The sequence below is a fragment of the Melospiza georgiana genome, chromosome 3, assembly GCF_028018845.1.
Source record: "Melospiza georgiana isolate bMelGeo1 chromosome 3, bMelGeo1.pri, whole genome shotgun sequence".
NCBI lineage: Eukaryota > Metazoa > Chordata > Aves > Passeriformes > Passerellidae > Melospiza > Melospiza georgiana.
Genome location: NC_080432.1, coordinates 105499853 through 105571941, shown reverse-complemented (window position 1 = coordinate 105571941; position 72089 = coordinate 105499853). Strand labels below are relative to the sequence as shown.

The 72089-nt window shown below is 41.6% G+C and overlaps 1 protein-coding gene across 1 annotated transcript; it reads left to right on the top strand.

The window, feature by feature from the left end:
• The first annotated feature begins 16227 nt into the window (after positions 1-16227).
• On the top strand, positions 16228-51560 carry SH3BGRL2 (SH3 domain binding glutamate rich protein like 2). The gene is made up of 4 exons (XM_058021366.1): positions 16228-16434; positions 36910-37095; positions 48887-48967; positions 50079-51560. Exons 1-4 carry the CDS (start codon positions 16390-16392, stop codon positions 50091-50093), a joined length of 327 nt encoding a protein of 108 aa, XP_057877349.1. The 5' UTR covers positions 16228-16389; the 3' UTR covers positions 50094-51560.
• Positions 51561-72089: the final 20529 nt, after the last annotated feature.

The window sequence follows — 72089 nt, the reverse complement described above, 5'->3', positions numbered from 1 at the left end:
TGCCTGGAGATAACAGTTTGGAGAGAAAAGTGGCATCATATCTTTCTGTGCCACAAGTAAAACCTTTCAGCTGAACTAAGGTAGGTGTTTGTGGTGCTCACACTTGGAGAAAGGTGTTGAACAACTACAAAGGCTTCACAAACACATCTCAAGAATCACCAGGGGTCCATAAAACTCAGGGACCCCTGAGTTATAGGGAGAGATGTTGTCATTATATTGCAAGAGTTCTATTGTCATTACATGGCAAAGGTTCCATATTGCTAGAGCTTTGTACCTCCTTGATGCTGCTCATAGGCAGCTCCCCTAGGCACTGACTCTTCCTTCTTCTTGCAGTAGCTGACTGACTGCAGTTCCCCTCAGCCAATCAATCCACTCTTTTATAAGACTTTTCTTATTACCAGCTACAGCTGTGGCCTGTTAAAGTCAGGCCTGCTCCTAATCTTCAATAATTAACCCAGCTGCAACTCTTTAGGGGATAAGATTACTTCCTATTCCATCTTTATTTACTTATGTTCTATCCCCCTACAGAGAGACACCCAAAAAAAGATTCAATACTAATAAAGGTTGAGAGATTGTTTGATGGTGAGCTGTATTGTTCCTCTTGGTAGAGGACTTTTAGTCCAGAGTAGAAAGGCGCAATAAACCTTAGTAGTAAGAAGCTGGAACTAGTTCCAAGAGAGAAAATGCACATTTTTTAGTAGTGGAAGGAAGTGCTTCTACTCAGATGAATTGAATGGGAGAGATGTGGGAGTTTTAAGTTATTTTATGTTTGAGTCCAGTTTTAATGCCCCTTAAATATAAAATATGCCTGCTCATATGAGAGCCTAAAGGAGGAGGTGAGTGGCTGTATCTCAGGTCTTCTGGGGTACATATGTTTTTCTGAGTCAAACTCATCTTTACTTGTGACTGTAGCTGCCCTTCCAGGGAAGTGGGAATTTGATATAATAAATTACCTTAACAATGTCTGCCAGAGCTGGTGGGTTGTGTCCTCAATGCTCTGAAAGTACAACTTGTGAGACCTACTTGACACTGACTACCTGTCCCTTGGTGAATAATTGTGGCTAAGCAGGCTGGAGGGGCTCTCAGGGCAGGATGCTGAAATTAACTTACCTCACGGTTTTAAGTGGATCCCACCCTGAAGGTCACATCCAATGTGGAACAGCATCGACATTGACGAGGAAAGCTGGGAAGCTGTGCCAGGGAGATAATTAGGTACAGACTGGTTGAACACAAGGTGTAGGTAAGGTTGTGCTGGGATACATCATGTGCGAGGTGTGAACATTAACACAAGCCAGTGGTGCACTCTTGCAACCAGTGCCACCTGGGGCTGCGAGGGGGAGTGCTGTCAGCTGATGAGGGAAGGGACCCTCCCCTCTGCTCAGCACTGGTGGCACATTTTGGGAGTGCTGGGACCAGTTCTGGGAACCCCAGTGGAATTGAGGCATGGATACACTGGAGTGGGTCGAGTGAAGGACCACGAAGGGATTGAGGCATCTGATGTATGAGAGGCTGTAAAAACCTGATGAGGGGAGTAAAGGCAAAGGAATCAGGTGCTCCTCAGCAATGCCCAATGGCAGGACAAGAAGCAATGGAGACACTTTGAAATACGGGAAGTTCCATTTAAACATAAGAAAAGACTTGTTACTTGTGCAGGTGATGAAAGACAAGAAGTTCGCCCAGGGAGGTTGAGGAATCTCCATCCTTGGAGATGCTCTAAAATGTGACTGGACACAGTCCTGAACAACCTGCCCTAGCTGACCCTGCCTGAGCTGGTGGGTATTGGCTCAGACAATATCAAGAGGTCCCTGGGACATCAGACATTTTGTGATTCTGCAGTGCCAGAATACATATTGTGGAGAAAGAATGCTGGAGCTGATGACACTGGTCCTACTAAGAGAGTGTGTTATTTAAATTCTCATGTATGTGTATCTCATGTCTGTATGTTTTGATCAGGACTTTTATTGTAGCATCAACAGTCAACTGCTGTTGACTAACCCCTTTTCTTCTTATGAGCTTCTTTTGGCATGCCCTATGGCATTTTAGGACTCAGTCTCAGACAGATCTAGATATTTGGTTCTGGTTTTGGTTTTCAGGTTCATGAGCTTGCATTTGTGATAACATCTGAATCAACAAAACTGGACAATGTTTTTATCTCAACACTTGATCAGTCAGTCTGTACAACAGAGCTGTTCCTTTTATTGTTTTTCACATTAGCAGCAATTTGGGTGTCATATTGCAAATTTTATGTACAGTGACGCAGCTCTCCTCAAGGGCATTGATAAATGTAGGGAAAAAAATTCATACCTAAAAGATTCTTCCATAAGTTTGAAAAATATGCAATCTCTTGACATGAAAACGCTTCAGCTATAGTGTATTTTTATGACCTACTTTTTAACCGGTTTTAAAAATTAACATGTAATATGCTACATTGATTTTGTTTATAGTTGGTTTTTAATGCAAGATTATGTCAAATATTTGGCAAAGGCACTATTTCAGCCACAATCTTCATTATCAGTCTAATGCTTAATCTCATTAAAACAGTATCAAATTTTTTTGACAGTCTGAGGTCCTGGGAAATTGTGTGGACTGACGTTAATAAACCCCTAATCCGTTAATTCCTTCATTAGTATCCCATATCAGCATTTCTCTTCGTTTGCTTGATGACACTTGCTAGCTAAAGCCGCCTGTAGTTACCCAAGCGATTATATTTATTGCCTGAAAAAGGTGCTTCAACATTAACTTTTTCTATACAAGGTCTGAAATTCAAATTACCGCGGTGCCATTGCCAAGGGCCCTGACAGCAGGAGCACGGGATTGCCGAGCAAGCCATTTTGCCTTCGGTTTCTCAACCCTTCTCCCCTTCCCTAGAGGCACGGAAGGGTTTTGGGGCTGGCCCTGGCGGCCGGCCCGGAGCAGCGGTGCCCGCTCCCGGCGGGGCGGCGGCCGCAATAGCGCGGCCGTGCTCTAGATGGGGCTTCAGCACCGGCGGAGGCAGCGAATGAAAGCGGCCCTGAAAGGCCATGAGGGGCTACAAACAGCGTCGCCCCGCCTTTAAATTTGTCCTTCTTCCTTTCATCCAATTGTCTTTTTTCACAAGGGTTTGCTAGTAACCAGAGGCATCCCTCAAGGATGGAAGCTGGAGCCAGTATTGGTTAATGTCTTTATTTCTGAGCTGGCCGAGGGATGGAGTTTGTTGGGGCTTTGGGTGTTTATTCCCGTTCCTGAGGTTTGGCTCTTGGGCTGGGAGCTGGTTCCGTGCCTGTGCAGACAAGAGCGGTCTCCAAAGAGCTGTGGAGGGGGTGCAGCCGGGGCCAGCCGTGCCATCGGCGGCTGCTTTCAGCTGCGTGTCTGGTGCCCAGGGCACTGCCCGGCCGATGGCACCTCGGCTCATGCACAGGGGGCTCCGTGGCTGTGCAGCAGCCTGGTGACCGCAGGTCTGGGCTGACCCATTGCCACCCCAGCCCGGCCCTGCTGGCTCTGCAGGCCCTGCGCCTCAGCCAGTGGGACTCTGCAGTCCCCACTGCCACCCTTGGGGCCTGAGGAACCCCATGAGAGGCAAGGACGGGCCAGGATGCAGCTCCCTAGAAAAAGCCCTGGGATCCTAGTGATGAACATGACTCAGCAATGTGCCTTGGGATCTCCAGTACAAGAAAAACATTTAAAAACCTGGACTGAATCCTATAAATGACCACCAAGCCAGTGAGGAGCTGGAACACAGGATATTCAAGGGGAGGCTGAGGCTGCTGGCTTTGCTCAGCCTGCAAAGAGATGCTTCAGGGAGAACTTAGTGCTGTCTGCTGTTACCTGCTGGGACAGAGTGGGGGAGATTTATCCACACTCTTCCCGAGGTGGAAGGATAAGAGGCAGCTGAACGCACATTGCAACATGGGGAATTCTGACCAGATGCTAGGAGAAAAATATTCACCATGAGGGTGGTCAAACACTGAAGAAGGATGCCCAGAAAAGCTTTGGCATCTTCAGCTTTGGGGATGTTAAGACTTTAACTGGATGCAGCCCCAGGCAACCCAACATAGTTGCCCCTTCTTTGAGCAGCTTGTTTTACTGATGGCCTCCAGAAGTGCCTTCAAACTGTGTTAGTCTGTAATTCAGTGTTTTTGAAATTGTGTTGCTGTTTCCAACAATGTGCCCTGGCCTATGCTGCCTCCTAAAGCATGCACAGGGATCATTGTGGATAATGCTAGCTGAACCATGAACACCATGGCACTGGCTGTGGTCACATTTGCACAGGGAAGGAGACAGAGTTACAGTTCTGAAATAGTTTGAGTATATAAACACAGTTTCCTAAAATATAAATTGAGAAAATTAAAATATCTTTTTATTTTCATGCAAGTGCTGTTAGCTCATTCATTCCGTTAATCTGATTTATGACAATAGTTACCAATGTGAAATCCTGATCCTTCTCAGGCTGTGTTCTGGATAGGGATCATCAGTGGCTTATACACACCAGTACAACTAAATACAGACTTCTTTTCATTATTTCCTTTTTACTTTTGTAGATTGAAACCTCTTTTTGAAACTGAAATTTAAGAACTGAACTAAAGAGTTCTTAAGGGCTGACTGATTTCCTGTAACAACACATTTAGCTAATTACTAATTCCTTATTCCTGTTTAGGATCCATTCATACCAAGATTTATGAAACATGGTGACTTTAAGGATTGTTCAGTTTTTCACATACAGAGGACAGAATTTACTTTATACATATTTTTAAGCAGGTTTTCAGGAGAAACTGAGAAAGCTGAGAATATTTCCTGCACCTTCCAAATTCACAGTGTTGTTCCTTGGGAGAGAATGTAAGCCAAAGGAAGTGAAAATGCCCTGCCATCAGCCTTTCTATGTTTAATCTATTAGCCACTCAGCTGTATAATGCATTATCTGTCACACAGTGATAAGCAGCTTAACTCTCTGAGATCATATTAAATATGTTCAGTTTAGCCTAATTCTGCAGTGCTCCATGAGGAGACACCCTGATGTCCACCTGGAGTGCAGCCCTTCTGAAACCAGTGCAGCTCTGCACAGGGGTAGGACCCTCCTCCGTGGCTAATGGCTTAAAGGAGAATATTCTGACAGTCTTTAATCTTTTCTAAAACCCTTTCTTCAATTCCTGTTCATGTACTTTGAAGAATGAAATATTCAAGCGAGCTCATGCCCTAGAAAACAAAAATATCCCTGTCGCAGATCATCCAGAAGTTTATAGGTTAGAACTGCCTTGATCTCATTTAACAGGCTCTCCTGGAAAAGTATGTTTTAGAAAGAACTCCTCCCCTGCATTTTCCGTACTTTAAAAGTACATCTATTTAATATTTTGTTAATTGTTCATTGCAAGTTGGACATCACATCTACTCCCTATATTCTCCTTAATTACATGTAAATTTCATGGTTTTTTCCTTGAAAAAAAAAAACTCCTGAGGCCTGCTGAAAGTCCTGACACTAATACTTAGATAAGGTAGCAATCTTTGCCTTTTTTTGCCACCTCTCTGAGGCTGATGGGATAAAGACTGTGTAATGACAGATCCTCTCAGCCCTTTCTCCACAGTGACTCCAAGTGTTCCTGGCATGGATGCATGCACTCCTTGGCTGTTCAGGGAGCTCCATCTGCAGCTCAGTGATCACAAGCTGGATTTTAACCAATAGATATAAATAGGTTTGATGGAGATGATGAATGTGATAGTCATCCCTAGACAGTCACTGCCAATAAAACCGCAGAATTATTAAAAAAAAAAACCTCCAAAATGTTTGCTTTTTTGGAGGGGCAGAAGGGGCACAAACTGAGCTGGAAAGCAGCAGTTAAGGCAGATGTAGAACTTTAAAATAGTATTAAGTGATATTAATGTTGACTAAATAGAATAAATACAGCACTGGCTAAAATGCAGGTCTACCAATATTGGTGTGTGACCCTGAACTAAGAACTGGTGAATACTCCTTGTGGTAGAAAAAGTAGAATGAGTACAAGTTTCTGCTTTTTACTCTTGACATTTCCGTTCATTCTTTGCATATTTTAAAACACAATCATAGCCCTTCGTTCATCAACTTAAAAAAAGGCTTTTGCTCATGTTTTTTCTCCTTATAAATTCTAAAATGACTGTTTTAAGGGTATTGCATGTACTCCTTTTGGTGGAAAATTACATTCGACATTGGAGTTAAAGGTCATATGACCTCACACAAGTTGGGTGCCAGTGCTGAGAAAACTGAATAGAGTGGTACAATTTCCACAGGATTTAAAATTAACCTCATTGGATGATTGGCTTACATTTCTAATCCGATATATCAGGCTAAATATAGACTTTGAAGACAATTTCATTCCATGCAAATAATCACTGCAGGCTAAAAACGAGTAAAAGTTTAAATGAAGAGAGAAAAACAATAAATTAATAGACAAACTACCATCTTGCTAGAATATTGACCTGAAACTGCACATACAAAAGGTGCTTGCAAGGAAGAGAAGGCAAAAGGAAAAAAAAAGGAGCAAAATTATTATGGTTGTGTATATATATTTATAGAGGGAGAGTTTCCGATGCTGTCAGCAATTTCTGTCAAAGATCTATCTTCAGAGGCATCACTGTTGACTTTCAAACATTTCATGTTTTATTACAGCATTTTAATAATTAACTATGAATGGTGTCCCTGAATGATCTGCAGGGGCAATGAATCATTCATTATTACTAAAACAAATATTTTTTTGTTTCCAAAAAAAGAGGCAAGAAGACAGCAAAACCTTTAGAAAACAACTAAAGGTTAGGAAATATTTTAGGAAATGCTACAAATCAATACTGCAAAAAACTCTAAGGTCACAGAAGGAAACAGAGAGTTGGGAGATGAGATTAAGACTGTATGCAGGGTTGCTTTTTTGTTGTTCTTTTCCTCCTTTAGTCTTCTGAACTCCTTAAGAATATAAACATCATAAAATATATTATCTAGGCAGATGTAACTTAAATTTAGTAAGTCCATACCAATATTCTGTAGATAAGAGAGATGCTTCTATGCAAGAACAAGCTCTATGGCACTAAACCCATTTGGAAACAGTCTTTCATTTCCCATATTAAAACAAGACATGAATTTCCATGTGACAGACAAAAAAATATTTGCTTCACTGACAAAGGTTTCTATCTCTGTTGGAATTCAGCAAGTTCCAGACATAGGAGAAATATTATAACCCAGTTTACTTGGTTTTATTTGTTAGTGTAACTTGTACCAAGAAATATAAATAGCCCTTAGTTCCCGAGGAAGCTCACAGCACTGTTTTTGATCAGTCTCATGAGAAATTTGCTCTGAATACGTAAAGGGTTTATTCTTAATACATGAATTCCAGCCTGTGAGAGAAACTCTGTCTTCAGACATGATCTTGGTAATATCCTAGTCCCTTAAAAATCATTCTCATTCTCATGCAATTCCAGAATAAGAGGTGATGCAGCCCAGCTTTGGAAATGGCAGCAACATGGAGACAGTGTGAAGATACCACAGATAAAGCTGAATCTGAGTAAGATGGAGATGTCTGGAGGTATGAACACCATGTTTAACATTTATTTACTGCTTGTCGTGCTTAATGGCTACATTGCAGAAAGTGACAAAATTGAAAGATCCTAAAAGAATTATTGCAAGAGAGACTGTCTCTCAGAAGTTGCTTTCAAGAAGATATGCAGGATGTATATGATTCTCTGATTTTCTGCCTAGGTTGGCAGCTAAAATCAGAACCAAGCCCAATTGCTCTACACCAGTGTCTCACCACTGGGTCATGGAATAGAAGGTTTGTAAGGCCCTTGCCAGTCACATTCTAAAGACAAATCTGCTATTGCTTTTGTGATGATTCATAGTTGTCACCCCGCCTGAATCTGCAACCCATGTTGTGGAGTATCTGTCTTTCATGCAGATAGTCCCGTTATAACTGAATGTTACTTGTCTGAGTGAGGTCTGCTCAATGGGAATAAGGACTGCAGCTGCAGACTTTAGTGATTCAATGGGGATTTGAAATGAAAGATTTGAACTGGCTCTGTGGGTATTTGAAACAATATTTTTCCCTTCTGTCAAGTCTCCCATGAGGTCTTTGCTGAACCCTTGCTAGTCTTTGAACCGCTGATGTGAGGAGGAACCCCCCACACTGGCCTCCAGGGCAGCTTATTATGTAGTCAAAAAGTCTGAGAATGGGTCTGTTGCGTCTCCTATTATCTAGATTCCACTGAAAAACACTGCATCCAATTATGACACAATTGTGTTGAGTTCAATATTTCTCAGACTTTCCTAAACTTTAGTTATCATCACTAAAAAGTTAGTATTGAGTCGAAGTTGTCTCCTGTTGTTTTAAATAGGACTGGCTGGGGTGGAGGGGGTTTACATATTGAAAGTAGACATCTCAAATATTCACAGAAGTAGGGTCTGATAGAGCTGTTATATCATATTTGTCCATTTGTGGACAAATTGTGATCAAAAGACAACTTCCTGTATACAAAAAAGAAAATTTAGACAAGTAAGGTCTTTAAAATACTGTAGCTTCTTTTTCAGGAGTTATCTAAGAGCAGCCTATGCTGACCATGACTAAAATAGGTTATGACTGAGACAGGTATGCTGTCAAAATAGGTTTCGCAGCATAGTTGCTTGGCCATACCTTCATTAGTTATTTTATATCTGCTATTCTGAAAGTAATTTTTGTTCAGTCTAGCTGCATTTAGAAAAAATCAATGGCAGCTTTGACATGCTTACCATGCCATGCCATTAGCAGAGCAGCAGACTTGACCCTGCTGGCTGCATGATGTCTGTTGCTTAGTGAAATAGAAAGTGTATTTTGAGAAGATGGTTCTGATGAATTGAAAAAATATTTCTTGCAGCAAGTTTAATTTTGCTAGCCTCTCCTAGCTTCTCATTTTGATCAAGCTATGCTTGTTTTACAGATTTCCTATGAAGACCAGTTGTGTGTCTTTCATCATCCTTTTCTAGTTAAGTAAAAAAACCCAAACAAATGGGGCTGTATAAGTTTTTTGTTTTTACCATGCAATTCATGCTCTGACAAGTCTGGAAGCTGGCCTAGGCCAAGCCTTCACTGACAAAAGTCATACATACTTAAAGCGCCAACCAGCAGTTCTCCCAGTGGAAATACATGGATGCAAAGAATGTCATTATTTTTCTGCAAAGAAGAGATGGGAAGATCAAATGTGGCCAGGGTAACAGTACTGAGTTTTGTAGCTGACTTTTGGGAAGGCATAAAAATTCCACTTAGCATTTTCACCACTTTACATTTTACAACTGAACAACAGTTGCAGGTTGATTAGCCCCCTATGGAAAATACTACTTTCCAACCACTATCTCCCCAGTACCTTTATAGCAGGGCAAAATAAATCTCAGGTAGCTCTGAGACAGAGTAGCAGCTGCACCAAAGATCTGATCAGGGAAAACTGTGCGGAACACAAGACATGGAAATGCATAATGTAACCACTTTATTCTAAAAATCTAAAAGGAATATTAGAAAATTTTTCAAGGTTACCCTACCAAAGAATAAAAAATATACATCTGCTTTGACAGGGAGGTCTGTGTTTAGTTCAAAACAGTTTGGGTTGAGACTTGTAAGGTGATGCATGGAATGACATGAATGATTTCTCTACCCATCACCCGACACACTGTTTGGTTTCTCATTTATTTGACTGTCTTTTTGTTTGGCTTACATTGCCTCCTACATGTTCCTTTGTTCAGTGTATTGGTTACACAGGTTGTATCTATGTTAACCTGATGGTGCCAGGCCAGGCACCTGGTTACCATTCTGTGTGCTCCTGCTCTGAGTCCACATCTCTTCAGCTTCTGCCCAGGCAGTAAAGGGTCATCTTGGTTCAAACTGCCCATGACATTGCAGTCACTTCCCATGTAGGTCAATACAGCCTGTCTGCAGCACAGGCCTGATTACTGCTGCCACTCTCTCCTTTGCTGCCTTCTCCCTATACCAGCTTCAGCTCCACTTGCTAGTCCCCTCTCCAGAGTGGGTCATCCCCTCTCCAGTTTGGGAAACAACCCCTGTGATTTCTCCACTCTTTCACTCTCCTTGGCCCCTGCCCAAGAGGCCAACAATGCCCAATGTCAGGGCATCACTCCCTGGGTCCAGAAGAATGCCAGCATGTTGGCTGCAGTTGTCTGCACCGCTTCCATGGAGTTAAATTCATGCTGCTTGTGCCTCCTGTCTGTGGGGAAGGGCTCTGTCAGCTCTGTGTCACCTTCTGCAGGGAGATGGGCTACACCTGAGACAGGGGAGGGGCCAGCAGACCACTACTGGCCACCCATGCTGCACATGGGGACACCTTTGGCCTCTGAGGTGAGGATTAAAGGTGGGCCAAAGATTTCTTCTGATGGTTCCTAAAGATCGTCTCAAACTTGTAACCGAGTACAGTCTTGTGTCCCCTCAGTGGGAGAGTGGCCTCCATCTGTGGGGTTGAACCCATGGTTGAAATGCAAAGCACACATAATCCTTATCCTCAAATTTACATCACATTTGAGATGCTTTCCCACCTCTCTGTTCTGTGAAACATCTAAAAAACTCCTAAATATGATAAAAATAATAACTATTCTTAGTTCATTTAGTGCATACTCTTTAGGCAAATTGCCAAATTTCACGTACTCAACTGCTCCTTATTCTCTGCAAGATTACTCTTTTTGTCCTTGTATGTGTAAATATTATTGCTGACCCACTTCTGCATCCTGCAAGAAATCAGTCTTCTAAAGTGTCTTGTCAGAGTGGAACTGAACAGATATGGGAAAACCGCTGAAAAAAAGCCAAAATGGATGTGGTGGTAGATTGTTTTTCCGAGGGCTTGGCAGAAGATCCATCCCGGAAAGGGCTGGCAGGAATGTAAGGCTCCATGGCTGTTCTTTGAGTGCACTTCACATCTTGAGTACTTGCTAATTTAGGTTTCATTGGAATGGCAGATGGGGAAATGAGATTTGTGGGGGCTTTCATCCCTCATCCCTCTGCAGTAATGTAGATTACTAAATGTTGTTCAAATCAGCAGAAATATAAATGCAAACCTACTGGACTTGACATTGTTTGGCTTGATTTGCTGGCAGTATCTTGTGCTAAAGTGTAGATAAAGTAGAAGGCTTGACACTGACTGAAACCTGCCTGAATTCCTGCTCCTCAGTCAGAGCCACCACCTTCAGTAACAGTGGATCGTTAAAGACACAAGCAGAAAATGAACTCTAGAACTCCTTACACAATGTAGCTGGAAGCTTAAGGAATGATGGCTGATTTATACAGAACATGAAAGATGTTTTAATCTCCAGGTCCAGTTGACTGAACAAGTCAGATGACTGACCTAGATCAGATATGGAACTTCACAGGAAAATGTTTTTCTTTTCAAATTTCTTAGTATTAGGAATTCATGGAGGGAATCAAAGCAGCCACAGATTCTAAAATTAGTCATGTTTTAAATAAAGGGCAGCAGATTGTGACTTCAGCTAAAGAGCAGACCCTAAGAAGAATGGACTCATACAGCTTTGTAATTATCTAAGTACATTTAGATTTAATGGCATGAAGGAAGGTTTACTTAAGATCTCTGGAATTTTTTAAAATTTGTTTTTTTGTTTGGGTTTATTTTCTTCTGTCAGTTATAAAGAGATGGTACAGAAATAATTCTGAAATGAAGAACAGATGTATATCTCTGCTCTCCTCAACATGCCACAAATTTGTAAATGCAAGAATCAATAACTTTCTCAAAACTGTTCCAGCTCTGTCTCTTCCCAAGAACCTACTTTAACACATGTGCTTCATCATAGCTTCAGAGCAATTCAAGTCAAAAGAGAAAGAGCTCTATCTTGGGATGTTATCTCTAAAATCTGACTGTGGGAAAAACTGAGAAATGCTCTGAATGTAAACTTCTGGCCACAGTGAAGGTTCTGGAAAGAACAGGCTTGGATGAAACTGAATTTGTGATTGAGAAACATCAGTGATGGATAAAACATAAAAAAAATTTTGCAAAGGATAGAGTGATCCTGACTAGGAGCTGCTTGACCTGTTGTGCACGTAGAGGAGGATTCATAAGAGTATGCACAGCCCACAGCTGCAGCACATTTAAGCACAATGGAGAAAGTGTGCCCTGGAGGTTACTTCTGTGAACAAAATGATACCTTAAAAATACAGTGGCTTCTAGGATGTATGCAGAGAGTTGGGCTCCAAGCAGCATTATCTCATGTGCTTTCAAGCTGTGTCTGGCCAAGACAGCTCTCAGCCACCACACTGAGTGCCATTACTCAACAAATGAAACAGTCCTGTACTTACATTACATTATCTTGGCCATTTTGTATGGTTTAGAGCCTTGCAGTTATCTTTCTCTGGTGTTCTGCAGTGCAAGAGCAGCTGATGATACTCCATTGAAGCTGGAGCACTGTGTCTTCTCTACACTTTAAATTCATTTTCTTCTCCCTACTATGACAGTCACATTTCTAGGAAAAAATATTGATCTGAACTGTCAGAGCTTTTAGTGGCATTCTAAATCTGTAATTTTCAAATGTTTTGATGCTTGGAATTTTTAAAAAGTGATGAAGACCTCTTTAGAAATTTCAAGTACGTGGACTGAATCTATGTTGCAGAATCTATGAGATTTTACTGTTTCTTAGCAATATTTCACAGAACCCAGAGAAATAACTGATTGGTAATAACAACTCACGGACCAGAAAACTTCTAAAATGCCTTGGAAAGACTGCTTCTTTCAGGTGGAAATAAAGCCACTTTAGTAATTTTTTCAGTCCTGAACATAATATTTTGTTTGTCCCGTATTTTTATTCTATGCCTTTATTCTATGTGTCTTTCTATACAATCACCTTTTATCTAACTAGAATGTTCTTTGTTAAAAGTTGTACTTTTATGCTTCTGTTTTCACATACTCATGAGCCTTGGGTTTGTGTGTACTTTGTTACCTTAGCAGCAGCAAAGTTCTGTTTAATCTTCCATGAAGGTCTGGCATAACAATGAATCATTCTTACCACGAAATCTTCAGAAACTACCCCTGCCCCCATAAATTCTCATTGTCTACTCCAGTCTTTCTGTACCTCCTGTAAACATGGGAAACTGCTCATAAATCATTTTAGCAATGTTTTTAATTTATTTCATTTCTTCTACTTAACTAAAAGTTCATACCACTTTGTCTTCAAGTGTCCAGAACTGTTCAATAGAAATGGAGTTACAGGCGTGGCCTCAGGACATTTACCAGCAGCAGCTGCAGGACAAAGGGTGATGTCCAGTCTTAACCTGTACAATACTTGAAAATGCAAAACATCACAGGGTGATGTCCAATAGGTTTTACACACCACAGAGGAACAATTCTCTGCTTGGTAGCAAGATGCTGCTCTACAAGCTTTAAGATCTTCAGCTTCTCAGTGTAACATTTATTTTTCCTAACTTTCTGGATTACTTCCACAATGAACTAGCTTCACTATGGGTATGGAAAGACTGGCAAAAGAGAGACATGAGAAAGCTGTCTGGATTTTCAATTCCCATGTTGCATCAAAGTTGTTACCAAAAAGTCCTAGGTGCAAAATTTTTAGGTCAAAATATTATAAAAATACTTAAAAATTGAGAAATAGAAGAAAATTCATTGAAATACAGGCTGAGATTTTTCAAAATCAGTTCCAAAGAGTGTTTGAAAGGATCCTTTAATTAAGTTGTTGCATTAGTTATCAAGCTGAATGTGGTCAGGGAGCCCCCTACTCTTTGATGGTTTCTCTAAATATGTGTGGAATAAAGATGCTGAAGCTTTGGCTGAAGCTGTGCCAAGTGTGATAGTGGGAAGATGTTCATGAGCTCTGGTACTTTAGCTCCATTTGAGTTTATCAATTCTGGCTATGAGTTTAGCTGCTCAGACTCTGTTTTGAAGTTCAAACTGTTGGAATCTACCAACCCAAGGGCTGCAGGAATAAAAGGGAGACTCTAAAAACAATAAAAATGAAAATTGTGCAGTGTCTTGTCTGTCATTTTTCCCCCATAGCTTTTGAGGATTTATGCAGCTTATAAGCACTTTCAAATGAACTGAAATGGAAGTTGTCTGTTTTCCACACGTGAAAGGAGACTGTATCTGTGGCTTTTGGAGCTAACAAAATAGAGGATTATTCTACGAAGAGGAAACAATCTTAAAAAATACCTTAATAGTTTTTACAGTTCCATTTGAATTCTTAATTTTCTTATTTACAGCTCATGCTTTTTCCATATAATGCTATTGCCACATGCTTTCTCTGGGTTACTGGTTATGTGTTAAGGCTGTCTCTGAGATGTAGGAGCATTCTCTTCTTCTATTTAGTATGAGATAAAGATGTCCAGCACCCTTTGAATCAGTGTGTCTGTTTTTTGTGCTTTGCAGTACTTATGAAATATATTAATGAGCAGAAATTATTAATATTATAGTTTAAAGCTATGTATTAGTGCTGTGAGTGAATAATGTACAACCAGCTGCAGTGAATTGCCCTTATTTTGTTTCATAAAATGAAACAAAAGACTATGGTGGCCAAAACAGAATATTAAACCTAGTATTTTCTAGTAGTGAGTAAATAGAGAAATAAGTAGGAAATAAGCACCTCCATTTTTTAAAGAAAAACTTTGAGAAATACAGTAAAATTTGTTGTCAGAAATAATCCTGCAGTGTGAAGGAAATTCACTGAGTAAGGTAATGGGAATTTTCCAGCAAAATCTTATAATTACCCACCTATCACAGAATTTTAACAAGTTGTTTGGTGTTGCCTTACAAACCAACATAAACCAAGTTTTTCTCCTTTGCTGCTTTCCCTGATCATTCAGCAGCAATTAAACAATAAACACTTGTTGTTCACCAGTTTGTGGTTCCCATAGTAAAAGTTATGCTCAAGTGAAGACCGGAGCACTGAAGCCAGAAAATCTTAACCTTTGTACCTAAGTGTACTCTAATAAAGTTTACTCTTTTTTTCTTTCAACAAGCACTCTCATGAAAGCAAAGTAATGCATACATCTCTGCAAGATTGGTACTTGAATTCCCATTTTAGGACTTTATATTCCTGATATTAAGCTCCAGTCCAGAGGACAGTGAAATCAGTGGAAAGCTCTCCAATGAATCCCACAAGATAAATCAAGCACTGAGAGTTTTATGGCTCCTGCTAGGTACTTTCCGCAAGAAATTCAGGATTTCAAAATAAATAATCAATACTAAAATGTACAACAAGCTTTAAGGATATGTTTAGCAGCAAGTCGAGGTCTGTGCTTAGTCTGAACAGTGGAAATTCACTGAGGGCAGTGGCAATGCAAAGGTGTAAAGGAGGATGACACAGCACACTTCATCACTGGGGTGAAACTGTGTGAAGGGGAAATTTAGTCAGAGGGAATGAGCAACCATCGGGCTGCATGCAGGGAAGTAAGAGGATGGGGTTACGACTGTAGTAACATGTAAAAGGCTGTGAACTGTGTGGTTCTTGACTTTATTTAAAGGCAATCTGCATCCTCATAGACCCAAAAACTGATGAGGATCGAGTTGCCCTTGGTCACTTGCAGATGAGCTGAGTGATGAAGGGTTATTTGGGGTTATCTGTTTATCCTGATGATTAATAACATCTGTTCCACAGCTGACAATATTGGGAACTGTACATCCATGCCAGAAAGTGAAAATGGGCAGCGCTGTTTAACTCCTTTGGGATATATGGCGTAGGAGAGCCCTCTCACCCATTGTCCTGCCTCTCCTGCGTTGTCCCTGTTGCTTGCCTTGGCAGGATTGCCTATCCAGAACAGGTTATTTTCCACCCCTGTGCCGCAGTAAGCGGCGACCAAGGTGCCAGAGCGGACCCAGCGGATCAGATGCGGCGGCTCCGCACGGGGTAGGAGGAGCAGGAGCAGCCTGAGCCGGAGCGAGGAGCAGCGCTCCTGGCGGGGGAGCAGCTTCAGGCGCGGCTCACCTCGACCTGCGGGCAGCGCGCCTGGAGGGCGGCACCAGCCCCTCTCGGCCTCTCCCGGGCGCTGCGGCGGGCAGGCTGCGGCAAGCCCCCGTTTCCCCGGCAGCTCCTGGGGGCGGGCAGGCTCCTTCCCGGCTCCCTCCCGGCTCCGTGCTACGGCTGTCCCCGCCCGGGGAGAACTACAGCGCCCGTCGGTCCCTGCGCGCCGCCCACACACCCCCGCCTGTCGCCGCTATCGCAGCCTCCTGCCAGCCGGGAGCCGGAGCCGGCTCGCCCGAGAGAGCGGGGCTGCGCGGCAGGGCGGGCAGGGCAGGGCAGGGCAGGCGGGGCAGGGCAGGCGGGGCAGGGGGTGCCTCTGCTGCGGGCGGTGGCCTCGCTCGGGGGCGGCGGCGAGGTGGAGCTGGGCGGCCCCGGCCCCGTCCCGTGCCGGGGAGCGGCTCCTCGCAGCCTCGCTGCCCCGTCCCGAGCGCTCCTGTGGCCGCGGCTCATGAGTGAAGATGGTGATCCGCGTCTTCGTCGCCTCCTCCTCGGGCTCGGTGGCGGTGAGTGGGGGCGAGCGGCGGGGAGCGGGGAAAGCGGCGCGGCCGCCGCGGGCAGGGCTCAGCCTGCGGGGCCGGGCACCGCCGGGCTGGCAGCTCGTCCTCCCCGCCTGCCCAGCCTGCCCTCGGCTCCGAGCCTGGCCCCGCAGCCCGCACGGAGCCGGCTCCGTCCGTGGGCTGCCCTGGGACGCGGGGATGAATTTGCCGCGGTTGCGTGTGCGATAGGGGCGGAAAAGACAATTCTACTCCGCGAGGCTGCCGAAGCTTAACTAATTCGTAAATTGCCTTTGGCAAACCAGGCACCCCGAAACCTTTGTGGGGGACAAACGTTGGGTGTGTTTAACGGGTCTTAGAGGTCGTTAAGTGGGGCTAAACTTTCCCTGTTGGGAGGCGACCAGCGCCGCGGTGCCGGGGAGAAATGCCGAGGGAGCCGAGCCCGGGCAGGTGCGGTGCCTCGGTGCCTGCCACCCACGGCAGGGTGGACACATAAATACTTGAGAGCCTAGGGACAGGCTGCGGGCCACCAGCGCCTCTCTGCATTAAGAAATACTCTGGGATAGGTACAGCTCTTCTCAGACTCACTTTTGAAGGGCATCACTGCGTTCTCTGTTTCGCTGAAGCTTGTACATCATTCTCTTGTTTAACTAATCATGCGTGTGACCTATGAATTTCCATATTTTCACATAAAGTGACAGCTTTCTGTTAAGGGAATCTGGGCGTAAACATCCTACTGAATTCGTTCTTTAATAAGAAACATCTAAAGGATTTAGATATAATTGATATTCTTTCATGCTTCAGCAGTGAGGGCAGCAGCACTTTCTATGTTGCAGAAGGACGTAGCACATTCCTGTGTGAAGGTTTATTGTGTATTCAGTTCCTTCAGCCTTTTACTGTGTGGATCTAGTTTTCAGCTCAGTAACATGATGACAGGTATGTGTTCTGATATGTTTTGGTGTGAAGTGTTCAAAGTGCTTAGTGGCTGCGTTACAGCTAATAAAAACTAATTATCCATTTCAGTAGCCAGCATCTTCAGAACTCTGTAATCCATGTCCATCAAGCATCCATGAGAGAAAAAACATCTTCCCTGCATGGGCAGTTGGTTCATGCTGCGGTAGTGTAGCATTCCTGGTTTCAGTTTCTGTTTCATGTCCCATGGGCTGAACAGTATACATACAGTATATATTTTGTTTTCATTGGAGGGGTAGAGAAGGGCCACATCTTTCACTCACCCCCATCTCCAGTCTGCAAGGAGGTTACTGATAGGAGTTTTTCATTCTGCTCTCTGCTTACCCTGTCTGCCTGCAAGGTACAAATGCAGTTGGCAGAGCAATATAATCCTCATAACTATCTATTAACCCAGCAAACCAAATCTGAGTTTGATAAGCAATTTAAATTGCACATTGGTTTTCTTGCTGACTTTTTTTCTGGGTTGGACAGCAACAAGATGACAGAATATGTGTAATAGTTTGCATGCTGGTGATACTCAACTTCCTTCATCTAGTCAGTAGTGCATCTGAGTGCAGCTTAGCCAGAGCAGAACAGATGATTTGGTGATTGAAGGTGCTGTTATAAAGGGCCAGTGCTCTGACATCTCTCTTCTGTCAGTTTTTTTCATCTGTGTTATCACAGCATGTAAGACCTTTAATTATGGGCTAGGTTCCTGCTGTTCTCAGTGTTGCATCACGGAGCCTTTCCTTTTTTCTGTAGGCTTTGCAGGGGGTGTCCTTAGATCCAGGCTAAGGATGGAGGAAAATGATGAAGAAAACACTATTATTAGCTAGTTATGTGGGAATCTGCATCTGGAGAAGAAGGTGGTTACTGTATTTCATGTCTTTAAACAGTTTTAAGGGAAGTTTTAAACTTATTATCATCCTTCTAGAACTAAACATTAGTGAAAGGAGTCTGAGTCATAGGATTGTCATCTCCTCCAGCCTTCAACACTATATCAGCTATTTTTTGGGATCCTGTGCCATTCATGAGACAGAATTATTTCCCCATCGAGAAAAAATGAGTACCCCATATAGATCCTACTCTGTGTCCTACTAAAAATGGTGTCAGAATTCATGGTTTAATTTCTGCCTCTAACTTGAGTCAAATTGTAGGCTAGCTGCTTATAAAGTGGGTGTTTCTCAGATGAGTATCTGACCTGCTGCAATTGACCAGAAACTTCTATATGTAATACTGGCTGACAAAAAAAGCAGTGTCATTGTGACGTAATTATTTTTCCAATCTCTCTAGAGAGACTTTGTGAAATTAATCTTTATCTTAAAATGGAAAGTCCATGTAGTATCTAGAGTAAGCTTTTGTTTTGGCAAATATAATGAGCTAAACTCTTTGTGTGTATGCCTCCTTTCGAAATCTTCAGAATACCCAGGTCAAATGATAGGCATTTAGCTGAAACATTGCTGAGAAATACACTGATTGTGTACTCAGAAAAGGCTTTACTTTACATAAATATAGCTGTATCTGGAAACTGCTAAAGTATTTATTGATCTTGGTGTATATGTCTTACTGATATTTGGTGTAATTTGTTTTGGGTTAAAGAAGATAAAAACATATAATTGTCACACATAAAAACATATAATTGTCTAAGAGTCTAGTGCATAAAATATTTTGAGGGTCATTCCAAAGAGTGAGAAAAAGAAGTAATTTAATGGAATGAGAAGGAACCAAGAATAATGTGAATTTTCCCTTCATTTGGTTTTGGAGTTCTCCCTGCAGCATCTTCCAAACATCTGAAAGTTCTTAGACCCCCGAGAGGTTAATTGTTGTAACTGCTTTTTGTTTGTTTAATAAAACTCGTGACTATAAATGCTTCATGAGCTTAAAATAACCCGCAGATCCCAAAAGGTAGTTGTTGCTGGAGTGGAAACCTTGATCTTCAGCGTTCAGGGAAGCTGGACAGAGGGCTTGGCCTGCAGGGACGCTGAGGAGAGCTTGGTGTGGGAAGGGCGCGGGAGGCATCGTGCGTGCGGGTACATTTCTAAACCACCTCCTGTTGCTCTGAGCATGCATTAGGCAGATTCAATCGAATCGCAATGTGAAGCCTCTGAATAGGCAGACAGGCATGTTTCTACAAGTCTTACTGTCTCCTGCTCTTTCTGACCTGAATTTCTACTTGTGTTGGTAAGCTGTGTCTCGAATTGCAAGCACCTCTTTGTAGGGCTGGGGAGGCAGGCTTTGCTGCTCCTCCCTGATAAGGACAATCATTGTTCTTTTGTGCCTAAGAGAAAGGTTACTTTAAAAGTAGCCTTTGCTGTTCTCCCTCAGCAGTGCTTCACTGTTTCCAGGAAATAGTTTATGCCCATGTTTTTCGCCAGATCATTCCCAGATGACTGTCATTTTATCTGTTTCACTTTCTCCAGTCTATCAATAAGAATTTACACTTGTGCTACTGTACTACATGCGGTCTCATAATTAAATAGTTTTCAGTGTTTTAAAGCAGCTTTACCTTTGTCAGGAAGCTGATAGCATGAGCTAATTACAGACTTTAAGTTTGTAATTCCTGCAGTTATCTGGAAATGCCAAACCGGAGAAAACTTCAGTCTTGCAGTTAGAGGACTGAAGATCAGGTAAGGGGAATATCACTGAAGAGCTGTTAAATAATGGAGAACCTTCAAACAACTGCCTCACTTGTACTTTCTCCTTTGTGGTATTAATTTGTTGTAGCTTCATCTGTTGAGCTGAACAGATAATATAGGGAAATTAATGAAATAATGGCACAACAGGTACAATCTGCTTTGACTAGTGAGATATGTGAAACAACTTTCCATTGAAATTTTTGTATGTTCACAAGATGAGAAAAACAGGTCACTGACATGAATTCCTTTTAGTTCACAGAGATAAGTGCTGGTCAGCCACATTCTTCAGGAGAAATGTTTGGGAGGACAGGAGAGTTTGGGGAGGAACAGCAGCAACCTGAAAAGAATACACGATTTTACATGACCAAAACTTGGACTTTGACTCTTGCAACTGAAGAGGATTATGGATTTTTTTACTAGGAAGCTTGATAAGATAGGTGCAGTCATTGTTAAATTGTTTCTATAGCAAATATTGGCTCTGTGGGACTAATGCTCTCTTTTTGATTAAGCGTATTATGGAGGTCAAATGAGTTGGATTTTTTTGTTTCCTGGAATGACTTTAAATCACATTATAAAACTTTGGAATGTCAGAATAATTATAGTCATGTTTGTTTGGTTCACTTGTTGTTGGGTAATGTAGTGGAGACATTCTTAAGGCTAAGCTGGTTTCCGATGGATGATGAATTTCAACTCCACCCTTGATTGTAAAAAGTCATTGTAATTCAACATTTCTCATAACACTTAGCAGAAAGATTGTGCTTCTTGTTGGAGTTGTGAAATAAGTTAATTTAGAATATGTCACTTCTAGAATATCCACCATCTTAAGTTTTTTTTCTTTGCCTCTCTTCACCCAAAAAGCACAACAGTCAAAACTGAAAGTGATTTTTTTTTTGAGTGATACAAGTGCCTTTTGAGAAAACAATATTAGTTATGGTGGTCATTTGGAGGGATTTACAACTTGTTGCATGTGATTTATGCAAGTTCAACTAAAAATAATGAGCTTTGTAAATGTTACTTATTGTCATGATGTTTTTTTAATATTTGGATTTTGTAAACTCAGATCAGAGCAGCAGGTAAGCTAGCTTTTCAGAAATGAGACAACAGTCTTTCCAGTTGGAAGTGATCCTGAAATATTTACCTGGGAAGTAGCAGTATTTTAAGTGTTTAACCATAGTATTGTCTACATCTGTTGGCATGCTGAGGATCCTGTTGGATTGGATCCTCAAAGCCTGATTTATGAATCCCACACGAACATCTTACTGTGTCACTTCACCTTTCAAGGTAGTGGTGCTTGTGGCTGTGCACCTACAGAGCACTGCTGTAACCACAGCAGTGATACTGGAAGGAAAAAGCTGGATCCTTGCTCAGTCACTGGACACATCTTGGATATTGGCAATTGTATTAGGTGCATAGGAGAGATGTGGAGACTTTCTGGATCTGGTCCCTTGACTTCATTTTCCCTCAAGTTCCTTATTATCAGGTCAGGTGACTCATACTAATTTTTGCTGGCTTCTGTCAGTCCTATTTTGCAGGGTTATGGCAGAGAGAGCCTGAGAGTCTCACTCATGACTGAATTCTCTTGAGGCAGGGAGGTCGATGGTGAAGGCTTTAGCTGGTTTTCACCTTAAGGACTTACTATTTGTATCTAGGTTTCAGGTCTGTATTGCAAATAAGTCTAAACTCTGGTTCCATTCTCCTGCCTTGTGATGGAGAGAGCTGTGAGCCTGTGGACAGCAGTTCAGATCACTTAAGGAATGTGTTCAGGGGGCAGCTGAGTGTGAACCCTAGTCACAAGGATGCAGGCTGAATTTGTGTATGGTATTTAGTACCTAACTGTTGCACCATTCCTGTATGCTCTAGTGCTTTCCAAATATTTACACTTCTTCTTGGCAGATAGATCATGTCAGAAATAATGCTGCTTTAAAGAACACACTTTGGACTACACAGTGTCATGTGCAGGAAGTTTCTTACTGAACTTTGATTACAATCAGCTGTAATAAAACTTCAAAGGAGGTATTGTTCTGACTGAGATTATGAAGACTTTTCCCCTTTGTTTTTCTATAGAGTACAAGTCCCCAAATGGACATACTTAACTGATAGTAACCTGTTCTCCATAATCTTCCTCTCAGATTGTTAAAGTCCAGAAATTACTTTTTCTAATTCTGGTCATAGTGCTTGTGATTGCTGGATATAACTGAATGTGTGTTGCATATAACTGAATTTTATAATAAATGAAAAAGAATACTGAAGTAAAAGCTAACTTGCATGCAATTTTTTAGTACAAGTTACTTAGGAATGTTCAGAAATTGGGAGTTGTGGAAAAATAGCATTTAAAGAAGTTCTTAATTGTATAATATCAGTATCACTTTTATGTTTACCTATCTGAGTGCAACTTGAAGATAGAAAATTGTCACTGAGCTGGTAACCCAGAGTGTATCTCTTTGCTAGCAAGTACTCTAAGGGGAACAGCTTCCTCACTTACACCTCAAGTGTTGGCCCCCTAGGGGAGTCTGTCCAAAAGGAAGTGCTGCAGTCTTTGATTTCCTTATAGTGTGGAAGCTTGCTAAGAGGAGTAATGAACACAGAAACACAGTACTGCTTGGAATCTATTCCTAGTTGAAATCTACTGTATCCAAAAAATCTACTGTATCCATACTTGACCATGTTCAAGTATGTCAGTGTTTTTTAACAGCTTGATTTTTAATGTTTTCCAGAAGATAGTTAACATTTCACAAGTCCCTTAAGCTGGCAAATTTTCTTCCTTGGCAAGGTGAGGGTAAATGTAGAGGCAGTGGTAGTGTTTCTCACCTGTGACTGTCAATGAAATAGGTCTGCAGATAGCTGCCAAAGCTCAGAAGAGCTTCTGAATTCCTCAGTAGCTGAGATATTGTTTCCATAATCTTCTCTCTTGGGTTGGTTTGTTGTTTGGTTGGCACCCATTGGATGGACAGGTGGACTCAATTCAGAGACCTAAATCACTGTTGCCTGTCATTTGTGAAAACATCAGATTTCAGTGTATCTCATGCAGATTAGCAAAGGGTGACCCAATCTTTCAAGGGATGATTCAAAGTTGTTGGTGACTGAGCAGAAGCAGTGACTGAGATACAAATGTTGTACAGGCAACTCCTTTAACATCGTTTGTCTTACTGCAAGAGAACACAGACACAAAACTTCCTTTCTTGTCTTATGTGGGCTGTAGACCTTCATCTGTGAAGTATTTTGGGTGAAATCTTTTAATTCTTCTGTTCAAAGCTGTGGCAGTCTTCCCACTCAGGTGTGCTACTTTACTGTAAGATATTTATCACCATTCTGAAAAGGCTGAGTCTTAGGCATGTGGGTATCCTCCTTTTGTGGTCATAAGAGCTACAGTGATGAGGAAGCTTCACAAAACAAGTTATTTCTACGTCATTAGAGGGGGAAGGGAAAATCAATTTGATTTACATCAGTAAACAAGCTTATTTAGTCTAAATTTAATATTGTACTTCACTGTAATTGAATTTGGTACAAAGAAAAGGGAGTAACTGTCTTGCTAGCTGATTTCTGAAGGGAAGTTCTTAGGAGATGCAGGTTGTTCAGGGAGTCAAGTGAATCATCCATGACAGTGTGCCCTTCTGTTGCTGCCTATCTGCCTTGGGTAGGACAGACCTTGTCTTCACAGTTAAAGAGTTACAGGACTTGTTATGTTGGTTTTGCTGTTCCATCCCTGGATAGCTAGTACCCATCATTTCTACTAAGACAAAATGGCAAAACACAAGGTGTTTGTCATTGTACTGCAAGGAATAAACTTGCAGAAGTTAATGCCTGGGAGTGACATTTGCATATGTATCAACTTGTATTTTGTTTGAATATGCATCTGTAGACATGTGCTTTTGCATGCACACATATATATGGAGAGATACAAATATCCATATATATAGATATATGTGGGTATGGATATATATGTATATGTTTATGTATACATACTTGAGCCTTTGAATCACTGATAGTTGCTAATTATCCCTCAGTAAAAATAAACCACTGATTTTATCATTTCCAGAAGAGAAATAAAGTCCTGATGCCTTTAGGATGCTCAAGATATGTCAGCATCTCTCTGGGCTGTGTCAAAAGTGCCTGCTCCTGTATTGCATCTGTGGATGTCTATCTTCAGTGTAAGCTAGAGAGCAGAAATCATGGTGCTTGCTCACCTATCTCTATTATTCTGTGTGATTCCATGTGTCTGGTCTGTGCCTGAGAGCTTTATTTATGTACCTTACTTCAGCTAATGAGTTGTTTGCAGAATATCAGAATAGTTGTACCAACATAAGATACACACCAGTATGATTGTATGGGGACATACAGTGGAATAAAACAGTTCCCTTCCTGCTTAGGAAAAAGGTAACATGGGCGTAAACAATGGTACAAAGATTTTTATCTGTCAGGGATGACAGGGGCATTGGAAGACCTTAGTGCTGATAACCTCAAAGTTGCTCTTCTGCCTGTTTCAGAGCTCTTGGCTGTGTTCTGGCCTCCTCCATCGCAGCTGAGCATTTGCCTTTGTGGATGCTGAGGTGGCTGAGTGATACATTGGCCCATGGAGCCCAGCGTCTGCAGCACCACGCCATGGCTAGTTGTGCCCCTGTCACAGGGGTAATGGTAGCTTAAGGCAAGCTTCTGCTTGTGGCAAAGCCCTGAACAGCCACAGTTTCTGGCTTTCTATGAATGTCCCAGTTCATGGGATCCTTCAGTTGCGCACTCTGCCGGCGGTGTTACCCTCAGAGTTTTTGTTTGTGAGAAGACGTCTGAAACCATGAACCTGTACTTCATATTAAATGCAAATCCAAACGTGATTGGGTATGTTCCATTCACACATGCTAATTTGCTTTCCCATTGGCTTTTGGATTTTCATGCTGTTACAAAAGGGCAGAATATTGTTTACCTTCATATGTTGGGAGATAATGTCCTGTTGTGATTCTTTCAACCAGTCTGTGTAGCACAGGTCCTCTGAATTCACTGGGTAAGTCCCATTTACAGCAAGAAAAAGTGACTCAGAAAAAAATTCATCAGCATTTAACAGGGGAAATTCTATTAAAACTTTCACAAGTTTGTTTTGTTTCCTGGCATTTCAGTATGCTGCAGAGAATCATATTGGGTATTATCAGTACTTTTAAGACATTTATGAATGATTATTTGGAACAATCTAGTAGTAACATTACAAATCAATTAAAGACTGGTTTCTTAATCTGTGTTTTTAGGTGAAAATCAAGTGAGTCTTTGTGTGCCTTCATTTGAAAGGAAGCCGCCTTTGATCTGATGAACAATAGAGCATCAGCAACTGAAACCTGTCATTAAATTGCTGCAGGGTTAGTGAAATTATCATCCCTGTCCAATCTAAAGAAATGCAATTCAAGTATGCTTTAAACCTTTGATCTGGATCTGCATCTCCTAAGGTCAGATAGTCTTTCTGAAACATCTCTAATTGAGTGATCTGATAGGTTTATGTAGAAACAGAGACAGGAGTGGCATTTGAAGGGTGTAGATACCATCACATTCTTCAGTAGGAACCAGCTAGGAAGCTAAAATTAGTAAGAAAAGAGATACAAAAAACTAGTCTTTGATCAAAGAAGACAGCTGCTATGAAGGCCCTGATGTGCAAGCAGTCCCTTCCTGCTCAATCAAACTGGCTTGCCTGCAGCAAGGTCTCTTTTCTAGTGAGGGTACCCAGCATCAGGCCCCAGGGAAGTCTGGAAGTCAGTGAGTTTATGCAGCAGTGGTGTTCAGCATACCTTTGGCTATGTGGAGGTGGCTCCTCTTGACCTTACAGGAGATGTGTCTGCAGTTTATAGGATAATAATCAGATGGCTGCTGTGATGTGCTGCTGACAAAGGGATGCACCTTGTCACTAAGAAATGGGTGCAGAAGTATGAAAGAGAATTTACAGATACAGAGCTGCAAAAACACTCAAGCTACATAGATAATAGTTGCATTTGTTGAAAGAGGAATAATGTTGACATTTATTAATGAGGTTAGAAACCTTGTTCTGCTCAGTTGAGTCAAAGATAATTTTGTTACTGATCTGAATAATAGCAGTGGCAGTCAGCCCTGGTTTAGAAAATCCATCCTCTTAGTCTTACAAAAACATGAGAAAATGTTGCAGTAATACAGTCCAGTTTTATCTGAAATATGACATTTGTCTCAAGCCACAATGCATTTTTCTGTTGCAGTTTCATATATTGCTGAGAAAACCTGTAAATATCTGCAAAAACGTAGCACAACGAAATCTGGATGACTTTCACTGCTGTTAGTGCTGTTTTTTTAAAGTGCATTGTCAGGGGTGTGTATATCTGTAGTTGGCAGAATGACACATCTGTGCTGTGTGGATAGTAACTGTCAGGGGAAAATAGCAGAAGCATTGACAAGTTTGTTTCACAAACTTGTGTTTGAAATTCTTTGGAGCCTGTTGGAATCACAGTATCTCTGCTCCTTTAAGGTGAGAGAACAAATAAATGCAAGCATAATCCTTCTCAAGGAAAGGCTAAATGTTTTTTCCAAGTGGTCAAGGGCACTTATCATTCCCCCAGATTCATGGAGGAGGATTAGTACCTGTGTGAGAATAATATGGCTGTGACCTTGTTTATGTAGGAACAGGATTCTGCGTTAAACCCAGCATGCCCCTGCTGGGCGAGGCAGTGCTGCAGTCCTCTAGCTTGCCCTGCTGTGCCTTGAGCCCTCTGCCTTGCTGTCAGGAGGCTGCTGCACGTGCCATCCTGTGGATCCACATTCTGCATCCACTGGCTCTGGGTTCAGAAGTAGCTGGAGCTGCAGCTGGGTGTACCTGGGTGTTGGGCTGTGGGCCCTGAGTGACAAAATCTAAAGGGTGCAGCTCGCGCTTATGTCAGGAGATGGCCAGAATTTATATCTTGAGTTGACAGAACTAGGACCCCACCCAGATGAAACAAGGCTAATTGCTTGTTGCATCTCCTGGTAACACACTGCTAGGTGTTTTTATCCCTTCTGGTAGATAAATATTCCTATGCCACTGGGTTTTGCTGCTTAAAGCTAATGAGAAAGAAGAAACATGACCTACTTTTTTAGTGCTGAAAATTTTCTTTTCTATCTCATTTGCCATAAATACAGAAAATACAGCTGGGAATGCTTTGTTCATTGTGACAAAACAATGTGACTGATAAATACAGAGAACTAGTTCAAACACTTTCTGTGTTCTGCTGACTCACCTCATCACAAAAAAATCAATTCTGTATTTTCATCTTAAAAGTTCAGGTGGTAAACATGTTACATAATAGGAAATGTGTGTGAATCTCTAGTTAGGGCAATTTTTTGTTTTTAAACTTTTATATTTCTTCACAGAATTTAGAGTAGAATGGAATGTTTCAGTTGGAAGTAACCTACAGTGATCATCTAATCCAACTGCTTGACCACATCAGGGCTCACCAGAAGTTAATTAAAGCATGTTATTAATGGCATTGTCTTAATGTGTCTTAAACAATTGTAAGCTAGGAAGGCTTTGTTTGACTACCTGTGAAGAAAGGCTTCCTTATGACAAGTCTGAACCTCCCCTGACAAAAGTATTACACATCCCATCGCTGGATACCAGGGAGAGGAGATCAGCACCTCCCATTCCACTTCCCCTCAGCAAACTGTGGGGAGCCATGAAATCACCCCTCAGCCTCCCTTTCTCCAGACTAGACAAGCCCAGGGCCCTCAGGGGCTCCTTTCAGCACTTTCCTTCCAGCCCCACCTCCAGTTTTGCTGCCTTCCTCTGGGTGCATTTAAGGACCTTCACATTGTTCCTAATCTGTGGGGCCCAGAACTGCTCACGGCACTGGAGGTGGGGCAGCACCAAGGCTGGATGCAGTGGGATTATGACCCCTCTGGACCAGCTGCTGATGCTGTGCCTGGTGAGCCTAAGGCTGTGAATTGCCCTCTTGGCTGCCAGGGCACACTGCTGAATATTAGAGCATTTGCTTGCTTTCCAAAACCTGCTTATAAAGCTGCCCTCTTTGGTGCTATTTCAGTGAACTTTAATCAATTACCAAATATTTAATGTTTTAGGAAAATAAAGAAACAAAATGGATTAATCATGTTTTACTTCCCAAAATCATAATTCTGCCGAGCAAGCTGATGCACACAACAAAGCAACAGCTCTTAATCCCTGCAGATTTTTACCTGTAGCAGTTTTGGACTCCCATGTGCAAGATACCAAACTGTTCCTTGCTCTGCTTACTCTGCAGAACTGTGAGACTGAAAGATCAACTTTCTGTTCATCTCTGCAGGACTGAGTTTCCAATAGTTTAGACTTGACAGTTCTCACCTACCTTGCTGAACTGGAACTTTGCTGGGGAGCAAAGTATATTCCCCAGAATCAAACAAGAAGAAATAAACATGAATAAATGTAATATAGCATGGAGATCAGGGAACAACTTGCATTTAGTTAGTAGGTACTGAAAAGTAGTTGAAATAATATGGGTTGCAGTTATTATACTTGTATTTATGTGTATGTATTTTGAAAAAGAAGATAGATGTTGCTTGTTGAAAGGGTTTCTTTCCTGATGCAAAATACTCGCTATAAATATGCCACTTTGACAAAAGGGAGTAGTATGAGGAGGAGTTAAATGTAGAATACCAAACAGGAGATTTAAATTATTCTCTGGCATCTTTGAAAGGTTTCTGCTGGAAAAATGCACTAAAATAACACTTTCTTTTTAACCACGCTCTTGAACTACTGAAACATATGGTAAATTGCAAACAAAAGCATCAATCTATTGAAAGAAGTTAGCTGCCAGCTAAGATTTGAATTGTTAGTCTTTTGAAGCGATAGTCTAGCCCTGCAGGATGGTTCCACCAGGAGAAGTTCTTGATAGCAGAGACCATGTTTAATGAATCCCTGAGCTCTTCCAAGCTGGTCGAAGTTTCTTCTATCTCTTATGCTAGCCACCAAGATCCTCACTTTGTTGAAAACGAAAAAAAAAGATCCTAACCCATAATTCTAATAATTTTGACTTTTTGGCTCACTGTTGGCTGAGACATTTTTAAAATCAGATGAAGTAATGGGCAAGCTCTGGTAACCTGCCCTCTGTTTTAGTTAGTGGTGAAGAACCATTGAAGAACCAACACGCTTTCCCAGTGTCCTCACAAGAAAATACCTGTGACTAGGAAACAGTATCTGTTTCAAAATACAGATATTTTGAATATCTGTAGCAAAAATACAGTTTCAAGCATGCATTTTGTCAAATAGAAATGTTTTCAGGATAGTGTAATTCCACAGATTCTTCCTGTGGGTTATAATCTAAACTGGCAGCAGGCTTTGCAAGCTCCCCTACTGGAGCAACCAGCTTGGCATGCTGACCTTTACTCTGGCAGTCCCCTGCTGCTTGCCAGGCTGGGCAGGGAATCTTCTGCCTGTGCTACTCACTCTGCATGGAGTCCTTTGGCTCTTAGTCTGTCTCACTAATTTGGAGCTGCCTGTACCCTCAGTGAGACTTCCAGGTTCTGGTTCAATTCCTGCTGTACAGTCTTCAAATTTCACCTTGTTTTAGCCTTTTTTTATTTCCACAGCAATGCTGTGTTTTTTAGTTTCATACTGATGCGATAGAAGAAAATTCACACCGCTAATTGGAGGGTAGATCCAGCATCAATGGCATTCTTATTCTTTTGACGAGGAAGCAATGAGCCAAATTTTGGAGTTTATAGCATCTGTTTTCCTACAGTCCTTCAGAGACTCCTGTGTAAATGGATTTTCAATGCTGTAAGAACACATTGTTCCTACTGCAAGAAGAAAATTATAGAATCACTTACGTTATTTGTGTGCATTGGTGGGAAGTCTTGTTTCCCAAAATACAGAAGAATTCAAAAGAAGTAGACTTGGGTATGACTTCAGAGGCTTTTCCAGCTGCACACATCTCAAATGCACCCTGTGTGGCGCTGTCTCTAGGTAATTTTTCTGTAGAACGTTGTATTTTTCTGTTCTTGGTGTTTCCCGTTTTTCTGTTTCTTACATTTTTGTCTCTTCTATTCGCTTTGTGCTTATTGAAACAACACCTAGTAAACCCATGAGCAAATTCCCATCATCTCTTACTTTTAGCAGTGATAGTTGTATTTATACTTGCTAAAGACCCCTTTGTGTTTCACAATGTTATTCTGTTACTTGCACAGAGAGCAATGATTTCAGACAAACTGCCGTAAAAAGTAAACTTTTCCCTTCACCTTGAGATAGACATATGTGCGCAGAGAGAAATAGAATTAAATGCATTTATCAGCATGCAACATCTGGCTAGGAAAATATGAGGCTAGCAGGCAATGGGCATGGAGCAGTTTAACTGTCTTTGTAGCTCTATAGAAAATATTTTTATTTGCTGACTGCTTATGATTAATAATCTCTTAAAAACCAAACCTGTCTCAAATTTAATTGCATTTCTTAATTAATGGATTCTTTTTGAAGTTACCATACAAACATTGCACAGAGGCAAAGGTGTGCAGAGTCCTTGGCTAAGCAGTATCTCAGCAGCTCCCAGGGACCTGCAGACTGATTTTGCATAAGGCTGAGCAGATTGCCCTCCCAGTTTAATAGTGTTTCATGTTGTGTGTCCTTAATTATGTCTCTGTGTGCAAGCGGAAGGTTGCTGCTAGCAGGAGACCAGGGCAGTGCTGGCTGCATGTGGCCTCTGTTCACACACTGTTCTGTTCCTCTTCAGCTTGAAAAGTTCTGTAGTTAGTTTTTAGGATATTGAAACATTTTTTTTTTTGAGGATGAAGAATTCAGGTGCTATTTGGAGGCCTGTTATGAGAAGACAGTGTTTTCCTTCTGTCAGATGCAATGTGGTATTTGCTGTGGTGGAGAGCCGCTCACTTTACTTTTGGAAATAGTTATGCAATGCTGATTTTTGGGGTTTTTTTATTTTAATTTTTTTTTCTCTGTTAACCTTCTTCTCTTCATTACGGCTTCTCATCCTTTTTTCATATGTACATAGCTGAGTTGTATTTTCCTGCCAAGAACAATGAAGTAATCATATGAACCTTTGAAAAGTTCTGTCACAGTGATGCCATTTCCCTGCAATAAAAATTGTCAGGGGTCAGTTATGCTCTCCTTTCCTAAGTCAGGCAAAGAAAGTAGAAATTTGGCAGAAGATCTCTGTCACTACAGGTCTCAAATGTAAAAGGACCATGAGGATTTGCATTTCAAGCTTATGAATATGTGGGAATAGCTTTTTATTGCTTCTTTATTAGAGCAGAAACATAGTGGAAACATAAGAAGAGGATGCTTCAACACAGTTTATAATTCTGTTCCTTTAATGTGTTTAGGGCTTGTATTGGTTTGTTAGAGCATAATATTTCCTTATTATCTGTGAGTATATGTTAAGCCACATCTGTGTGAGAAGTGAAGATAAGTAATCCTCTGCAGTAGCTATATTACATCTGCATTTTACACTGCAGCAGTCCCTTTGGGTATGGTTGCATGACTTGTAAAGGCAGAGGCTCACATATAATATTTTCAGTTGAAGGAGTGAGTTGAGCTTGTGTTTATGTAACACAGATGCTGCTTCTGCAGTTCATGTTTCAGATACTCGTACCTTGCGCCACGGCTGAGCCATTTTCTTAGGATGCAGTTTTGCTCCTGATACAAACTGATGAGATTGTGGTGCTGACGTTATTGATGCTCCTTCCCTTGTTCCCCTAGTTCCTGCATTATGCTTGTGTGAGGAAAGCTGCAGGAGCTGCTTGGCAGGAGGCAGGAACATTGTGTCATCTCAGTGACAGCCAGCAGTGAGATCTGCTGAGTTGTATCATCAAACTGCACCATAAAGGTGCCCCTGCCAAATGCAATACTTTCAGTTTTTGGCTGAGTCAGTGGGTGGATAACGTGGCTGATGCAGTTCTGGAGTGAGGGCAGGTATGTGGAAAGAGTAACCAAATTTAAAAAGAAGGAAGAAAGCTAGCAGGACCATCTCTGTCTTTAGAGGCACAGGTGTGCCAGGCTGTGAAACAAGTATTTGAGATGAACTGAGACATGCATTCATTTTTTTTTTTAATGTCAGGCTTGTAAAATGTGCTTGTGGTTTGACAGGCCAGTTTAGAAGATAACCTCATAAGGCTTTTTTTCTCACTCACCATGTGTGGTCTGAATATTTCTTGGGGTGGGATTTTGTGTTAGAAAGATGGTCATTTGTTCTTGGGATCTGTCTGGAAGGAGTGGACAGTTCAGGCTAGGCTGTCAGTTCCTTCAATTCCAAGAGGATGAAACTGTAAAAGAGTCAGTGCTGCACATCTCAGTCACCTGCCAATTCATGGAGGGTACCTGCTGTCATTCCCTCCACTTGCAGGCAGGAGGACAGAAACCCAAGGAGTACCTTATCTCCAGAAGGTGGGGGGTAGAGTCTACAGCAGAAAACCAAGCTTCCACATCCACTTTGTGAGAACCAGACACTCAGCAACATTCCTCCTGTTGACACTGTGAAAAAATTTGAAACTGAGAATGGGTCTGCTTTGCCCCATTTATATTAACTGGGCTAATGACAAAAGGCAGAGAAGTTCCCTTTCATCAAGGCACAGTTCTTATTAGTATTGTGGCTTGAGTCATCTTGCATATAGTAGAGTAAAAGTAATACTCATTTATCTTATCTGAGTTAGATAAATCCTGGTCTACTAAGATTTTTGCAAGGTATTGAATATCTTGGTTAAAATAGTATAGAATGATGAGGTGCAGCTGATTTTAGTAATGGAGAGGCCACGTGCTGTGCTCCTCTGGTTCAGCAGCTGTCAGTGGGGAAGCCTTTCTAGGACGGGAGAACTTCTGAAAACAGGTTCAGGAAGCATAGACAGGGCAAAAAAGAAGGGAACTTTTACTTGTTGGAAGTGATGAGAAGCTTCCAGGGCACTTTGGATAGAAGATGTAATCTGATTTTTCTAAACTTCTGCTCCAACCTGGACATGATTTATAATGGTAAATCCTCATTTTCTCATTCTGCTACTGAAAGAGCAATACTACCAGAGATGAGTGTTCAGCTTAGCTGGGGGATGTGATATTAGTTGTGTGGGAAGCAGTAATCTTAGAACAGAACCATTTTTAGTTTGGGCAAAGATGTGAAAAGTGGGGTGGCTAAAGTGAGGTGGATTCTGAACAGAAGAAGCAAATATTTCCAGTAAAGACAGTCAATTAATTGTGGAAATAAATTGCAAAGACCAGCTCTCTGTTACTATCAGTTCAAGAATGGAGCTTAGAGGGGAAAAGAAGTCTGAAGAAACCCTTTACTCCTTAGAGGAAACCTTTAGGGTAAATAAGAAACCCTTATTCCTTCCTTAGAGGAATTAAGTCAGGGATGCTGAAAGTCAGAACAGATAATCCCAGTGGTCCCACCTGGACTGGCCTAGGTATGTCTTTGAAGTATTTCTCCAAAGCAGTTTGAAAATTTATCCTCCTGTTACCTGTTGCAAATCAGTATAAAGAAATGAAAACTAGGACAGAAAGACAGAATACTTTAGTTACAATAGACTTCCTTTATAAATCAGGTGACTGATCAAGTGATTAGCTCATTTTAGCAGTTTTATGGATATCCTATTTTTGTTGCTTTTTAATCCTAATAAAGATACCAGCTCTGAATACAAGGATAAAATTGAGTTGTCTCTGGGGATTTTTTCCCTGTCTTAGTTTTGTGAATAGAAATATAGATTAACACTAAAACTAAACTCAGATAAATGATGTTCAGAAAAGAATTACCCTCCTAAAAATAGGGGAGGCAAACATTGGACTATAATAGCAGACCATTAACTCCACCAGAGTTTTCTCGCTGCATTTAAAGATAGATTAGGATCATATTGCATAAAGACTTTCCTCTGAACCTTCACAGTGGATATATGTTTTGAAGTTGTATTTGCAGGGTCTTCTGGTGTGCTGAAAGGTATTAAGCTCAAAATATATTGATGCTGAAGTAGACTGTCGTGTAAGACTACAAACACTTTCCCAAACTGTTGTATGAATAGCCACAAACCAAATTTTTCTGAACATGGTACCTCTGACAATGGAATTTCTTTTTCCAGGTTTCTCTCAGGTGCATCAAATGCAAGAAACCTTGGTAGCAGCAAGATACTTCAGAGAGATTATTATCCACCTCTGTAGTTTGTCAAGTGAGGATGTATTTTTCTCCAGTGGGCTCCTGACAGGACAGGCTGGTGAGGAAGCGGGGACTGACACTGCTCCTGTGCCATGCTGCCTTTGCTCTGTGTTGCAAACTCTGGCAGCTTTTAGGGCTCTGGGGGAGCCCAGACGAGAGCTGCAGGCAGGACTGTGAGGCTGACGCACTTCTGAGGCACAGATCCAGTGGCAGACAGAGACAAAGGTCCTGTGGTTTTCTTGGGGAATAATCAGCTGGCTTCTGTTGTGACAGATGCTCTGAGCATCCCTCTTAAACAACAAGGCGTGATTTAATAGGATTTTAAATACAACTAATGCTCTTGTTTCAGTTTATAGGCCTGAATCAAATAAATTTGGGAGGAGAAAATGCTAGTTTTTTGGCTTGAAATTTTCAGGCTATTTTGTTTGGGTTTATGCAGCTGGTACATCCACAGCTGATAACTCATACAGATGTCATATGGAGAATTGTAAAGCTTATGGCTAAAAAAACCAAAAACGCCAATTTGCTTCACTTCAACATCTTAATTAGTTTTATAAAAATAAAATGAGGCATTAGGAAATCTGTGGTTGTGGAAGAATTCTAATGGTGTGAACTGTAAAATGATAGGGATCTGACTAAATCTAAGTTGCTCAGTTTACAGGGAGAGAGTGGTTGAAAATGGGTCCATGTGGATGCACCTCTACTGGTGCAAGTCCTCGCTCTGGGAATGGAGCACTGTGGTACTCTGGAACTGTTTGAAGAATGGTTGCTGGCACAGTCAGCTTTGGCCAAGGCTAACTTAGAGTCTCACAAGCAGCCCGTGGCCATGATTTAAAAGTTACAGCATGCCAGGGATCATTCCCAGTGTGCAGTTTGCAAGCAGCAGCTTTGGGAGGCTGAAGGTTTAATAGCTTTGGCCAGAGGATGCCAATTGCCCTTGGGGCCAGAGGGCTGGCCCAGCCACTCTGGAGTTTGCTCGCTGCTCTGACCAGTGCAGGAAGGATTTCATGTGAGTTTTGGTCGCACTTCACCATGAGGAAGTGATCTCTCCCCCATACAATTTTAGTCATCTCTTTTATTTTTAATCAGATATTTAATATTTGTGTTAAGAATAGTTCTGTCTCTGCCTCTTTTGTGTTCTTTTGCAGCTTCTTGTTGAAAGACAGAGAAAAATGTTTTTTTCTTCTATTTCTAAACTTTGAGTTTTCAGGGACTTAGTAAAAGGCATGTTGCCTTCGGTACCGCCAGTGATGATGATGCAGTAATTTTGCTGTTGTTGATAATGCCTTACTTGCATGCAGGTTTAGGAGCTGTCTTCTCTATGAAAAAGGGATTATTTCACATATGCCTAATAAACTGTACCAGTGTGTGCAAATAAAGGAAAAAGAATGAGATATCGTGACACAAATTTACTGTGCAATCCACTTCTTAAGAAAGGCGGTGATTGTTTCAAAGCTTTGTATTTGTAGTTTCTTGGGATGGCCGCCTTATTTAAAAGAAATAAGAATTCCATAAGTATTGCTACAAAAATTATTTATTTTTGTGGTGCATTTAGATAGGTATACTTGCTTGTGTGACAGGAGCAACTAGCACATGCATTTTGAAAATCCTCTGATTTCCAAATAGTATCTAGGTCGTATGATACCCACAGGCATGATTCATCCACCTGGGCTTTATGCCAGCCAGCAACTGCATGGATATGACACTCCAGGAATACTGTAAAATTATTAAAGCTGATTTTTTTTTTCACATAACACTGTGATGATAGCTGTAAAAAATATGGCACATAATTTATAGTTCCTTTCTGAAAGTATTAATTCTGTTAGGTTGATGCAAAAAGTACACAGACTTTCACTTCAAAGCTTGATGTCTTGATATCAAGTCCTGTTGGAGGCAGAGGTTGTCTTTACCTGAGTCTATCTTCTTGAAGCCCAGCTAGCTCTTAAGTGCTGATCTTAATATCATAGAGTTGTTAAGGTTGGAAAAGACTTCTGAGATCATTGGGTCCAACCAGTGTGGATAAAAACTGCCAGTGTTCTGCCCCTTTGTATAAAGGTGATAATCTCTTTGAGGGGCAGAAACCTCATACATTTAATACAAACCTCGTGTGCGTTTGTTTTTTTTTTTTTCCAAACAAGTTCATTTTCAAGAGATGACATCATGCTTACTTTCAGGCATGGGTATTATGCTGACAGACACTCTTAGTTAAATATTCAGCTATTCCCTTGCTCGGGAAACTCTTGAGCTATATTTTAAAAAATGTGGAGGTGTCTAGAAAAACAAAAATGTGTGTAGCTGGGGTGGGTTTTTTTCAGATGTACTGACATGTTCATCTCAGTGAACACTTTTAGGAGTAAATTCTTCTGAGACTTGCCAGGTTATTTACCTTGCATTTTTAGGTGCCTGTATACTTTAAAAATGTAGCCCCTAATGTCTTTGAAAACCAACTGCCTCTTTTTACTTCTACTTCTGAAGAGACCCTTACAGTTTTTTTTTTTTTAAATATCTTTCAGGGGTAAAGGCTGAAATTACCAAAGCTGAATTAAACAGACAGCCTTATACAAGTGAGGTGAAGAAGTATAACTTTTGCCATCATATAAGGGAACAGCAATGCTTAACTTTTATGAATTTAAAACTGAAAAAAAAAATTTCTCCTTTGTTTTTCTGAGGTTGTGACTTCCCATCCTATGAAAAAGGGGTGGGAGAGGAGGAATGTTCTCAGATTTGTAAGCATGTCTGTGTTATGGAGGACTTGCTCTGACTCTGGGTTTTTTAATTTTCCTTCTTCCATCTAGATAAAGAAGAGGCAGCAGGATGTGGTGAGGTTTCTGGAAGCCAACCGCATAGAGTTCGAAGAAGTGGATATCACCATGTCAGAGGAGAAGAGGCAATGGATGTATAAAAATATTCCTGAGGACAGGCAGCCTGCACAAGGCAATCCACTGCCACCACAGATATTCAGTGATGATCGGTACTGTGGGGTAAGCAGCTGTTGTGCTTCTCAATGTATTAGTGTATATACATTATGTTACATACAATATATTAGTACATTATATACAATATATTAGTATCCTCGAGTAGCCATTTAAACATGGGACTTGCTGTTGAGCTTTCTCTAGTAGAATCTGAATTAATGGGGCAATAGGATCAGGTAATAATCATACAGGGAAAATTCAGGTCATTTTTCTGTAAATCTTAGGGCTGTCTAGGGGATTCCCTCCAGGAATGTAAAAATCAGAAATGTCACAACCTTCATGTATGACCTGTTGATGGTAAAGTGCCTGGTGAGACCACTGTGAGGTGGGAATTTGTGGTATTCTTGCTGCTGGGTCTAGTCCAAGCACAAAAATTCCGCAGGAAGTCTGTCTTTGGCACAGTAAATGAGAACACTGGCTAGATTGAGTTTTATTGTTATTGTAATTAAGCTCCTTCTTTGCTGCTGTCATGGTGTAAATTTCATTTATGCTCGGAGCATCTTTATGCAATCAGAGTGTTTAGGATAAATGAGCACTATTTGCTGTAAATCTGACAACAGGTTGATGAGTGGGCTGTTTTTTTGGTGTAAGCTTCTCCATCCACCAGTGCAAGCTGAAGCACTTTGATGTGTACATCCAGAGTGGTTCTGACTTAGTCCCTGCTGGATTCAATTGTGCTGCTCAGATCTGTTGAGAGCCTGTTGACTGCAGTGCAATTGTTTGCCTAATGCAGGAAGGATATAAAAAGTGATTTAGGATCCTCTGCAACAAAGAGATTGGGTATGGTGCAGCAGCTAACTGGTTTCTCAAAGCAAAGTGTTTAACATCCTTCCCATGTGCTGTGTATTGGCCTTCCTTGTTTACCTCAGCAGTATAACTCTTATCTTCTTATTTCCAGGTAAGGTAAGTCAATCAAAGAAATGTATCTGGGACGTGGAAGGGAATATTACCCTTGCTTATGGATCAGCCCCTCACTTACAAATAACAACCTTTACATTCTTCTGTGTCAGTGTAGTTTGCTTGGGAAACACAACATTTTAAAGCTGTTGTGTCTTACCCTTTCAGATTGCTTTTACTTACAGAGTGTTTTAACCTAGTCTTAGAAGTTGCTATTTGGAATTAGCAAGGCAAAAGATGTCATGCAACATGTGAGATGATCTCATTAATCTGTCTGCTGAGCTGATAGCCATTTTGGTTGAGCAGAGTTAATCCTATTACTAGACTTCACTGTCTGCATGAACATCTTTAAAGAGCAAACAGGCTTTGAAAGAAACGATATTTTTTAGGATGAAGAGGAAAGTATGTGCAGGATCTCCAACATTCATGAGTTAACCTGCTGCATTAGTTAATGAAGTTCTTAGGTAAGAGAGTGGAAGCGAAACATTATGCAGAAGGCAAAGGAGGTCAGTGCTGGAAGGGGGATAAAATATTACAATCAGATAGAAGTCAGCAAACCTTGCACATCTTTTCTCTGTCATTTCCACATTGAGTGCTTTCATGTGTTTATCTTGACATAAATAACTAAAGCATAATCTCTACTTAAGTTACTGAGTAACTTAAACTGAAAAAATACTGAATTTTCTGTTAGTTGCGTTAGTGAAATTTGTAGCTTATAATTTTTGATATGTGTCCAGGCAATGTTTAATCCAGTTTTATCTATTCAAAAACTCTGTCTGTTTTTCTGCATTCTACAGTCTTATCAGGAGACTTTCTATGTACTTATGCTGTTTTATGCATTGTTGCTGAAGTTCACACTTATGATACAAACTGGTCAGGCCCGTTGCTGTTGTTCTAAAGGTGTGAGGGCTAGACAGTGCAAAGCAAAATAGGTGCACTTTTTATTTTTGTCATGTTATTTCAATAGAAGTTCATGAGCATATGATGTCCATGACTCGATATTATGTTCATAGCTATACTGGTTTTTCTATGTTAGTATCAGCATTAATAGTTTTGGGATATTTTTTCTCACTATTTTCTCCTTAATAAAAACAAAAACCTCAGCAATGTGCACAAGGGGTTTATCTAACACTAGATTTTCCTGGCTAGGACGTGAGCATTTGAAATAATCATTTTTCAGGATGTAACTGCAGGCTAGAGGAAGTTTGTCTTTCATGGTTTCAGTAAAAATCCAAAATGAATTTGTGTCAACCATTTGAACATCTGACAGCTGATGTTGGAGGGGGAGAAAGGTGCCAAAAGATGATCAATGTTTTCTGGTTCACAGAGTGTCTTGTACCACGGGGGGAGGGATTCTTCTGATACCGAGAGGCAAACTCCATGTTTTGAAGTGTGAGCAAGACCTCGTGGTTTTTCTGAGTTGATGTAATTGCAGATACAATCATTAATCATTAATCATTAATCTATCTCTTCCTCTTCTCAGTCTACTGAGATGCACTCCCAATTTTTCAGTAACAAGTTATGCTAATAAATTTTGGAACAAAGTACTTGGCAAGAACAATTTTTATTTCCTGTGAACAAGATAAGAGCTGCAAGCACACAAGAACACAAATAATTTTACTGATAATTAAGTGCTATGTTATACTACCAACAATATATATTTTCATGACTTTGCAGTCTGTTGTTTCATCTTAGTGACATTGCTGTAAAGTAGTGTGTGAGAACAGAGTCTACCTTTCAGACAAATCAGACACATGATCCTGCTTTTCAAATTTACAGTAGTGTAAATCTGAAATTAGTATAGTTGTCTTGTTCTAGTTAGTGCTCTGTAAGAGTGAGGAGATGTTAGTGTCTAGTGCTTGTTTCTGGAGAAAATGCATGCACTTTGCATAAAGAATAGTAAAGTGGGGTTAATTTGGAGAAGAGCTTTAATCAGATCTGGTAGGTTGTGTTGTGTTTTTGGGCACAGGAATCAGTTTTGTCTTGCCTAGTTCCTTACAGAGCTCATGTTCAGTCAGATTTAGTAGCTCCTGCTATAGCACTTTGACCTACAGCTCAATCCACTCAAATTATGGATTATATTCACCCAAGAAAATAATCCCATACTGTCTTTCCCAGCCACTGTTCTCCACAGCAGAGGGGCTTTACCCACCTGACTTGCTTGGTCATGGGGGATGTTTCACACTCATGGATAACCTGTTCAGTGACTCCAGTGGTCAGGTTCCCCCCCTTGATCATGATCCTGTTTCTATGTTGCATCTCCTCCTAGGTGTCCTGATGTGTCACAGGCCCACTGAGCTGTGGTCAGCTTGTCCTTACATTCCCAATCCAGGTCCCCTGAGGCCATTTCAGTTCTGGCAGCCTGGTGTGCCTGTTCCTTGTTTCCATGTTCTTTGGTGACATGGCTCTTGGGCATAGGAGTATCTACATAACATCCTTTATAAAGGTTCTCTACCCGGGCAGCAGTGCCCAGATATTTAAGCAGAAAGCCAGAAATGCTGGAAAACTGAATGTCTGAAATTAGGCCTATGCCTCACACCTTCTTCTTTTTGAATTCTCCACAAGCTGAGTACACTTTCTTAGACTAGAAGTGACTCCTGGATCTTTCAGAAGACTGGAAATAGCCACTTGCCAGTGAAACTGCACTCTTGTGAAGCTGCAAGTTAGCACTTTGAACAGTGACAGTTTTATATGCAACAATCTGCCACTGAAGGGAGATTGCCTGAAATTTAGGCCAACCAAAATTAAAAGGAAATCTGTCTCCAGGTGGGAATTTGAGCCAAAGGGAAAAAGGGAAAATATTTACATAGCAGGCTGACTCTTTTTTTTTTTTCCCTTTGAAGCTGTTCATATGGTTTAGAGTGTTATGGTAATTCCTGATGGAGTGCCTAGTGAGCAGCAGTAGAGACAGAGATATGTGATATTTATTGTCCTCCCCTGAAATGTAATATATGGGTGTCAACTCCAACAAAACAGCAAAGGCATATAGACAAAACAGAAATGAAATAGGCTACTGAAAGAGGTGCAGTGTTCTTGGGAAACTATTCAGTACACAGACAATTATTGTAGCCCTGATTTCTTTGCACTGTTATGTATCATTCTATTCTGGGTTTTTTTAAGATAATGAAAAGATGCATGCATGTTTCTTTTTCTTCCTTTTTTGTAGGTGTCACATTACAACTAAATAACTGCTCACTGATAAAAGAAAGAAGAGAGTTTAACAAAACTGGCTAGAGGCCACCTCAGATTTTCTGCCCTGGCCTGTCATTGGAGAGTTTCTTATTATTCTGTGCCTGCAGGTACAGAGAGCTTGAACTCTGCCTCTAGATACTCGGGCAATACTTAGCCTGCCTGCTGTTGTGTGTTCACTTTAGGAGCTAGAGGAGTTGTGAGGCTAATTTGGTATCCAGCAAGTCTACATTTGATTCTCTGCACCCTTGCAGATGTCTTACCTGATTCACTTAGCAATTTTTTTTTGTCCCAATCTGCTTTTAGAAGAGGGATAATTTTGCTAGATAAAAGTTAATGTGAATTACTCAGAGATCATGTAACATTTGTTAATGGCTAATGATGCTAAAAACTTTCTTGACTAATTATTTTTGCCATCAGAAGTAGAGTTTCCTGTATGGTAAATTTAAGCTCTGTGTGAAATTGTTCTTAATTACCTTTTGCAGTTGTGTTGCAGCAGTTTTTGGCTCAGAGGCACCCACAAACCCTAGGCTGAATGTGACTTGAGGCCAGTGGCATGTACTGTTTATCTTCCTGGTTAAGGCTTTGTCTCAATGAGGAATACAGAAGGCTGGTGTTGGAAAGCAACCCCTGGCCAAGAATCTTCTCCATGTTGGGAGGATTCTGCTCAGATCATTCACAAGGGCTGGTTACAACTTTCAGACTATGCCTATGCTGTTGCCATCCACTTCTCCATTGCTTTTCTGTGTCCTGAGGAAAAGAGCTTTAGTTCTGTGTAATGTGTACTTTATAAAGGGAAATGTGGTACCAGAGGCAAAGTGTAGAGTAGCCAGCTTGCCCAGTGCCAGGGCTTAAAAAATAGAAGCTCAGCAACTAAGTAAAAATAAAATAATGCAAGAATTTTATTTTGCTCAGAGAAGTCAGGACTCATTTCAGTAATGTATAATAGTGTTGCTGTTTACCCTGTAGTGGAGAGAGTACAATCTTGTTGAGCACCACAGTTTTTATTTGGACTAAATAAACTTCATTAATAGCTGTTTCAAAGTGAAGTAGCAGGTATTTTGTAAACAATCCCTTCACATAAAGATGATAGGCATCAAAGACATCTCTGGAGATACCTTACTCTGTTTGCAGACTTTTTATTTCCTAAATATAATAATGTAGGGTGTTCATCTATTTTAGAACACTTAAAAGGGACTGGTGCAAAATTAGAATTGTTACTTCTACAGGATATAGTTGAAAATACTGCACATTTCTTTTTCATTTTTATATTTATTACACTGATATTCTGCAAAACTTATCAGCAAGTGTGACATAATTATTAAAATTTTTGTTTGGGATCCTTATTCTCCTTTCCATGGAACAGAAACTTCCTATTGTGCCATGCTTTCTTGAAAAAACAGGTTTTATTATTGAAGGTGTTGGACTACTTTAACTAAAGTCTTTTTAAAAGGCGAGTTCTAAAATAGAGGATAAATTATATATGAGGAAAGGCTAAGAAATCTTAATAAGTGGCAGTAATACTTTGAAGTCACATAGTATTGCACAGAATACAGATGAAGCAGTATTTTGGAACAATATCTAGAAAAAGCCATGGCTGTTGTTAGAGAACAGCCAGGATGAAATAAGTAATTCAGTCTGCTACTGTTCCACTTGGGTCCAAGTTAAAGGATGTGCATGCAGAGCTACTGTGCAGCACGGTCATTTTGTGTCTTTTAGTCATTACCTCGTGTAACAGGCCATAGTTAACTCCCTGATATTTCCATCACTCCCTTTCTCAAATTCCTGTTGTGGTCTGATTTGATAATATTTTTATCCAAACAATTTGTAAAATGACACAGTGAGCTGGAGGGTGCACAAAAGGTGGAGGTGACAGCCCTTACCATCCACAGTACTTAGGGATTCTGCCACTTACTCCCCTGAACTCTTCTGCCCCAGGTGGGCACTAGGCACTGGATTTGAGGTCTTCAGTGCTTGTCTAAGGGAAACCCTGCTGCATTTGGACTCCCTGCATTGGAGGTGAGGGATATCAGTTCTTAGACAGTTGATGTCTGTGTACCCTGGCACCATTGCTGCATGAATGACAAACATCACATCAGCCTGAGTTTGTCCTGTACTGTCCAAACAATAGAGCTGTGGCTGACATCTGCTCCCTTTTATTAAAGCCTTTGTTTCTGGAAGGCTACAACTAGACAGATTACCAAAATAAACATCTGGCCTTTAGCAGAGGAGTAACAAGTTGTTTTGTAGAGTCAATTCTATAAGCTCTTTAAAAATCCTGTGCAAAGATCTTATCAGGTTAGGTAATGAAAACTGTCATGTTTAACTTGTTCTGTGTTGTACAGATAAGATCTTTTATTTGTATATTTATATAATATGCACACACATTCTCCAAGGAGAGCTGTGCTGCGTAAGAGTTTTCCATTGTAATCCTAATCAGATCAGTAAATGAATGTCATCTGTTCTGGAGAACTGAACTGCCCTTTTCAGGGAGGATGTTAGCAGATCATTCTCAATGGAATACAGTATTAACTCAGTCAGTAGCAAAGTGCTGATTCAATGTGTTTAAATTATGGGTTCCTCACTATTACTTGAAGGAGCAATTATGTCGCCTCTTTTAAAAGAATGGAGAGATCGTAATCTTATATTAAAAATATTGACAAGGAGAAGTAAATTTGAAAAGTGTGCCAATGGAGTAATCTATATGTGTTGTCCAGTAATCAATGCACTTTAAAAATCTTTAGGAAAAGCTATGCAGGCTACATTTGGGTGGATTTCTTGTTTTTTGGCTTCTTGGTGTGGTAAGCAATAAAGATTTGTCTGAGATGATTAACAAGCTCACTCTTGTTGCCAACTAAAAGCAAACAGCCACAAAACCAACTTGCTTGTTTAAAGAAACTTACTGGAAAGAATTTAATTCACAGTTGCTGTCTTTAAAAGTTCATTAGATGTAATGTTCTCCTAATTTCAGTGCATTAGTGAAGGTAAAATTGCTAACTGTAAATCTGCTTTGTGTTAGTGTTTTACTTTGATCCAACGCCTTCATGTTTCTGCTATGTTCCTTGAAGCCCAAATAATTATTTTTGCTGATCTGCAGTACTGCCTATTTTAACTTTGGTGTGTACTAAATAGTTTCTCCCAGCAGTGACAGTGTTTATTTAAACAATCCTGAGTATTCCTGCTTAGCAAAATCCTGAGCCAAATTAATTATGTCAGTGTCTGTAATTACATCACTGCAGTGATCTGGTTTCCAGGAGTACATCACACTTAAGGAATACATCACACTTAAGGTCTAGTGATCATCACAGATGGGAGATCTGGGATGCAGCTGATGCTGTGCTAGCTTGAGCTTTGTGAACTTGGCCATTGGTGTCGAGAGAAGAACTTACCCTGGAAGTGGGATTTCTAAAGAAGAGAGAATTCCCAAGAACCAGGTTTTCCTACTGGAGTAAATTGCATAAAACCCACATGAAGGCCAGAAGAACCTACGGCATTTGTGTCGGATTTCCTGAATGCTTGTCCAATGTCTAAAAGACTAAGCTGATGTTGGTTTTCTGTAGCATTTGGGCAGTAGATGGTCTTTGGCATTACTCTGTGATGTAGACATTAACAAAGTTCTCCTGTCTTAAAGAGGTGCAAAACAGCTACAACATCTTTTATTTCCAGAGTAAGCTGCAAAGATTCAAACTTTAGAAATAAAGCTGTGGAAGTGTGAGGCTTGGAGGCTTGAGTTGTTTTGTGTTTTGGTTTCTTTTTTTTCCATTTACCATCATGCTTAATGGACAACATCCCATGGCCTTGCTGATTATTGGGAGTTGGAACTAGATAATCTTTGAGGTCCCTTGCAGCCCAAGTAATCTTCTGATTCTATGATCATTTTAAAACTTAGTGTGTGATAGACCTTAAGATTAGCATAAATGGCCTTACATTTGTGAGACCTGAACGTCCATCAAGCCCAGTTTTGTCCCAACAGTGGTCATAAGCTTAGGAAAGACCACAAACAAGATATGAAATGGTTAAGTATTTTCCTTGTCGCTAGTTATTTTTCTGAAATAAATGTCACTTTAACATATTTTGTAATTCTTACTACATTTTTCTTTCATGAACTTGAAAGGTTTCTGGTGGAAACCTTTAGCATCTTCAGTATGCTCTGGAAGTGCATTCCATGTGTCCACTAACACATCTAGTACCAAGCATCCTGCCACCACAGTGAGCTTCACAGCCTTCCTAGCCTTCCTCCCCTTACCCTCTGGGGTAACTTTGGTGCTGAAGACCTTTGCAGCCACAGTTTGTCTCTCTATCCCAGTTTAGAGTCACTCAGCAGGAGCTGGGAGAGCAAAGCAGAGCTTTAGGCCACACAAGGCCAACAAGATTTTGCTTGTTTATAGGTGAGCTACAGGCAAGCAGCTCACCTACAGTGGCTTCAGTTTATTTTGAACAAAGCAAGAGCCTATTAGGTCAGCTAATCCACTCCCTAGCAGCTCATGGAGCACATCAAATGCTGTGACTGTTGTGGTGTTAAAACAGAGAGGCTGTGTCCTGCTCAGGTTACATGGTGGGTGATGGACCTGCCTCCAACTTTAAGGGTGAGGAAGCATGCCTAAAGCAATCAGCTAGTTGTTATCCTGTTGAAAGGCCCTTTCTGCCTTGAAATGGCTTTTTACTTACTTTCTTTATCCTCCTGTCCCTTCTTTATCCCTTTAAACCATCCTGAGATATATTTTTTCCTCCTAACTGGCATTTGTCTTTATTGGTAACATTTCATACCCTCAGTCATGGGATTTATAATCTGTATTTTTGGTTTTTCAACTTCTCCAGAGGGATCGAGCATATCTGCATTGCTGATGATTCACGTGCACTGTCTCCATGTCCTACTAGTTTTAGTGCTCAGTTTTTAGTCAGTTTTGATGTTGCCAGAATTCTATACATTAATGAAGTGTGATTAGCAGTTCTGGAAAGCACCAAGTTCCATAATTTAAAATGCTACAGTCAAAATTATGTTTTACACATAGTTGCCTTATGATGTGGGGCAGTGGGTAGCAGTTTGTTGTATATTTTTAGGTAAACTGCTGCTGTCTGAGAGCCTCCCATTGGCAATGGGAGCCCCTTGCCCTGCACAGGGGCAGGACAGCACTGCTCCACTGATGCCAGCAAAGCCACAGCACTCCCTGGGTAGAGCTGCTTGGGACAGTGACAAGAGGGTTGTAGTAACTTGCTGCCAGTAGTGAAGCATGGTGCAGAAAAAGGGAACCTCTGCCTTGCCAGAACCAGTGAATGGTGGTGTCCTTCCTCTGTGGGAGGCAGAGTGTCCCAAATGGAATCCATTGGGTCACCAGTGAGTTAGGCTCCTGCTTGGGTGTGAAATTCTCATTTTCACTGAGCTTGTGCTCTTTTCCTTCTTCAGCATACGTCTACTGCTGGTAGCAGTGTGATGTCCTTTATTGAGATTAGAATTTTTATGTCCTCACCCATGGATTTAGTGTCTTTACACGTGGCCCAAATCTGCACAGACTTCCTCTCCTTCTAATGGCAAGATCAAAGGCAGGGTGTTTTTGGAGCGTCCTTTATTTGGTCTGTGTTACATGAAAAGCCAGGGATGCCCACTTTGAACTCCTACCACTCATGACACAACCACTGAGTCATTGAGATCATACTTCTCAATAATCTCTTAAGAAACTACTGTGCTAAAGGGATTTCTTAAAATTTTTATAGGACTATTATGTATTTTTATAAGATTTTTTTGTTTCACATTTGAATATTTTGAGATCACAGATTGTCATTGCAGACATCACTAGGAAAATTCTCCTATTTAAAATTTACTTCTGCTTTTTCTAAAAGCATGAGGCTTCTTCTCCCCCACCACCCATGAAAGTAAGTGTCAATAGGATTTAAATACGTTTTGCAATGCAGATATTTCAAAACATCAGGGAGATTGCTTCTGGTGGATAATCTCTTATGGTTCTTAAATATTCAGGTCCTTTTAAAATGAATCAATCCACTGGGTTTTGTGGTCCTTCAAACATAGACTGAGCTCGCTGTTTAACCTTCACAGTTTTTTCAGTAAGTGAATCCATATTTGTTAATAGGTAAAAATATGGAAAAAAACATAGTAAGTCAGGACTTGATAATTCTAAAAGTAAAATGGTAACTAGTACTTGAGGACAGCTTTTTGTTGCTAAATATTAAATTACTTTACAGAGGTTAGGTTAAACAGATGTTGGTGGATTAGCTGAGCATCAGTCATTGTCAGAGCCACAAGTGCAGCCTTTTCTTCTTAGTTTCTGAGTCCTTCTCTGCTCTGTTTTTCTTACCAGTTTATTAACAAAGAGTGAAAAAAACATGGTCTTACAGTAGTGATACTGCTAAAGCTAATTGAAGTACTGGGATTAAGAATCTTCAGGATAGAAGATTGCCAGCATTTGAAAACGGTGCTGAGAGATGATGACTCACCTGAACAAACACAGAACCTTCCTTGGACAAACTGTTGAGTCCAAGAAGTGTCTGGGGGTTAGTGAAGGCTGCCTGTGGTGCTTAGGAGGGAGAGTGTTCCTGGCAGGGACCCAAAAAGGTGTCTGCCACCGCAGCTGCCTGCCTGCAGGTTGGCTGCTGGTAGTTTACAGGGCTGTAAATAGGCATCTTCAGGCATTTTAGACCTGCCCTGATGTTAAAGAAAGGGCTGTGGGCTGTATTCATGCACTGCTGCCCTACCTTCAGCTCCAGAGAGTGTGACTCACTTGTCAGAGGGCCCCATGGAGCAAATGAAGGTTATTTCTCAGGTCGATCACAGGCTGTCTTCTTGTGTGTTGCTTATGTAGCCTGTGTCCCTCATGGGTTTTTATCTGCCTTAGAAGAGTCAGAACAGACCTTTTTAAAGTTTAATATGTCCATGCAGCTTTTGAAGTCTCATTCTTAGAGGCCAAGGGCTTAATAAAACATCCTTCTGCATAGCTTCAGCATTACTTATTACTTCTGTAGGTATTCAGTGATTACATTGTTCCTTTTTAATCCATGGCACAGTTGGGAATCCTTTCAGTAATCTTTCAGCTTACACCATGGTTTAGTTGATTTGCCTGTTTTACTTGGATTTACTTTCTGGCAATTAATTGTAATTTTTTATTAATTCCTAAGTTAGCATATGCCATGTTTTATGAAGAAAACAATAAAAAGTCATTTGAACTAGGTTTACTCTTTCTGCTTATGTCAGCTAATATATGTGAGGCCTGAGGACCATTGTACCCTCCTGCTGGCCTTTTGGTGTCTTTCACAGGTGCTTTCACATGGTGCAGCCATGGTTGTGGTTTTGGGGAGGCTGAGTCTGTTTGAATAATTATGCAACTGCACAGTATCCCAGTTCACACTGATATAGCAGTATATCATTGCTGAAATGCTGGTAAAGCATCTCCTTCTAGAGCATCATAAAGGTTTTAAGAGAAATTCCGTACTTAAATACCTTTAAAATACACCCCCAGTAGAGTTTCTTTTGATGTAGGTACTTTTGATGCTTATACTTTCCTGTCAAAGTAGTGAGAGATGTTGAAGTTAGAGAATTTATGTGGTTTTCTTCACCCCTGTAGTTTGTAGTTTGTATTTTTCTCAGTATTTTTCTGAGCATTACTACATGTTACTCTTTATTCTATACAGGGTGTGGTAATATCAATAAGGAAAATAGGAATACAAATGTTGACTCATCTTTTCTTCTTTTATTCTCTAGGATTATGATGGCTTTTTTGAATCAAAGGAGAGCAATACTGTATTCTCCTTTCTTGGACTGAAACCTACTTTGGCATCAAAGGTCAGTGTAGTATTGCAGACTTTTCATGGAATTCTTGACATGTTGAGATTGAATTTTCTTTGATACCTGTGTGGGATGGAGCTCTGTGTTTGGATGCATCCCTTCTGTGAGCCATACTTTGTTCATATCACCCTCGTGCTAGTGAAGTAATTGAGATGGTTGTAAGGAAAAGTAAAGCATTTTAAATGAAAACAAGCATGTACATGGGAGTAATTTGGGACAGCATATAAATTAAGTTCAAAGTTCTCCTTCACATTCTCAATCTAAATTGTAAGCAACTGGCTTGATTATAACAGGAGACAGAACTTAATCACTGGACTTTCTGAAGCCTGGCATAATGGCTCAGCATTTATTCATTAGGCATTAATTAATTTAATGCTGAAATGCTGGAGTAGTCAGAACTTACATTAACTTTTTTGAATTCAGTTTTAGCAAACACATATCTAGAGGTCGGAACACAAAGCCAGGTAATATCTTTCTGTTGAGGGCAGTATAACAGAGGAAATTTTATTGCCATATGGAAGTCTGGACACTTCTTCAAACAGATTGTGTGGTGCACCTTTTGGCAATAGATCAGACACAGAGGGGAGGATTTTTCTTTCCTTGGATACTGTAGATATAGATGTATTTGGTGCTAGTACTGTTTCAGGCCTGGGTGGTGGCTCTTGGGTATCTATAGCTCCTCTTCTGCCAGGAATTAATTTATTCCTGGACCCCTTGAGGGACAGCAGTAGGAAGGAACCTCAGCAGAGGACCACAGAAGCAGGTTATTTTGGCAGCCTGCCTCACTTTGTAGTTTGGAGGACTTATCCTAGGAAAAAGATGATGTTCTGACACAATCTGAAATAGCAGCTTCTATGCTGCTCTGTTCCTAGAAAATATGGTGTTGGAGGCCTGGAGAGGTCTCTCTATAAACTTCCTGCTTCAGTCTGGTGGTACTTCAGAGAGATGCATCCTCAGCTCCTAGGTGGTCTGGGATTAGGGTCACTTTATATGCCAAGGTCACAGGTACGGGAGATGACAATGTATCCATAACATTAATATTATGTCAATAATTAATAATCATATTTATGTATTTAATAATACTATTTATTTTTTCTCTTTTCAATAGGAGTCAGAACCCTAGAAAGCCCATATGAAGTTACAACAAGCACATTCCTGAATGAGTGACTATCCTTCAGCACATAACAGCTTCCCTAATGGATCACTGTGATAGAGCAAATGTGTGTCAGTAGTAGTAGTCTGCTTGCCATGAGATGGTGCTCTCCAATAATGTGGAGCTAATAACATGCACATGAAGTAGGATTAAGGCTGGGCTACTCATCTTCCTTTGTAAAAATGCTCACTGTTGATGTTTCACTTTTGTCTTTTGGTTGCTTTTGCAACTGGCCCTGATATTCTAACAGGCATGTGTGTTTGAGAATAAGGAGTGAAAGTGTAGGGCTTGTATCATTCATGGGTATTCTTATACAGTCACATTCCTTATCTTTTTTAATTCCTCCCACTACTGTAGTTCAAATGAATAGTTAAAGTGCTGCTGGTTATTATGATGTTTGTGCTGGCTATGATCCAGAAGGTAAAAAGCATCAATCTTGAGCTCTCAGTCTAAGCCAATAACTGACATATTTTTGCTCTACATTTATTTATTTATTGTGATGTTTATTCTAGATCATGGTTATTTTAAGAGACATGGGCTGCTAATGTTGTTAATGAAGACTTGATTTGTCTAATGATGCACATTGCAACTGACTGTTAAAAGAAGTTGCTATCATGAAGGAGGTGCCAAAGTGAAATATTTTGACATGTTTCCAAATGCAGGTGAAATGTTCAGTAAATGTTTCCTTGGTGGAAACACTGGGGAGTTCAGAAGAATTAAAGGGGTCTTACAACTAGTGATACTATGAAGTTATCTCTTAAATGAGGAAGTCTTAACACCCAAGGCTGGAGCTCTATAGTTGGACTGTCTTAAAATGAAATTTTGCCAAAACTTCAGTTTACCTTCAATAACACACGGCTCCACCACAAGCCACATGAGAGTCAAGGGGGTACTTTGAGAGCTAGGTGTCAGTCCCATGATGGTTAAACACTCCACCATGGTCCAAGAGCATGCCTAACTTGCCTAGCTGTTGTCCTCGTTTTATATCCCCAGATGTGGTGATGTGAAGGTGCCTGGAAGACAGTGAGAAAGCTGAGTGTGTGCTTTGCCAAATGAGGCCAGAAAGGTTGTTCAGTTGAGTAATAAGTAAAGGAAATGGAGATTATTCCAGTGGGACTGCACTGATGCACATAGCAGAACTTAGGCCCATTACTTGCCAATAATTATTACAAAATGCATTCTAGACAGAAGTAAAATTGCATCATGCATTTTGAATCAAATCTGATACATAAATAACAGCTGTGTTGTGATGTGGCTTTTCCTACAGTGATTTCATACTGGCAAGGTGGTGCCACCACAGTGAATGTCCTTGTGTCTTCGGGTAAATGGGACACAAGCCACCATGCAGAAAAGCTACTTTGCAATCACAGCATCCCTCAGACTGTGTGGTTTGAAGGAAGCCAGACTTGTAAAAAGTGTCAGAAAGCAACACTACCACAACAAAAGCAACACCTGTGAAACAAATCAGGTGTTCTGCCAGCATCAGTAGTCATGGCATGCCAGACATGTCAGCTGGAAAGGACAGCTGAAGGTCATCTGGTGCATCACTGTCAAAATCAGGCCAAAGAACCACACTAGCTTGAAACAAATATGGGTTTGTCTAGCAGAGCATTAAGAATATCCAGAGATGAAAATCTCATAACTATCTAGGTAACCTGTGACATTGCTGCAGTGCTTCCCTAGTGAAAACTTTATCTTTTAAAGTCCAGCTTTGACTCCTAGGCTTTAATTTGAGGCTGTTACCTTTGCTGTGTCTGTTTGGCACTCACAACAAGAGATTGGCACCACTGTTTTTTTTAACAGCCCTCAAGATAGTCGTAGGCTACCATCGGGTCACCTCTTAGCCTTCTTCTTACCCGACTGAACAAGCCTGGCTGCTCAGCTGAGCTAAAGAGCTAGACGGAGGAAGAGCACACACAGGTTTGAAATCTGTGGCTGTATTTGCTGGTCAAAGTCTTTGCCAGAGCACCTTCTCTAGAGGAATCCTGAACGGGCATTGATGTATGTGCGTACATTTTTAAGAATTATGTTATCTGTGTCAAGGTACTGTGACATTCTTGTAACCAATCCCATATTTTCATGAGACTTGAACTTCACTATAGGAAGGGAATATGACATGAGGTGGAGCTGTACATTGTTAACTTCACCACATTCAGTATAACTATTTCTTAAAAGAGGTTAAAATATTTAACTTTGTAAATGAATAGAGATATAAATGTACGTAATTTTGCAGTTGATTACAGAGAAGCCATCCTGGATTTATCATGTACTTGATACATTGTAAACCTTGAGAACTGCCTGAAGTCCCAGGTCTGAAAAATTTACCTAACTGTGTAAGCATATACACATGGGTAATCCTGGATGAAATCCCAGGCTTGCTAATGTGAAAGGAAAAACCACACTGATTTCTCCAGGGATAAAATTAGTTTCACAGAGCTCCTTTTGAATTTTGATAATTGTAGAATAGAAGGCTCTCGTTTAGTGGAGAGTTAGTCTTGTTTCAGCTGTTAAGTAAACCTGGCTTATTTCAGAGCATGTGTGTGGGCATAGTCAGTTGAATGGAGGACAACACTAGCTCCAAAGATATCCTGCTTGCTTGCATGGATTGGCAGTGTAAGTCCCTTAGAATGTGTGCTTTTGAATTATAAATAGCTAGTTAAAAAAAAAAGAAGTATATATGTTTGGATGTGAATTTTGTCTGTTGAATGACAGCCTTATTTTTGTAATTAAATCAAGTAGACTTCTAGTTTGTTACATAAGATGATCAGGAATTTTTTAATCAGTTTTGTAGTAATGAAATGTAGCTATCAGGTAACTGAAAAGGTCTGGGGAATCAAGAGACATTTACTGAAAGAAATAGGAAATTCTTAATTCTGTTTAAGATTTTGGCATAGAGAGTTATGCTTAAGAACCAAATGATCCCAATTTCTAGCTAATACTGATAACTACCCCACTTTTTCAATGGAGAGCAGTGTGAGTGAAACTTAATCTTTGTACTTAGCTAAAGTTGCTGTGTGGGCTGACGTGCACGTGCACATTCACTGTATCAGTGGCTTTGACAGAGGTGTTTTTGTTTGTGCCACACACTACTGGATAGTGCCTTGCCAGAAAGAGGACTGTTTCTGTGGGGTCTTCTTAGATGTGCTTAAACTTTCAACTGAGAAAGGCGTAGTTTCTATATTGCTAGTTTTTAATAATACAGTAAATTTATTTTGATGCCTGAGTCAAAAGGCACATGCTTTGTAAGACTGAAACAGTTTTTGATGAGTCTTCTGAACTCTTGATTTTTCCTAGGTGACTTTATTTTTTGATTTTCTTTTCCTTTTTGTTGACTCTCTAGAATCAAACTTTCCAAGGGAAGTGAACCTGGAGTAAAGCCCATAAACTCATGTTTACACTTTCTTTAAAATAGTGTCTGATTCTAATGTTTAGCAGCCCAAGTGCTATCACTGAAAGGAAGAGTAGCTGCCAAGCTCTCGGTGGATTTCTCTGTTGTCCCTCCCTGTCCTTTTCCACCATCAGGCCATTTATTTCAGGTGTCCTATTCAGGCAATACCATGATTCCGAAGTAGGACCCTGAAATTGCCTTGTGGCCCTTCACGGAGTTCAAGAGTGGGATGATCACCAGGAAAATGCCAAATCTCATTATCTTTCGGTAACTTATTCACTGATTTCACACCACCTTGGCATGGACAGTGGGAGGAGGATGGAGTCCCATATGTTCACCCTTCACAGGGAGCCCGAGTGGAGGAGCCAGTGCAGAATGCTCCCAGCTTGCTCTGGCACCCTGAGCAGTGGTTCTCACAGGGACCCCTGGCTGGCAGTGGCACGTGTGACACCATGCACCACTGCTTTCCACAGGACTCCAGCTGCATCGTGGCCTATGCTTCACCCTCCTGCTCCCTGAGGAATTTGGGAGGGAAAACAGAGAACACCTTCTTGAGAGCAATCCTTCAGCCAGGGCAGATCCAGCTTACTCCCTTCTTGCTGGTCTTGGCTCTTCTCACGTGTGTAATCCTGTCCTGTGTAGGCCTACCTGTGTGCAAAGCTTCCACTCCCAGCCATCTGTAACATCCCTGTGGGGTCACAAACGTGGTGTTCCCCTTCACAGCATCAGTGTTCTGTAACTTGGGAGGGGAGGGAGCATGTTGCATCCTAGGTTGTGTACATGTTATGTATTAAACTCTGTTCATCTAATAAACTGCAATTCAAAAAAGAAATTTGCACTGTGTTGGATGTGCTAAAATAAACAATGAAAAATATGAGTTTAATCTTGTTGTGGCTTGCTCTGGTGGCAGCCTGGTGTTTTGGTTTGGGCAGCCTCTGCAGGTGGAAGCACTGCAGAACTTTTCACCTGGGATGGGTGAGCCTGATTCTGTAAGATGTTAATTGGCTTTGAACCCCAGTGGCTGCATGGGAATCGCAATATATCCAGAATACTTGCTGGTTTGGGGTCTCCCCAGATAAATAGTAATAAAGAAAAAAAGGGATGATGTATTATCTTCCATTTCTTATGCTTGGGTTACCTGGAAATAAATGGCAGATCCTTTGGGGTGGCTTGGACGCTGGGGACAGGAAGTTTTCACACAATGAAGTTTTGTTCCTAGGGTTAAAACCCTCACTGCTTTTTACATCTTGAATGTGAGCTCCTGGTTTGCCTATCCACTTCCACTTTACCAATCCAGAAAAGCTAATTTAACACATTTTACCGTTTAGCCTGTAACCAAAGGTACAGGTTGCATAATTACAGTTTTCCCTTGATTCTCAGTCTAGTAAATAGTTTTTAATACCTTTTTGTTCCTGTCTAAAACTTGCCTAGTCTATTGTGGTTGCTGCAATGAAAACTCCATTTGTGACTTTTGCTGCACCCTGGAGCAAGGTTCTGAGCCATCTGCTTTAGGCAGGATGCATAAAAGAGGTGCAGGTGGAATAGGCAAGCCTGAAATGCCTGCAGTGGGGTCCTGAGCTGCTGTAGGATCAGTAGCACTGCTCTGAAGTGAGTGGAGCTGAAGTAGATCAGGCCTTATGTCGTGGTGGGTAGAAGCAGATTTTGCTGCATGGGTGGGCAGGATCTTCTTGATTTGCAGAGGAAGCAATGTTCTGTGTCACCTTGCTGGTGTTGCATCACAGCCTTCACTCTGTGTGGAAACCAGTGGCACTGCCATTCCTCCTACCTGGCTGCTGGGGACCACACTGAGAGCAGAAAGCAGGCAGAGGTCACACAGTGTGGCATGCCTTGCTACATGTGGCTGTCATCCTTCTGTGCATCCCAGCTCTGCCTCTGCTCCCTGTGCCAGGGCAGCGTCAGTGCACAAAAGCGCTTGGAAATCATCACAAATGTGCTTGTACACATGCAAGTGTGTGTGCCAGTCTGTCTGCAGCTCATTCCTACCCCAGGGCAGCCAGTCTGGGCTGTTACAAGGTCCTACTGAACTCTCATTTGCTTGATTTGCTTTTCAGGTGCCAGAAGGACTTGCCTAATTCATCCCCTAGACTTCAACCAAGCTGTCACTGCCTTGATGGTCTCACCTGAAGTAGCCTCCTCAGGCTGCATGGTGCAGCACAAGCAAACATTTTGGGTACAAGTCCTCTATATGATTTCTTTAAAGGTGATCATTAAATGTAATTCAGTCCTGTGGTAAATTTGAGAAACAGAAAATGACAGATTTAAGGAATTAACACTCTAAAGAAAAGGTCAGCTGGAGCCTTGAAAATTTGTGTTCAGAGGACAAGAAAGGAATTGTTACATTCTGACTTGGAAACAGGGAGTTGAGAAGCAAACACCTTGAGAAATGTGTGCCAATCTCTAGCTGCCTGGTTTCCCCATCCAGTTTAGCTGTCTACATACATCTAGTTCAGGAGAGGAACCTCACCCTGCAGGGAAAGCACATGCTCCCAGGTCCAGGGGTTCTACCCCCTTCAACCCTGCCACACAGCAACCTGTGCTTATCTTTTCCTTTGTACCTCTTTGCAGATCAAGATCAATTCCACTGCAATCAATGGCTATCAAGATGTGAAAAATAAGAGCTGAGCCAACATCTCTCTGCGTTTCAGCACCTTACACAAATAAACCTGGCAGACTGAATTTCTCTGCTGGGAACCCAAAGAAAAAAAAATAGCTAAAAAATAGCTTGTGTTTTTTTTGCCTTGTTTCTTTGGGTGAGGCACTTCTGGTATCAGCAGGATTTTGCCAACACGTTGCTGTGAAGCGCCAGAGTTGAGGGTGTAGAGCACTTCTAGCCCAGATGCCGAGCAAGATCCATGATTGCTTTTCTGACTCCCAAAGGGACCAGACCCCCACTGCACCTAGGCATGGGGGACTTGTTTCACCAGTGTGAGACTGAAGGGGTGAGGAGCAGATTGGTGCTGGCATGGAGACAAACCTGCAGAAGGTGATCAGGAGCCCAGGGGCAACGCCAGGCAAATAATAAGGAGCTGTAGCAGGTGAGGTTTGCTGAAGTTAACAGCTCAGGTTGGTCCCATTCTAGCTGCTGCTACCCCATTACTCCTCTTCATTAAAATACTTTCAGTTCACACCTTCCCAACAGGAAAAGGGTAATTATCAGATTTGATGGTTTCTGCATGCATTCCCAAGATAACCAATTTTCTTCTTTCCTGCCAATCTGTGTGTCAACTACTCCTTTACAGGGCAAAGCTGTAAAGAAAGCACACACAGTGCTGGATATGTGGATACATGGTGTGGGTGCTGCTGCTGTGGGGCTCCAGTCTGCAGCACATAAGCACCAGCCCATCCTTCATTTGCAAAATCCATCCTGTGGAACCTGATATTAAGGCTAACAGCTCTTCCCTTCATTTTCTTTAGATTCTCTGAGTATGCTTAATGAAGGGAGGTAGGAAGAATGTGGGTGTGAAGAGGTCAGCCTTTCAGGTGTGAGAATTAAGAAAGCTGAATCACTCTTGAGCATGATACAAGCAGCACAATAATGTCAGATACATAACATTTATAATTTAATTGTGGATTTTCTAATTAAAGCTGTATCTGGATGGGGCTCCAGCTTTCCTGCTGCACCTGCTTTGCCCACACACCCATATTGTCCTCTTTCAGCTATTGCCTCATGGCTGTCTGCTGGGAATGGCCCTTGCAAAGTCCTTTGGTGACATCGCCAGCCTGGAGCAGTGACAGAGGCATGAGCCATCTCCAAAAGGCAGGAACACTGCTTGCTGAGATGGCTGTGGTCCCACAAGCACTGCCTGTCATCCTGCTGCTGCCCCAGCACACTGCACCTGAAATGTCTGTTAATGGCTTTCACTGCTGAACCCAAAGTAATGGTCTTCCTACATGAGACTTCTGTTATCATTGCCACTCTTGATATATCCTTCAGCCTGTTTTAATCTCTTGGTTTTCGTAGCTTCAAATCCTCTGTTTTTCTTCCTGGTTTCAATGGATGTGCTTTTTTTCTTTTTAGATGTATTCTGTGAGTGGCATAAATTTGAGCTTAAGCCACGGAAGGGCTTTTAGGTCAGAAGAGCTGTACAGCATTGCTGTGAAATATGCTCTTGAGTCATTAAGGTAAGTTGCTGTAGCATCAGTGCTGCTCCAGCTGGACTATAATACTTAAGCCCTAAGTGGCCATTTCATGTCCTTTGGAACATTCTTGCTCTGAGCAAAGTGTGATTATCCATCAAACCCATTTATACCCACCGAAACCTGCACAGGGGATGGCATTTCAATGCAACAGATTTCATGGTCTGCATTAAATAATCAGCCTAGAGGAGATTCTTGAGTTACAGAGACAAGTCCTCTGCTGTTTCTGTTGCCACAGAGACTATTTCATAAAACTACACAGCTCCAGCAAAAAGCACAACATTAGGTCTGGGTTAATATTTTTTCCCTGTGGTTTTTTGGCTCTGCTGTGCTAGTTGGAAGGTTGTCTCAAAATCCTGCTTCCCTTGCAGCAAAAACGAAACTCTCTTCCAAATTCCAGCTGAAGTTTATTCATGGCCAGCTTGTCTTCATTGTCCTGGTTGTTCTTTCATTTGAGTAAGTCACCCTTGCAGGAATTACCTGTCATATGAGTTGGTTTCTTCTCCCTTAGCTATGCTTTTGTCAGGTAGAAGAAGTGGCTGAGCCATCCCGTTCTCCTGATGGCACCACTGACATCCAGGGCCAATTGAGATCCCCAGGATAAGGAGATTCCCACTAGTCAATAGCATGGAGTAGCCTCATGAAGCAAGTCCAGAATGAGCTCTTTAATTACTTCAGCTAGCAGAATTTGTAATTAGAGATGATCCTGATACTTGCTCTTGGTGTCTTGGCAGAAGTGTTGCTGTTTAACAGTTTCTCATTTTAGCCCTGATTGAGCTATTGCTCCAATTTAGCATATTTCCAGGCATATTGTGTGGGCAGATGAAAGAACTGTGCTTGCTAAATACATGAATTAAACATTCTCTTGACAGATTTTAACCTTCATTTAATCCAAAGGTGTCAGAAAAATCAATAGCCAGGGATGTGCTCCTTGAACTTACAACAGCTGCAGGAGTGAGATGCAGATCTGGAAAGGACCATGGGTAGCCAGCCATCTTTTAAAACTTTTAAAATTTTATTTCAGTTTAATAGATAGACATAGATATTAAAAATGTTTGTAGAGGCAGATCCCAATTCCCCACTAGTTCAAAAAGGACCATGGGCTATCCTTGGCAGACGGCAGCAGCTCCAGCATGAGATCCTGTATGTGAGGGACCCGAGATCTGTTGTGCTCATGGCTCTGTTTGTGAGCTCTGGTGAGCAAGACAAGGGCAGTGGCCACTTTTCCCCAAGCATGTACACAGTCTGTCCCCTTCCTTTCAGCAGCTGAATGCTGCCTACTGTTTCTGCACAGGGCTCAGGCTCTGCCCCTTTCCCTTTCTCTGGCAGTTCTTGCTGCAGCTTCTCATTCACCCCCAGCACAGTGCTGCTGCCCGGATTTCCTAATGTCAAAGAAAAATCACTGCCTTTGCCCCAACAAAATCACTCCTGTGGTGTTTGTTCCAGCCTGCTTCCTGCACTCATCTCTCAGCAGGCTCCTATAACTAAATCCCCCCCTTGTTGTACCATCCTACCTAGGCTTCCAACACATTTGCCTGTGTAATTTCCAGTTTTTGCTCCTTGCTTTACACCTTTTTGTACCTTCAAATGCAATCTCTGTGCCATTGTGTCTCCTCTTTGCTTCACATCGGTCTCCCTGCCTTGTGTCACCAGCTGAGAGGTTATGAAGACAAATGAGAAGTTTTGGGATATTTTATGAGGGGATATGTAATAAACATACTGATTATCTTCTTTCCCAGGGTAACCAATTGCAATGTACCACTCACCAGAAAACACCTCTCACTGTGGCAGCCAAAAGCCCCCAGAGTAGATGCATCAGGATGGTGCTGTGGAGTTCATGCTCTCCATACCCCAGTGGGATGTATGTTTAATAATAAATATAGTAAGAAAAACACTGTTGGATATGTTCTAAAACCATGGAGAATGAAACATGAAATTTGACTGCTTCAGCAGCTCTTCCCAGCTAAAGACTGGGGAGACTTCTGATCACTGTAACTTTACAGGACCTTTACCATGATGACCTGCTCAATGTCCTCTCAGGGTTAGGAGAACCTAAAATCTGTATTAATCTGTCTTCAGGGATGGTAATAGTTAAATCTAGAAAAACATTTCAGGTTTTCTTAGCTTCCTCTATCCCACCCAAATGTATTACAGTATCTTAGCAATGAATTCAACCAATCAGCAGCAGTTATTATAATAGATGCTCTTACAGACTTAGCACTATAGGGGATCAATAAAGGCAGACTATATAATTGTTGTACCTTTCTGAAGAACTTTTTTTCACATCCTGGGGTTATAAAAAGGGAGGTGGAGGGCTGAAAAAAGGTGAAGTTAGAGAATGAGGTCCGTAGTGAATATGGGCTTCACACTGTGCTGGCTGAAGACCTTTACATTAGGGGTGTTTAGAAAAATGTCACTCACTTTCATTGTAGAATAAAGAGATGGAAAACAAGCCAAGGAAATAATTATTTTTTGCATTTTTCTTGAAAGATAAAAGCCCCAAAGAGAGCAGGTACGTTGACATTTTTTTTATGTGTACTTTCAATCACCTCATTTTTCATCAAGAAAGGCTTTGATGGAAAACTATTTTACTGGCAGTTCCATTACTCAGAAGTTCACTTCATATAAACCAGAGCAGGAAGTTGTTGAATTCTCTTCTCTTTCTCCTGCACCTCCTTAGCTATCTGTTGTTGGAAGATCCTGCTGTAACACCCTGATGCACACCCTGGCATGGCATTCCCCATCTCCATCAGGGATCACCTGCTCACCCCTGAGGAGAGCACAGTGCTCTAGGAAAGCACAGCCCTGTCCTCATGGCCATCAGGGATCACCTGCTCCCCTCTGAGGAGAGCACAGTGCTCTGGGAAAACACAGCTCTGTCCTCATGGCCATCAGGGTTCACCTCTGAGGAGAGCACAGTGCTCTGGGAAAGCACAGCCCTGTCCTCATGGCCATCAGGGTTCACCTCTGAGGAGAGCACAGTGCTCTGGGAAAGCACAGCCCTGCTCTCTTGGCCATCAGGGATCACCTCTGAGGAGAGCACAGTGCTCTAGGAAAGCACAGCCCTGCTCTCTTGGCCATCAGGGATCACCTGCTCCCCTCTGAGGAGAGCACAGTGCTCTGGGAAAGCACAGCCCTGCTCTCTTGGCCGTGGGGATGATGCAGCAGTGCATAGTGAGGCACCATGTTACCAAGGAGTGGTAACCCATGGGAAAACTGGAAACTGGCCTTTTCAAAAAGTGGAAGTCATGGATTTGCATCTTGGCTTGCTTTGGAGGATGAATTCCTTTGGTGTGGCATGAAGTGTCAGTCCTGTGTCAGAGACAGGGAAGCCAGGGAAAGGGAAGGAGGGAAGAGCCGGGCCCAGCCATGACGGGGTGGGGTGGAAGCAGGGAGTGGGATGTGCTGGCTGTCACTGACATCTAGAGGACAGCAGAGACAGTCTGTACATTGTGAAACATGAGGTAACCAAACCCCGAGTGTGGTGAGCATTCCCTGGCCCGGCACCACTCACAGGCACAGAGATACTCGCAGCTGAAACTTGCTGGCTTTCCATACTCATGCCACCTTTAAGTATTTTACCCATTTGAACACAGCATGGCATCTTTTCCTGTCTGTGAGGCACCAGCTATTTCTGTGGGTGCCTTCTTCTTCCTCTCCCCAGCAAACACAAAATTTGAGCCTGACCAAACCAAGTCACAGCAGCAGAAGTTCCATCACAGGGAGCACACTGGCAGAGCCATCACCCCATCACCCCCTGTGGCTGTGCTCAGCCCATGGGCTTTGCTCAGCCAGGTGAGGGAGGCCAGGGGCTGGCAGAGCCCTCTGTCTCCAATGCCAGCTCCATGGGCACGTGCTTGGCACCCTGTGCTGACTGCAGGGTCAGCAGGGGTCTGTGGGGTGCTGTAGGGTAAAGCCCCACCACAAGGTGTGTTTCCTGCCCCACTGGACTCTGGCTGGGGGCTGGATGGGATCCACCTGCCTGCAGGATCATCCAGGAGCATTGTGTGATCCTGTTGTCATCCATTTGCATTATGAGCACTTTATGCCTGCCTACAAAGAACATGTAGTTCAAGCCTCTGTTAGTTCAAGATAAGGCAGCTTTTAAAATTAAAGAAAATAAGTAGGGGTTCTCCTGATAAATTAGCTTTAATTTTAGAGATGTATATTCAGAGTAGGCTCCTCTTGTTGGCACAGCTGAAGAGAAAGAAAATAAAAGTTATTACAGACAGACCACCTTCTCTGTGTCTTTCTGCCAACACCATGTTTTTGCAGATGTAGAAAACAACCAAAAAGGCTCAAAGAGCAATTCCTACAATTTCTAGGAAGCTTTAGAGGGATTATTTTTAGCTGTTTGCTGCTCTTTGGGCCCGGATTGATTCTTTTGCCCCGGGAGATAGCCAGTAACCACTTCAAGCCAAGGAGCTGCTTCTGCATCAACAAGAGCAGCATCAGCAATGATAAAGGAGTCATTATACCACTTGTGAGGCCACACTTGGAATGCTCTGTTCAGTTTTGGTCTCCACTAGGCAAGAAGAGAGGTGGGCAGGGTGGAGAAGAGCCACAAAGATAATTTAAGAAGTAGAAAAACGTCATACGGGGAAAAGGATTTGTTCAACCTTGAGAAGAGAAGGGAGACACTATTACCATGCTCCAGTGTTTATAGGGTGACTATAAAGATGGAGACTCCCTTTTTACAAGGAGTCACATTGAAAATACATGGGGTAAGAAGTAAAAGTTAATCCTGAGGAGACTTTCACCAGAGATGTAAGGAAAATTTTTCACAATGAGAACAATCAGCCATTGGAACAATCTCTCCAGGGTAATGGTGGATTGCCTAGCATTAGACAGTTTAAAGATTTGGCTGGACAGTGTCCTGAACCATCTAGCCCAGGCAATATTTTTGTCAAGAAAGGTTGAACCAGATTGTCCATGAGGTCCCTTCCAACCCAATATTCTCTGGTTGTATGATTCCTCTCAGGGTAGCAGCTCAGCACTCTGTTTAGACCACATCAAACTGGCACATACAGGGTTAATTTCACAGGCTCACAGATTACACCTTGATTTTTCAGCTCCCCTGATCAGTCTGTCCTCATAAAGAAACTGAGAAGAATAGTAAAAGGATGAGTGAACTGTTTTGCACAAAACCAATAAAAATTTTTAGAGGGATTTTAATTGAGTGCTGCATTTAATTAGCTTTTCCCATGCTTTCAGCTTTGCTCTCTGGGTTTACAAGGCTGAGCTCAGTGAGAGCAGGTAGGGCAGTATGTGTAAGCTGTGCCACTGCTTCCAGCAGCTCTGCACGCTGGCTCTGGTCAGCCACCCCCATTGCTGCCTGCTTCCCTCCTGGCGAGGCTCCTGCATTTGCTTTTGCAAGCATTGCATCCCAGTGGTTGGCATTTGCAGGTACTTATTTTATTTCATTAGACTGATGAAATATCTTCAGCAAAAAGGAGTCAACAGTGAGCATGGTCCTCATGTCTGTGGTGATAGAAATGGCATTTCTGGTTCTCCTGCACACCATGTCAGGAAAAGCAGACAAACACAACAAGAAGAAAGTAGGAAAACCTGCTCATCTGCAGTGAAAGCATGTTGTGTGTGGAAAGTACATTGGGCAGTGGACACCTGATGGTGCTTCAGTAGAGCTGAATGACATGGGGATTGGCTTCACAAAGCTTTAAAATTGAAAAGTTGTGCCAGTTATGCCCTGCATCAAAACTTCCAAATATTTATTGTTTCATGTTATAAACCAGTCAGCAGTCACTATCAAGGAAATTTCTTCAGTAGATGGAGAAAGGTGACTTTGTTCCTTCTCCCTGTTCCCCCAAACAGTGAGAGTGTCATTTGCTGTTTCAGCACAGACCCTAGCGAAGTGAAGGAGGTGTTTGGATGATGTAGAAATGGCCCTAGGTTAGGTGACATCACCCCCCTGGGACAGGAGCCACCTCTTAGGAGGCCTCCTGCATGAGAATGATGCTTTGGGGTCTGTTGTGCACCATCTGAGACAGCTGGTGTGGAGGACAGTGCCTCCATGGCCAGGGAACACTGGTGGAGAGAAGTCCAGGGGCTCAGCTCAGTGCCACGCAGGGACACCCCAGCAATCAAGCCAGTTGCTAAAGGAAATCAATTTTAAAAGCAGATGGTTTAATTAGAGCACTAAGCTCCCTCGTTGTAATGCTATGTCTCCAGATAGTTGTACTGTTTTATTAACAAGTCTCTTGTACTTATTTCTTTCCTGTTGACAGATGCTTTCATCAGGGTTATATAAAGTCCTGTTTTCATCCCTACTTTGCCTAGAAATAGATTAAAGAAAAGCTGAAATACAGATTAATAATTATATGCAGAGTGAAATATTATCCACATGCATTTTTCAAGTAAAAAAAAGCAATTTTAAGCCAATTGCCTTATTGCTCCGCAGCAGTATGTGCTTGCCTAGGAGTGGTTTCTCCAGGGAAGCAGCTGTTTTACTGAGGCTGACAGGAGCTCTGTGCCACTGAGGGAGAGGCAGAGTGAAATACCTCTCCTTGCACAGGCTCACAGAAATGGGAAAATTCCCCTCAGAGAATTTCAGTGCTGCTGCTGTCAAGTCAGAAAATTAGGCTGCAATTAGACAGGCCCCTGTGAATCTCTGGTGCTTCTCCTACACACTTTACTGAGCAGCCAGACTGAAACTATGTAGAAAGACACAAGTTCACCAAAATTCCTGGGGTAAAGTTGGCCCTCCCCATTGCTGGGTTCAAAGATGCTCTTGCAGGAAGCAGAAGCTTGCCATCAATGGTGCTCCTGCATGCTTGCTTGGCTGTGTAGGCAGAAGGACCAACAGATGGACAGGTGCATCTTGAAAACAGCACTGAGCTTTCTCACAACCCAAACCACCCAAAGCACAAGCTCTGTTACAGCAAACCATGGTCAGAGCAGCCACAAGACCTAAATAGCACTGCTCTCAATTGTTTAAATATTGGTTATGACCCTTCAACCTTAGGGATTCCATCATGATCACAGCAACTCTACAGATGCCCCCACCTCATCAGTGGTGTTACCACTGGATAAGTGGATAAGTGTTTCATCATTCTGTGGACATTAGCTGCAATCCAAAAGCTAAATTCATCCTTTAGCCTTTCATTCAGTTTAGAAAACATACTAATGTAGTTAACTCAATTTAAGATGAAATGGATGGATGTAGCTTAGCTCAATTTAAGATAAGTAAATGCATGTTCTTATGTGCACAAGGTATCAAAGTTCTCATTACCTCAAATGGACGACTACAGAAGGCTGCTTGAATGCAGGCATTTGGCTGTCTAATGCTGGACCCAGATTCTGTCTTCTGTGGAACAGATAAGAGAGCTCCATATTCTATCCCATATCCATCTCCAATGCACCAGTGTCACAGCTCCCAGACCTCCAGGGACACCCTTTCTTTTTGCTTGTTCTACTACAATTACCCAAAACTTTGCTGTAGTCACTGTGAGGCAAGATTTTGGGGATGGAGGAAAATTAGAAAAAATCTGCTTAGAGTAATTTTAGAAGTTCCACCTTTTAGTGAAAAAACTAATTTATGCATAAAATGAAAGACCAGTTGAAGAAATTTGGTCTTACAAGAACTTTGAAGGTCTCAGCTGAGCTTAAGATTTTCTCCAAACCTGGATGTTGGCATTTCTTATTGACTGAAAATGCTCATATTGCTAATAAGATACTAACCTGGTTGTGCCTGATTTTACATATAAAAAAAGAGCAGAACATCCTTGAATTCTTCTTCAGGGAAGGACAAGACAGGTCAGGGAATGGTACAATCTCAACATTCCCTAAGAAGTTGCTTTTCACAAACTGCATTAAATAAACAATAAGCACTATATGTTGCAGGCTCTGTGGTTTAACTAAAAGAGGCCATAACCCTCTCGAGTTTACAAGTGCTTTGAATGAACTAAAGTAGTTTGGCTGACATCTGCTTTTGCAGCAGATTTCCCATAGCATCCAGCTATTCCAGTTTATTCATAATTAAATCACAACAGAGACATCTGCTTTAAAAGTGAAAGTAAATCTTCCAAAGCAGTTACAGCTGCATGGTCTTGATATCTTTTTTTTTACAGCAATGGGACCATCTTCCTTTCAAAATGGTCTTTAATTAATCTCCTTCTTCCAACTACCTCTATAAATACTACCATTGTCTATGGTTTGTCACCACAGTAGAAAACTGAACTCGAAACAACACAGAAGGACCTTTTAGATAAGATTACAGGGAATGCAGCTGTGGCAGAAGAGGAAGGAGCAGGAGTGGCACAGAGCTTAGCAGAAATGTCACTGACACGAGCAATGATAACCTTTAAAAATGTTTCCTATGAAGTAGAGATCAGGAAACAATATAATCAGATCTCTACTGATATCAGGTAAGAACATAAGCAGGTCTTTATTGATACCAGATAATAAAAAACCCTCTTAGAGAGAAAATGCTTACTCAGGTTTTTCTGCTTAACTGGCATTTCATCTGGTTTAGGTGTTGGGAAGGGAGATCAATCAATGGAGCAAATGACTCCTTTCACACAGGCCAGCTGTCTTCATAAAATGTTTTATAAATTATAGGAATAAAAGTAAAATCCTGTTCATCTGTGCTTTTGTAGTAAATCATCACCCCCTGTTTTTAATTGTTGCACTTCTGTTTAAAAGAAAGCCCAGATTTCTTCTGTGTTTTCCTTTACCCTTTCAGCAGGTGTCCTGATTACAACATCCTATTTTTGTGTTCACAAAATTACTTGTCTTGAATTGGCAGCCAGGGCCTGAGAAGGGAACTGACTGGCTGTAGGGATAAGAGAGGTCTCCCAAAACTTGTATTCCTATTAAAATTATTACAATAAATGGTTTATCACCTCTGAGAAAAATATCTACAAATAGAAAATACTTTTCCCAGATACTTAGACAGGATGATTGCATTTTCCCCATCAGGTGTCAAGCAAAGCAGCAAAATGCTTTGGTTTTCTTCATCCTCTTTTTAGCTAAATCCAGGTTTGGTCCAGTCTCAGCAAAGCTGTGTCACCCAGAAAATTTGTTTCCTCCCTGAAACAAAGCAGCAGCTTGCAGACCTGCTCAAGCACAAACCTTGACACAGACAAACCCACCTCCAGCAGTGGCAGATCCCGGCAGACCTGAGCCCCAGAGGCATTTGTGCAGCCTCCAGTCAACAGGAGGTTGTTGCTGTCCCTTGTCCTGCCCCTGCTGTGGTGCCCAGACTGGTGTGCTCAGGCTGGGCGTCCCTCCAACACCAGGGAAGCCTTGTGGGTCACAGAGGATGGATGAGATGGTGTTGGGATGATGCCTTTGCAGGAAGCAGGATGGTGTCCCAAGGACATGTTCATGACTTGTGAATGGGAAGGGAAGGGAGATAAGGATGTGCTGTGAACCCCAAAAAAACAGGGTGAGAAAAACGCGTTCCAGGAGAAGATTTATATAAGACAGTGCTTGAGGTTACTTGAAGCTGAATAGGGGAATCAAGACAGAGGTGAGCCATCATGTCTCAGAAAGCATACATGACAAGCCAGCTGAAACTAGTATGAACCAGGTAATTCAAGGGGAATTCAAGATCTTTTGGAGAACTGAGCCTTGTAAGGGCAGCTGTGCCTAGGAAATGGAATAATTAATGACATTTAATGCTGAGATTGCACACGTAGTGATATCAGGCATTTGGAAATAAATGCAGCAAAACAGGGATAACCAGGCAGTTTGTCTGGGAGGAGACTGGGTGGAGAAAGGTAGGCAGGTGAAAAAAAGAGCAGAATATGGGAGGGGGGGTGGAAATGGAGAATGAGTCAATAAACCATCCTGTGAACATCAGGAGCTGGGATATTCACTGGCAGGAGCATGGACACCATTCAGGCAGTGCTGAAGCTGATGTGCACATCTGAATCCCACCAGAATGCTGAAGGAAACACCCTGGATGATCCACTGGATTCCCCATCAGTCCAAAGGATTTATGTGGGAGGTTAGAAGAGGGTGGAAGTGTCCTACAGTGACACCTGGAGTGGGAGGGCACACAGAGGAGTGGCAGAGCTGGAACACCTTGGAAATTACCCAGGTGTGATCTGTCAATCTGTTAGAGTTTTCCATTACATTTGTCAGCCTCATAAACAGGTAGATAAAACTGCAGTCATCCAATGGAAAAAATCACTCTGTTATCACCCATCCTAAATATAAATATAAAAATAATAAAATTATCTTGCCTATTCTAAAAATGAAGAAAATAAGTATTTCATGAGGCTTTGAACATTGTTTGTGAAAAACACATCTTTGCATTAAATAGGTGTTTCTCAATGCAGGGGCGGGTAAGGTGAAACATTTGTTGACAGATCCATTGTTAACTTGGCTTTTCCTCTTTACAATGAATCATGATGGAATGTGTATGGATTGAGAAAGTGACAGAGTAGTGCTCATCACTTAGGAGCTGGTTTATGAACAAATAATGCTGGACTGTTCCCTATTAACCAGCTGTTCTGGCAGATAATAGTTCAGCTCCAAGCACTGTCTTATCAAGAATGGAGCAGCCTCTGCAGCCTTGCACATCTCCACAGGCCTGGGAGGGCAAAACACAGAAGGGCTCTCACTGGGTTAAGCACTCAGAAACTCTCCAAGTGCATCCATAATCTGCTTACTGGCTAAGCTGGTTGGGAAGCAAGGGACTGAGATTCTGCTGACCTTGCCCAAGGGGTCATCTCAGTCCACACAAATTTCAGAGGGTCTCAGACTGCAAAGGCAGTGTGCTGGCCCTGCTCAAAATTATTGTTGCTGCGTCAGAGATGTGTGGTTGCCTTTTCTGCATAAGCATTTAGAAGAAATATGGGTGTGAAAGTGATGATAATCTGCTGTAATTTGGGGAGTTTAACAAAATTGACAAAAGACAAAAAATGGTTGCAGGAAAAATCAAATGTCTATTTTCCAGCAGAACTAATAACACTAAATGCAGGTAAAGGCCAGGGATTTCTTTTCCATGGTGCTCATTGAATGCCCTAAAGCACAAAGTTTCCTGTACATTATATTATATTTAAATTAAATATATATGTGTGTGTGTGTGTGTGTGTGTGTGTGTGTGTGTGTAAATTTTAAGGGACTGTCTGGGTGGAGTGGACTAGAACTATGTCTCTATCTTGAAAATTCAGTATGATATGATGCATTTTCATATTTGTTCAAGTTATCTTTAAAAATATTAATTATACAACCTTTTGTATCCTCAATTTGAATATTTATCTATACTTCAGAAAAGGACACTAACACTGACCATTTACTTGGTCTAATATTAGGTCTTTTATAGTTCCTTTTCCCTTCAAGGAGGAAGCCACATCCAATCCCAGGTGTTTCTAAGGTCTGGTTTAACTGGAAAAGATCAAGGCAAAGAAGGTATTAAGGACACTGGCTTTTTTCATCACCTTCCAGAGATGAAGGTGTGTCTAACCAGCCTGTAATTCTCTGAATCCTCCTTCTTACCCGGCTTGAAGACAGGACTCACATTTGTTTTCTTCTAGTCCTCAGGATCCTCTCCCAGTTGCCATGACCTTCCAAAGACAACCAGAATTGACCTTACAATGGCACTGGCCAGTGCCCTCAGCACTGATGGGTGCATCACCAGGTCCCATGGACTTGTGTGTGCCCAGCTCCTTGAAATGATACCTGACCTGGTCTCCCTTGCTCTAGACTTTCCCACCGGCCCTGGGAACCTGGGATTCCTGAAGAATGGTTTTACCCATAAAGACCAAGGAAAGAAGGCATCAAGCTTGGTTTTTCCCTTTTCCTCTGTCACCAGTTCTCCTGTACAATTCCTCAGCAGGCCCATATATCTCCTGCCTTTCTTTTTCTGGTGATACAGTTGAAGAAGGCTGTTGCATTATGCCCCTCACTGGATTCAGTTTTGGAGAGTTTTAACTGTCCACATCTCTTTCCACCTGTGCTGTGTCTTTTTTCCCCTGGTTTTGAAGTGGTATCGTTCCTGCAAATAAAGTAAAAAGCAAAAGAAAATTAAACATTCTAGCATTTATATTTCTTATCATTTTTTTCTTATCATTATTACAGAGTAATGAATTTCACATTTGTAGGAGATCAGCAGAGTGAGACTGTCAGCTGTGTCTGTGTTGCAGTGGCCAGGCATGGATGACCATCACACTTCTGCATCTTGAAGGACCTTCTGGGGTTTTTTGCCATCTCATAGAGTTTCCTACAGGAAGCATTGCTGTTCTCTGTGATGCTAGCTCCACAAATTCCCCCTTACAAATGCCTTTGGTAGAGACTTGTTCCCCTCCATGGCTTTTCCATCCCTCAGTTTGTTGACACTGCAGGAGCGTTGCTGCTCCTCACCTCCCTGGTCCTGTTTGCAGTGTGGCCCCCAGTGAGCAATGGCAGAATGGAAGTCAGAAAATGAACTGGAGAAAGGGAATAATGGAGCAGAGAAGAAGCTCCTGATTTGAGCAGGACTAATTGATCCAGCTTTGCATGAAGCCAGTCTATTATGCAAATCTGGTTTTGGATGGCAACTACTTTTTCAGAGAGTGAAGAAGTTGCCAAAAATTCAAAATGTTTTGAAGGATTGTTGTTTTTATCCTATTTGGTTTTTCTGATGGGTCTCAGTTTTTCCTAAGAAAAAATAATGCCCTTGTGAAATGAAATCATATTCTATTTGTCATTTTACACTGAAATGAGTAACCAGTATGTGTAGGTAGTGGAGAACAAAGACAAATATCCCTATGTTAGAGCCCAGGAATGCCTCAGTTTGTTCAGGTACAAATTATTCACATTTTTACAAAAGCATATGGATTAGTTCTATTTATTCATTTATTTTTAACTGTCTCCAGAGGTTCTCACTGATATTCTGCTTTTTAAGTCCTGCCATGATAAATGGGCCTTTGCTTGCAGGCACCTCACAGTTCTGATTTATTTAGTGATATTCTTCTTAAATATCCATTGGAAAGATAGCTTTATACATCTGTGAGTCTGGTTCATTTGAATTCTAATAAAAAATTCATTTCAATAATTTATTATTTCTAATCTAGAATTTAATGACCAAATCTACACATATATATCTATTTTTATACCATATATAATTTATATTGTTTACATAATGTTATGTATATTATATCCAACATTATTTATATGTTTGTATTTTCACTTCTCTTCTAGATTCCATCAGACTATTTACTAGATTTGTATTTCTGGCATGATTTTAGTATCTTGCATTTCTATGTTTCACTTTCCTGGCATCAAGAGGAAAAGCAACAGTAAAAAAAAAATTGGATAGCTAGAATCATACAATCATTTTGGTTGGAAAAGATCTATATGATCATCCAGTCCTACCATTTATCCAGCACTACCAAGTGCACCATTAAACATGCCCCAGGCTGCCACAGATGCCCAGCTTCTAAATGCCTGCTGGGATGGTGACCCTGACACTTCCCTGGGCAGCCTGCTCCAATGCTTGACAACCCTCTCAAATAATTTTTTCCTAATTCTCAGTCTAAACCACCCCTGGCACAACTTGAATCCATTTCCTCTTGTCCCATTCCTTGTAACTTGGAAAGAGACCGACCCCCAGCTGGCTGCAGCCTCTGTCAGGCAGTTGTAGGGAGTGACAAGGTCACCCCTGGGCCTCCTTTTCTCCAGGCTGAACATCCCCAGCTCCCTCAGTCATTCCTCACAGCACTGGTGCTCCAGACCCTTCACAGCTCCCCTGCCCTGCTCTGTGCTGGCTCCAGCCCCTCAGTCAGCCCCTCAATGTCCTTCCTGGCCTGCGGGGCCCAGAGCTGGACACAGCACTCCAGGTGTGGCCTCACCAGTGCCAAGGGGACAATCCCTGCCCCAGCCCTGCTGGCCACACCATTGCTGGTCCAGGCCAGGTGCCATTGGCCTGCTTGGCCACCTGGGCTCATTGGCCAGGAAAGGAGACAGCCCAGCAAGCAAGTCAGTGTAAAAAGGCAATTAGATGGGAGGAACAAGGGCAAATGAGAAAGAATAATTCCCTTTCTCTTTGTTGGTGTCTTTCAGATATTTGTTATTTGTATCCTCTTACACTCATTTTCATTTTTGGGTGACTCACTGAGACCTGTGCTCTTGCTAGGTCACTCTTCCTCCTCTGAGAAGTGATTTTTTTCAAGTATTTTCCTTTTTCCAAGGACACTCATCATTTATAGTTACAACTTTGAAATATTAAATTAACTTATCTTTACAGTCCTACCCTCCATTTCTTGTCAAATAGCTCAAAAATTCACCTCTAAGGCTGGATCTATGTCACTCTATCTTCTAATCCATTTGGCATGGTTTTCTGTTGACTGCCATGGTCAAAGCAGCATGAAAGTAAGCTGTGTGATTGAAAGGTATCTTCCATAAAAGCCAGGGATACAACCTGCTCTCAGCATTTCACTGAGAGCACTGCCTCATTAGCATGTGTTATCTCT

Excerpts from the sequence above, each read along its gene's own strand:
- SH3BGRL2 (XM_058021366.1), top strand. The coding sequence starts at position 16,390 with ATGGTGATCCGCGTCTTCGTCGCCTCCTCCTCGGGCTCGGTGGCG. Across the intron at positions 16,435-36,909 it reads CCTCCTCGGGCTCGGTGGCG|ATAAAGAAGAGGCAGCAGGA; the intron begins GTGAGTGGGGGC and ends TCTTCCATCTAG. Across the intron at positions 37,096-48,886 it reads GTGATGATCGGTACTGTGGG|GATTATGATGGCTTTTTTGA; the intron begins GTAAGCAGCTGT and ends TTTATTCTCTAG.